This window comes from Apium graveolens, chromosome 10 (genome assembly GCF_009905375.1).
Source record: "Apium graveolens cultivar Ventura chromosome 10, ASM990537v1, whole genome shotgun sequence".
NCBI classification, from domain to species: Eukaryota; Viridiplantae; Streptophyta; class Magnoliopsida; order Apiales; family Apiaceae; genus Apium; species Apium graveolens.
Window position 1 is genome coordinate 208,733,036 of NC_133656.1, and position 72,089 is coordinate 208,805,124.

Here is a 72,089-nt window from a genome sequence, read left to right on the forward strand (position 1 = left end):
CTTCCTCCAGCAGAATTTTATGCATGCAATAAGAAGGGTTGATTTCCTTGATATCTGCTATACTCCATCCAATTGCCGATTTGAACTCTCTCAGAATTCTCAAGAGCTTTTCCTCATCACTACCTGAAAGGTCAGATGCAATAATGACAGGCAAAGTAGATGCATCACCTAAAAACACATACCTCAAGTGATCAGGCAAAGGCTTAAGGTCGAGTGTAGGAGCTTCCTCAATAGATGGCTTGAGACGCCCCTCAACATTTTTAAAATCTGACATTATAAGAGATTCAAAAGGCATATCTAGCCTTCTATTCCAAGGAGAAGGATTCAAATACTGCAACTGCTCATCATCTTCATCATCTTCACTATCTGAATTCCCTAAAAAGGCCTTCTCTAAGGCATCAGATCCTAACATTTGATCAAGTTTTGAAGTAACCACAGAATAGACCAACTCCACTTTTAAGCACTCCTCATTATCAGTAGGGAATTTCATGGCATTGAAAATGTTAAAGTCACATCCTGATCCAACACTCGCATAGTGAACTCACCCTTTTGCACATCAATCAAGGTTCGACCAGTAGCCAAGAATGGTCTTCCCATAATTATAGGAATCTTTTTATCTTCCTCAAAATTAAGAATGACAAAATCAACGGGAAAGATGAGTTTGTCCACCTTGACCAAAACATCCTCCACAATGCCTCGTGGATATGTAATAGAACGATCGGCCAACTGCAAGGACATATAAGTAGGCTTTGGATCAGGTAAATGCAACTTCTTGAAGACAAACAAAGGCATTAGATTGATGCTAGCTCCCAGATCACATAAACACTTGTCGAAATACAAGTTTCCAATGATGCAAGGAATAGTGAAGCTTCCAGGATCTTTAAGCTTCGGAGGCAACTTCTGTTGCAGCACGACACTGCATTCCTCCGTTAGAGCAACGGTCTCTAAGTCATCGAGCTTCACTTTTCGAGAGAGAATACCTTTCATAAACTTCGCACAACCAGGCATCTGTTCAAGATCTTCAGCGAAAGTTATGTTGATATGAAGTTTCTTGAATACCTCCAGAAATTTCGCAAACTGCTTATTCAACTTTTGCTTTTGCAGCCTCTTAGGAAAATGAGGTGGAGGATAGATCTGTCTCTCCCATGTATTACCCTCAGGAGGAGTGTGTTCCATAATTTTCTTTCTTGTTTCCACTTCTGCTTCCTTCTGCACTTCTTCTTCAGCCACAACTTCATCTTCCGAAACTTGAGATTTTTCGGTATTTGCAACCTTCCCAGACCTCAACGTAATTGCCTTAACCTACTCTTTAGCTTCCTTCTTGCCTGGAACTTCTGTGTCGCTAGGTAGAGTACCAGGTTGTCGATTCAGCAAGACATTGGCAATCTGCCCAATTTGATTTTCCAAGGTTTTAATAGAAACCGTTTGGCTCTTGCACATGAGCCTCAACTCCTCCAATTCAGATTTTTCATTAGCTTGACTTGCACCTCCATGTGGTAACTGCTGAAGTTGGAGTTATTGTCTTGAAGTATATTACGGTTGTTGAAAACCAGGAGGGTTGTACTGCTTTGCTGCATACTGCTGATAAGGCTGTTGAACCGCATTCTGAGTGTTGCTCCAGCTAAAGTTAGGATGATTGCGGTTGTTGGGATGATAGGTGGCTGAAACTGGTTGCTGCGACTTCTGAAAGTTGATCACGAACTGAGCTGATTCACTAGAAATAGCACACTGCTCCGTCTTATGCGCACAATTAACTCCTTAATTAGCCAAAAAATCCACCTTCATCGTCAAAACCCTAAGCTGAGCAGCTATAGTTGTAGCTGCATCCACCTCTAAAATTCCTGTTACTTAGCCTTGATTTAATCTCTGAGAAGGGTTTTGGTATTCATTAGCAGCCATCAGTTCAATCAACTCATAAGCTTCATCGTAGCTCTTAGCCTTTAAGGCTCCACCTGATACTGTATCAAGCATGGGTCTAGACTGTGCTCCCAAGCCATTATAAAAGCAGTTAATGATCATTCAGTCAGGCATCTCATGATGAGGACACTTTCTAAGCATCTCCTTATAACGATCACAAGCTTCACACAAAGACTCTCCTGATTGCTGCGTAAATTGAGTAAGAGCATTTCTGATTGCAGCAGTCTTCGTCATAGGAAATAACTTAGTAAGAAACTTTTGAGCAATATCTTCCCATTTAGTGATAGAGCCTTGTGGTAGAGAATGCAATCAACACTTAGCTTTATCCCTCAGAGAGAATGGGAAAAGCCTTAGCTTTATAGAATCTTCAGACACATTGTTGAATTTGAAAGTGTCGCAGATCTCGATGAAATCCCTAATATGTATGTTGGGATCTTCCGTCGGAGAACCCCCAAACTGAACCGAGTTCTGCACCATCTGAATTGTGCTAGCCTTGATTTCAAAAGTGTAGCCGCGATGGCTGGTCTGACAATGCTAGACTGAATATCATTGATCTTCAGGCTGAGAATAGTCCATCAAAGCCTTTGTATTCGCTTTTGGTTCACCCATTGCAACAAGAGCTTCTTCTGCAACTTTATCCTCCTCAACAAGAACTTCTTCCTCTATTAAAACTTTTTCCTCCGCTTTATCCAGTGTTCTCTTTCGAGATCGAGAATGTGTTAGCATCAACGCTCTCTAGAGTACCTGAAAAAGTAACAAGTAAATAAGTAAGTAAAATATCCGAGTCAGTGAACTTTAACGACCACTGATGTCAAGCACATAAACTAAAAATTAACACCGAGTCCCCGACAGCAGCACCAAAAATTTGTTAGGACGAAAACACGCGCTAATATTACATGCAAGTATACGCGTTCTCAAGTAATATAAAATTATTTCTAGTTCGTTCCCACGTAGACTCTTTTAGGATAATTTCAATCAATGTACTTATGTAACAATGGTATGGTTATTATTCAATGCTAAGATGATAACAATTTGAGATTGATTATAACTACGAGATTATACTAACTAATATTAGCTAAGAAAATTAAGGTTGATTTACTTATATAACACAAACATGGGATTCTAACTTCATTAAATACTTCATTTAATAGCCTTTTTGTTCTCAACATTAGCATGTAATGGTGATGACACTAATCAGGTAACACGAAACTAATAAACGCTAACTTTCGTTGTACGAATACCCTACTACCAGATATCCATAAAAGAGATAGAAGTTGAATATACACCAATTATATTGAGACCCTATATGTCTACAGAATTTGACAACATAACAGTTTAATGCACAAGTTATATATCATGATTACATAGGGCAAGTAAGATGGTTAAAATTACCTACGAATTATGCATATCAAATACATGAACCTATGCTAGCATGGCAAGTTCTAAATCCCTACATTCACTTTTGCTTCAATAGAGATTAACACGCTATCTTATAAGTTCACGACGTTCATAAGACGAATAAGCACAAACAATACCAGGATATTTTACAATCACCACACACTAAGGTATCGAAACAAATTAACTATTGAAATCCATAAGTAAATCCGCTAGAACCCCACGATAACGATTAGCCCATAACCGAACTCATCAACACCGTGGGTTCCGATGAAAGCATGGTATAATAAACTAAGTCTTTATAAACTGAATAATAATCAAAGTACGTTAAACAAGAGTATTAGGTTCAACAAACAAGAAAACTAGCATCCAAGATTACAACTCAATTAAAGAATCACAAGTATAAACAAGTTTTTCTTCTCATTTGTTGTATTTGTGCTCCTAGGTCTTCTCCTTGTCTTCTCCTTAGCCCATGTTCTTAAAAACGTCTTTAAGTTGTCTTTATATAGCAGCCCAAATCGTCTGAGAGCCCAGAAAATCAATCTTCTATTCAAAACAGAATTCCTGGAAATCGACCCAGCGCGGCCGCGTGCTATCCCAGCGCGGGTACGCTGCAACTCTGACAACTGGCGCGACCGCCCGCTAACACAGCGCGAGCGCGCTGATCTTCTGTCAAAACTTCTGATTTTTATTTTAATTGCTGATTTCTGATGGCAATCAACACACGAACATCCGAAACACCTTCCTAACACCAATTTAGCACCAAAATAATGCTAAATCTTCTTCTTCCTTCAGTCATGCATGAAATGCCAAAACACTACAAAACACATCAAAAACACAAATAACTTGAGTACAAACATCAATTCGAAGCTTTACGAAGCGTTATAAGTGGATATAAATGCCACTTAACACACACCAATCACGAGTTTTTCTCTATTCCTCTCATATATCATCGTAACACCCTTAATGCTAGGTTTTAAAAAAGACCGAGACTGGAGCTAGTGGTTAACTATTCATATTCATCTTCCTCTCCCTTACGGGAGTGAGTATTTTTTAGGTACTTACTCAAGTATGGGAGGGAAGATGACTCTATACAAACTAAGATGGATAGGGGATATCCCCCCAATACCCCAGGGAGTCTAATCCCATTCGCTCCCCATACTTTCGTTGACTCGACTAATTATTATAAAAACTACTCACTATCCAAATGAAAGACGATCGATTATCTACACAAGAAGATAAAGAGTCCCACATACGAGAAAAGTTCACAAATAGAGTTGAACCAAGTAACATTACAAATTGCTCCTTTTAATTGACGACTATCAAAAAAATCAGAAAATGTTACAAAATTTATATCAACTGCATTCAAAATAAGTTCAAGACACATAAGGGCCCTAACCATATTTCGACTCGTAATCAATGGTTCTTTTGAATCTTGTAGATTTTTTTTCTTTCGTTTAAAACGCTTAGAACTCTAAAATGATTATTTTTCATTTTTCGATTTTTTTAAGTTCTTTAAAAATAGGCCTGGAGTTACAAGTCAAGCTAAGGCCGTGATATACGGTATACTCACTTGCTTTCTTTTCCGAGAGTCTTTTTCTCTCTTACTACACGTCTGGGCGTACATCAAGCTTCCAACACTGCGGACAATCAGACGGAGCATAATTTTTTTTAATAAATAAACTTCTCAACACATACAGATTTCTGCCGATCCTTCAAGCAACATTACTTCTCAGTTTCCATATGAATAGCCCAACCCATCCTGCCACCTAAGGTAGAAATTCCTTGTTGGGCCCTAAACCTTAGGAACCGGACTCTAATTATTAACCGTTTTTAATATTTTAGGGTTCAACAATTCCCAATTTTAGTTTTAAAAATATTAAATTATTTATATATATGAATAAAGTACGAACAAAACACCTCTTAAAATAAAAATTTTGAGTTTGAAAATATAACATTATTGAGTATTTTGGGTAAAAAAATGTAAAACGTTAATGCATTTTGCGTTACCATTGAAAACAACTTTTGAAATTGCGTTTCTACTTTGAATAACATTGTTTAAAATTGCATTTTTTGATTTAAAAAATTAAAAAATAAAAAAAAATGTTAGACAACAATTGTATTTTTTATTAATAATAAAAACTGCTACCGAAACACCATTTTAAAATGACATCTGAAGTTATTTTTTTCCAAAGTGACATTGAGTTCATTGTCACCCAAATAAAGACATTTGGAACAATAACCTACCTCAACAAGGCCCATTTTTAAACTTGAGTTTCAGTGGATGGGCCTGAGAACGATTGGGGTGGATTTAGGCAATCCAGACCAGATGCAGTCCTAGTTGGGCCATAGGAGAATGTTAACATTTTTCAAGTGTATATATATATACACTAAAAGGTCCATCAGAGGAATCGAGGTGTATAACAGGCAAAGCTATTTGTAATGCAGTCCTACACTGATTGTTTTCGGTGTTTCCTAATTGTACTCTGGATATGTTAATAGTAAGTAGTAACAGCCATGCAACCCATGTTTGGGGTTTTATGATCTCATGTCACCAGGTTTTGGTTACCTGTGTCTGATTTTTAGTTTTATTTTATACGTCATACTTTGATTTGATTTTTTTGGTACTGTGTTTATAGTGATTGGTACAGTTTTTGTGCGGGTCATATTATAGTTATGCGTTGGACTTGTTTGGAAGGGTGAAGGACAAGAATAACTTTTGGTAGATAACGAAAATAACTGTTTTTTAAAAAAAGTGGACAATTTTAGCCGACGAAATACGCATATGATAATGAAGTAAGCTATCGATAATACGCATTTGAGATTAAGGTAACTTGTAATATTTTACGCACATACACATTAGGGAAAGGAGTATATTGACTCGTTATGCAATTGCATAACGCCTATTACCCGATAGTCACGTGACAAGTAGCAACTTGATTTGATATTTTGGCTGATTACGCATTGGCTGGTCAGGTATCCCGGGGGTCATTATTGGCCAAATTTTGAAAATGAGACATTTTTGTTAAAAGTTTTTAGAAAGCGATCATATTTGTCTTTTTTCCCCAAACAACTTGTTTTAGTCTAAAATTTGTTAAAGCTCCACATGTCCGAAAAGTATAATCAAGAGCAGTAAAATGTCTAACAATTGTACGTAGTTAGTGGAACACAATTGCCTTCCCGTCCACCGTGGAAGTTTATGTAATGGTGGATTCACTTGTATTGTATTAGTATGTCACTCGATTGCAAGCCAATAAAATTTCCTATTTCTTGGAAGGAGCTTTCGACAATATTGGAGGCTATTTGATAGGTTGTAGATGATGTACAATGAATTTTTCTGCAATTTCACACTAAAGCCTTTGCGAGTCCTTGAACATTTGTGGTGTTCCTTTGGTGCTTAGTGTGGTAAATATATAAGTGTTGGCTCAATTTTAGTGGTGCCCATTGTATTACTGAATTCACCACATTCTGTTGTAACAGTTCATCAGGAGGCAATGTGTCCCAAGGTTTCTTTTCTGTGTATGATACTACTGCAGATAGTGATTAGATGCTCTTAAGTCTTAAGTGTTAACATTCCTAGCTACTAGGATGACATATATAAAGGCTGTAAAAGAAGTAAGTATTTATTATGCTCTATTAAGATTTAAGGATTAACTTCTCCTGTGTATATGTCATCATTTAGGAAAACTGTTTAAGTTCTGTCACTATAATCTCTAAACTATAGAACTTAAAAATTATCACAAGATATTTGCAGCTATTTAAGTTTCTCAAGGAGTTCGCATAACTATAATTAGCGTCCATAAGACAAGGAGCCCACATTATTATGATTAGCATCCATAAGAATGGTTGTCTCTGTTTCATATTGAGTTTTTTTTTCATCCTACCTAATTTGGCTTGACACTCTAAAATCGTGCTTGAAAAGTTTGTGTTACAGGTGTTTCCTTTCTGATTAATTTTTGTCCCAGTTCATACCACATTATGACATCTGATTCTTTTTTAGCTATGTGCTCGATGATCTTATTTGGTGTATTTCTTCTTATTGCAGTTCATGTTGGGCCAGGCTTTTGTATTAAATTCTATAAATTACTCTGTAATAATAATCGTGGACATCTCTCATTGGATATTACGAAATCTGTTGATAAATGAATCCCAATTTGTTGACTATTTTTTGTTGGAGGTTATGCATCTTGTTTGTTTAAGATGAAGAAGAGCAACTACTCCTTATTCTTTGTCAATATGTTACTGACATTACACTTGTTTCAAATACTTGTCCCAGACGAAACATATAATTGCAAATATGACACTTGATGTTCATCCGAATATATCTTCAGTTCTGTAAATTCTATTTTTTGTTCCTGGTGTGTAAAAATGTATAACCACCATACCCTGGTCGGGTCCTAGTTAACTTGTAAATGCAACCCATTTTTGGTTTCGCTTTAAACATTCATGATGTTTAACGAGGAAAGCACCGGGATAGGAACTTTCTACTTGAGGTTTGAACTTGTTTGAATAATAGAACTTGGTTGCTGTGTCCTTGTGAATCTTGCTGCTATTAAGGCCGAGAATAGTAAATTGTCTGATCTGGTAGTGTTAAAAGAATCAATTTCAGGCAGTGCATATTCTTTTATTGGTGGCGTGATTATATGCGTCTTTTGTTGCTCTAAACACATAATTGTATCTACTATACATGCTCATGTAAAAGTAGAGTATCTATTAAACCTAACAAGCTAATATTAAGTGTTGAATGTTGCTTATTGGAAATTACTCAAATTTGTTTGTTTGATCATGTTCTGAGAGAGAGGTGAGGCGGTGAGTGGAAATTGATAATATGGCATTAATTAGTAAGCCCCATTACGTGCTCAAGGTATTTTTACCTCATATTAAACTGATTTCATATTTTCTTTAATTTTTGTTCTGGGGCCTCCAGGTTCCTTAAGCTACATATGACTATGAACTTGAAACTTTAGAGCTCCCATTCCCCACCCCCCAAAAATATACTCTTACTCAACAAGTTTATTATATACTTCTTGCTTTGAAGGGCAATGGTCAGATAAATATACAGTTTCAGTAGTTGGCACAACATACAAGAAGACAGCATTCTAGATTAAAGTCAATCAAGAATAGAATTTGGTGTACAGCTCTGTTAAATTTTCCCTTCTAGACAAATGAACTATTCAATGCCATTGAGACTTTGCACATCGAACAACACTGAGAAAGACGTCCTCATCGCAGGGTATCCAAAGTTTTGAGGAAGCCGTGAAATCATATTCCTCTTGAGCCTGATCAAGCAATGCCTTGAAGAGTGGGTTGTCAAGTAAAGTGATTCTGATAACAAATCTCCTGTACTCTTTACCAACATAGACTACCAAGTGACCCTTTGGGACATCTCTGGGAATATAGTCTTCTTCTTGATGAATGAAGCGCCACAAAGCCCATTGACAGCAGCTGTCACAATCAGCAGCAGGTGCAACACTATTACCCATCTTTTGCCACTTGTTAAGAAATTCTTTGCAAAACTTCATTTTTAAATTCTTCATGTATAATATATATACTAATGTTTTGTTAGAATTTTGTATTATGTAAATATCTCTAGAGAAAAAGACAGGGAGAGTGAGATGGGTATGGTATATGAGAAGTGGTTATATACAATTAAGATATATAGTACCACTTAAGAGATAATAGTGAAGAGAAATTTTGAGATGGTGATACAAAAATGAACAAGAGTTTATATAAGAGGAAAGTGCCACACTGTAGAAGAACATTAAATGATCGATATGTTCGGGTAGGTAAGTGAGATTGAGAGAGTAAAACGAAACTTTAATGTGCAAGATGTCTGCGCGTTGCCATGCTGTACTTGCTATACCTTCATTCATGTTGGTGCATCTTCATACGAAAATGTACGAACATTTTATGAAGCTATAACCTTCATAGATTCACGAAATCAGCACTCTCCCCTATTATTTTACAATATCCATTTGTAACATGCTAGTAATTACAAGTGCGCACTGCACTTTGCCCGAGAAGTTTATCCCATGCCTATTGCATATCTTATCTATACTTTTCTAATCTAGTGGGTCCTGAATTGATAACCTCCTAAAAATTCACTGATCCTCCAAGATATATATAGACAAAAAAAAAATAAGTTGATCAAGTGTTTGACCCAGCATTGTTGTGACAGTCGATGCAAGAAATTATGGGGCATGAAGTATTTTTCAGATAACTTGGAACTTTAGTTGAAGATAATAACTAAGAACTTACATCAAAGGTTGAAATTTGCTAGAATGCTTATCCACTGCTTTATCACATCTTTTTAATAAATTATATAATTGCTATTCAGTATATAAGTGATCCACTGTTCTCCTTGTGCATTGTCTTCAGTATTTATCTGCAAATTACCATTTATCTCTTTGTTTGCTCTAACTTAAGATGCTGGACAGAAGTGAGAAAGCAAAGGGAAGACATGATAAGAGATATGGGTTTAACGAGATGGAATTTTAATCAATTGGATTCTACTTTGAGTCTTGTAAGGCTGTTTGTTGTTACACAATATCCGGCCTCATCTTAGGCTCCGACTACATATGAATTGTTCGTCCTAGCATTATCCAAAAAATATTATTTAAATAAGTGTTCATCGTAAAGTCAAACCTATACATCTCAACTGCATCTCATTAGTTCGCAGATTAAAATTAACTGCATTTATAGTGAAGTGTATTGTTGGAGAAAAACAAAAGGAATTACCCCTACTTCATTATTTAGTCCATCTTTGTTCTTTTTCTGGGTGGAAACTGGCCCTTCATTCACGAATTGGCCTTCGCCTTTCTCAAAATAGCATGCTACATAATAGACTTAATATTTTCAAAGATGCACACATAATGCGGAAGTTCTTTGCAGCAACAGCCTCTCTATTCTTAGGTGTTAGCATACATCTTAGCCCTCGCTAGACCCCTCTCTATGAGCGGAATGTGTTCAGGCATGCTTGGTTTAGAGATGTCTCCATACATAGCTAAACTATGCTATAAATTTGAGTTTTGTACCTATAATAATCACCAAATTTCTAGATACTTTTAGTTACCCCTAGGTCATGAAAGGATCTGAGTTAGAGAGATTGAATGGTTACATATTTGACACATCTTAAATTGTACATAACCCATTTTGGAAGTTGCAGTACAATTTCCTCTGGCTTGTCAATAGCTGGTGAGGGAACATGTTACATATGACAATTGACAAATGTTGATTGTAGATGCCCAGCCATGACAATGAAAGGATTCATCCCCTGATGATAATGCGAGTCGCTTTCTATCCTTGAGTAGTTGAAATTTGAAAGCAAAGAGCTAGCTCTCTTGATCAGCACTCTGCTCTGTTCTGTCCATGATATTTTATTATTTTTTTTAAAATTCAATTGACTTGTTATGCTACTTACCCTCCACTTTGAAATGAGAACTGCAAAGGTTCTGTTGACTGTAGACCCCTGAGAGAATTCTTCAATTTATTGAAGTCGTTCTTAATATTTTTTATTCCTTTCAGGGAAGTTGCCCGATGGTTCATTAGATACGCATGAATTTGGATGCAATTTGGAATTGTAATGGTATGCCATGCAGTCTGCATTATTGGGTAGTTCATTGGTGTCTTAACTTTTCTTCTCATTGAGATGGAGGTGAGTTTTGCTGAGATTGTTCTTGCAAATAAAAGTACATCTACAGATACTGTAGTAGTTAATAACAGAAATTTTAGCTGTGATGGGATGTTTTTACGGGTTCACACGAGTACGGAATGTTGACATGAAATGTAAGAGTTTTAGGTCACAATTCACAAATAAAAAAAGCATTCATGTTATGAACACCTATGAGGATACTACCTTGCACCTCTACCTTCCGACCACTACATAAATTTATGAAAACAAAATATCTATTACCTCTCTGTGACTCTGCTTCTCTCTGTCTATGTATGTTTGTGTTTTCGTAGATGTATTCGTATAGTATATATTTTCTACTAATGTTTCTCAAATATACTGTATAAATGTATAAGGGTTCCAGAGTTGAATAGAATAAACAAGTGTGTTGTAATAATAAACTTGGCTCTCCCTTAACTGTAAGTTTGTAGGCAGTTATGTTTACTCTCACATTCTAGTATGCATAGATAAATTTAGATGGACAATATGTTAAATCTTTGGTTTGAGTTCTAGGCGTAATATAAGAAATGCCAGATAGAATTAACTGACAATAAGAGAGGAGATTGCATGTGGAAACTGAGCTGGCGCTGCCAAAAGATATAAATAAGCTCATGCAGGCAGGGGCCAACCTCCTGCTAACTAATAACTCACTCCCATGCTTCCTTCTGGGTGGCAACTTTCTCTCAACAGTAGGATGTTTATTTGTTTTTCACTTTTTTCTCCTCCCCCCTATTGCTCCATTTTAGTTTCACACCTGAATCGTATTCAGCTCTGAATTAGATGAATAAAGAAATACTAGTTATCTACCTATTCGAATTGGGGAGCGGTAACATGGATGTTATGTTACACAGTAACCCTTGTTTTTCATTTGCACCTCAGTTCTGTTATTTTGTAAGGCTTGTTGGTTCTGGAACTTTAAAAATGAATAATAACCCTGCAGGAGGTAACAGATGTAGCTGAATAATTTCGCCAAAACAAATGCTGCTAATTGTAAAGCAATGTACCAAAAACTGATGAGTAACACTAGTGAAGATATCTTATATTCTCTTTAAATAATTTAAGGACGTAAAACAAAGAGTAATTTGATGTATTTATTGATTATTGCGTGGGGGGCCAAAACAAGAATTATCATGAAATTAGAATATTAGATTTAATTTAGTTATATATTTGTAAAAACTTTAAGGTTGTTCGAAATTAGTCTCACTTATGGAGCTTATTTGATTAGATAAATTTTTAGGACTTTTGAGTCCTGTAAATTTTTGTTTTGTTGCTACTGTAATCTTTTACATTAAACAATGCTAATAGAATTGATTTTTTTTCCTTTACTTATAGGAGTTGTGATATCTCAACCCATCCTTCTCTCTTATTGGATTTCTTGCAGTTAATCCAGCCGAATTATCTTTTTGTTATTTTATTCCACAAATCTTTTTTTTCTATTTCTTTTTCTGCATCAAAAACACCGGATGCATACAATTCAGCCTTGGTAAATAGACTTTAACGTTCTCATCATTTTCCTTAGTATGTCTGAGTATTTTGCGATTAAGGGCATTCTATATTAGTAAACATATTCGTATTACCCCAACATACACATCAATAAAACAGTAAAAACTTGACAAGGGGTATGGTATGTATTGTTGTGGACAAAGTTGTTAGATTTACCTTCCCTGTTAATTTTCTGCACAAGGAATTTCCTTATGATGTTAAGTGAACTTTCCCCCTTCTGAGATGACAAGTTTTTGGTTAGGTTATGTAAATGCTGAGTGCTTACAAGTAATCAAACAAACCAGGACTCCATTTCTTCCTCTTTTTTCCTATGAAATATCTGTTACATATATACTTTAGTTCAAGGGAAGGATTTTGCCATTATTAACACATACAAACTGTAATTACTTGTCCACACCCCTTCTCATTGTGTAAATTGATTTATAAGGTTTTGATGTTGTCTTTAGTTGAACATGAAAGAAATACACTCGCCTAAGTTCAAAACTCTCTTTTAGTTGTACCAACAATGTTATTGCACAACAATCGTGTCACAAAATTGAGAAAATAAACAAAGAAGAAGATAATTACAAACTTCCAAATAGAGGCATCCACAACTCCTACAAACTTTAATTTGAAAATGCTATATATATTCCATTTTCCTCAGTCTATTGTCGTGCTGTTTGTCATATATGCATGACCAATGATTTTATTTTATTAAGTTTAATACTTGTGACATTAACCACAAGATAATGGCTATCCACTTATATTGAAATTAGGACGAGAGTATATTTTGAAAAGTTCTGTGAATGTTTTCTTTAAAGTAAAGAAACTTAAAAATTCTCACTGAATATCTTCAGCAATTTGAGTGTCTAAAGGAGTAGACATTGTAATTTGCATCGATAAGATGGTTTATCGCTGGCACGTGTGCCTCGGGTTTTCATTCTTGCTTCAGAAGTTTATGTCTGCAAGACGTGTTTCTTCCTGAACAATCTCTTCATCAACATCCATGTAGCATTATCTCTTTCTTCTCTCTGTGTGTCTGTCTTTTGTTTTTATTTTGAGCCTGATTATGTACTAGGTTTTCTAAAAACCACCCTGTAAATTATAATAATTGAATATTATGGTTTTTCTGTTGGGAGAGGTAATGCATCTTGTCTCTTGAAATGAGGAAGAGGACTGATATATAGATAAAACCAAGACTCATGTCTGTTGAAGAAGAAAAATTAAAAGCAGGGACGTAACTGCACCTTAATCAATGTCAAAATATACCATTTGCCAACAGTTTAACTTGTTCCAAATACTTGTCTGAGACAAAAGTATGATTGCATCTCCGATGCTGATGTTCATCTCATCTGCATGTATTTTTTTTCCGCAAGTCCTTGCATTTTGATTTGGATTGGTGGCGTGAAGAAAATATCACCACTATACAGTGCCAGACAGCTTGAGAATCAAACCTAAATCTGGTTTCCCTTTAAAGATTCATCATATTTAAAAAGGAAGAGATTTAGAGTCTTTTCTACTTGTGGTTTGAACTTGGCAGATTGTAAAGAACTTGGTTGCTACTAGCTCCGTGCAATTTTTGCTGCTATTAAGGTACAGGATATAAAATTTTAATTCTATAATGTGGTATTGATTAATGCATACTCTTTGTTTTGGCAATGTGATTATATCCATTTTGGTTGGTCTAAACACATTAGTATATCTGCTATACATGTTGAAGCGTAATAATATTAATTGTCGATTGTTGAAATTTACTCAAAATTGATGTGTTCTCTGGGTTTCTTGAGTTACCTTAAATGTTTCAACTATAGAATTGTGTATATCCCATTCCCCGGGTACAAAAAAATTACTCTTTACTCAAGTTCATGATATACTTCTTGCTTTGAAGGACAATGGTAAGAGGGATATACAGTTTCAATAATTGGCACGCAATACAAGAATTGAACAATCTAATTTAAGTTTACAATTAAGAATAGAATTTATTGAACTCGGTTGACTGTCCCCTCAGAGACAGTAGGACACTCTGATGTTTTCGAAACTTTGCACATCGAACAACGCTGAGAAAGACGTCCTCATTGCAGGGTATCCAGAGTTTGGAGGTGGCTGTGAAATCATACTCCTCTTGAGCTTGGTCAAGCAGTGCCATAAAGAGTGGGTTCTCAAGTAGACTGATTCTGATGACAAATCTCTTGTACTCTTTACCAACATAGACTACCAAGTGACCCTTTGGGACATCCCTGGGAATATTGTCTTCTTCTTGATGCCTGAAGCGCCACAAAGCCCATCGGCAGCAGCTGTCACAGTCAGCAGCAGGTGCAACACTATTACCCATCTTTTGCCACTTGTTATGGATTTTCTTAAAGATTTCCATCTTCAAATTCTTCATGTAGTGTATATAATGATGTTTCTTATATTTATTTGAAAATATCTTCACAAATATATAATGTGAGAGTGAGACGGGGATTGTATAATGAGTAGTCGTTATATATGAGGAAGATATGCCACTTAAAAGAAAACAGAGAAGAGAAATGTTGAGATGCTGATACAAAAATGAACAAGGGTTTATATAGCAGCAGGGAATGAAAAAAGACACTTTGTAGAAGAACATTAATTGATAGACATGTTTGGGTAGTTTAGTGGGAGTGAAGAGACTAAAACAGAAACTTTAATGTGCTAGATGTCTGCGCGTTGCCATGCTGTACTTGTTTTTCCTTCATGTCAGTGCATTTTCATACGAATATGTACGAACATTATACGAAGCTATAAAGTTCTATGATTTACAAAATCAGCACTCACCCCTATTATTTTACGATATCCATTTGTAACATGCTAGTAATTACAAGTGCGCATCGCGCTTTACCCGAGAAGTTTATCCCATACCTATTGCATATCTTATCTATTCTTTTCTAATCTAGTGGGGGTCCTGATTTGAGAACTTCCAAAAATAACTGATCCTCATATAAATATTTGTATACACAGAGTTGATCAAGTAAAATCTTTCAACAATGAGATAAGCTTTCAGCAAGATTTGAGTTGTTGACCGAGTATTGGTGTGATAGTGCATGAAAAGTAAGTGTTTACAGTACATTCAAGAATACCTGCTAACTGTAGTCGAAGATTATAGCTAAAATCTTCAATCAAATGATGAAAATTTGCTGAAATACTTGTCTGCTTCTATAAAAATTATTTAATTGCTACTCAGCATATAACTTGGCAATTTTAGATGCAAAATAAGCCTGTAGTGTACTGTTTTTTCGGTATGTATCTGCAAATTACCATCTCGATGACCATGAGGGTTGAACGGGATAAACTTTATCTCAATTTTCTCTGACTTTACATGCTGGAGACGAGCCAAAAAGTTACGGGAAGACAGAGCTAGAGATATGGGTTTACTGGGATGGTCATGGAAGGTTAATCAATGGGACACTACTGTAAGTATTGTAAGACTGTTTGTTTTAAGCAAAACTTTGGCCTCATCTTAGTACCAGAGTCCAAATGATTCTCCAGTGTCTACAGAGTACAGATATTATCAAAACGATTTATTAATCCTAATGATAATTAATTTATCATTAACTGAACTAAATTTGATAAGTGTATTGTTGAAATAACAAAAGGAATTATAATTTCGTTTTTTTTCTATTAGTTTGTTTGTCAGCTGGGTGGAAACCGACCCCTTAAGTCAGCAATTAATAGCCCTTTACCTCACATATAAGGAGACATCTATTGAGAGATGTCTATATAGATCAGCTAAGTTATGCTATAATTCTTAGAGTGGTACCATATTCGTAGATATTTTTCGTTACCCTAGGGTCATGCATGTAATTATGTGGATATTGATCAGCTAAACGGGACATGTAACCCGTCTTGCATCCAAGTTAAAGAGATTGAATGGATGTGCATTGGACACATCTTAGAGTTTGCATGACATACGTGGAGGTTGCAGTGTAGTTTCTTTTCTTTTTACAACATCTGTTGAATGAACATGTTACATGTTAGCTAAGATAGATGTTTGCAGATAGTGATAAATGTTGATTTATGGTACCCAGCCGTGCACAATGAAAGGGTTCATCCCCTTGATACAGTGTGAGTCGCTATCTGTACGTGGATGGTTGAATCTAGAAAGCGAACCACTGGATGTCATCCTCAGCCACTCTGTTATGTTCTGTTCTGTCCATGGTAATATTTTGTATTAAATTTTAATTGACTAGTTCTGCTACTTTCCCTCCACTTTGAAACGAGAAGTGCAAAAGCTCACTGGACTGTAGATGCTGAGAGAAATTTCTAATTTGTACAAGTTTTTATTATCTTCTTTGTTTCTATCAATGAAGTTGCCTGATGTATGCCTCAAGAGATGTTCAACCAGTTAGTAATATTAGAAATTTTAGTAATGCTGGGTAGTCTTTAGGGTTTAACCATGGTGAACCAAATGTTGAGAATGAGCTGAGAAATGAGAGTTTTGGACCACAAATGCAAGAAGCATGCATGTTGTGAAAACCTATCAAAATACTATGCTCATCTACCTTCCGACCAGTATATTTATCATGAAAACAAAACATCTATCACTTTCATCTATCTATCTCTGTGTGAGTGTGTGTGTGTTGGGGGGATGTATAGATGTAATATACAAGTTCTTTTCATGTTGCACAAAAAAATGACTGCAATGGCTTTGCATTTTAGTAAAAATGAACAAGGTTGTTGTACTGATGAAATTGGTTAGTAGAGCTGGAGCTGAAACGAACCAAGTTACTGGATAAGAAATTCTGAGTTAGAATTACAACTTGATAAACCAGACTCGTTTTGTTTTGATAAGAAAAGATTTTTTATGTCAGATATATTTATTGAGTCTTTTTTTGTTGTTAGTTAAACATACGCATACCTAGCTTGTCGTAGACAAAATTTCAACCCTCGACATCCCGTAAAAGGATTGTGCTAGGCACATTTTAGTTTCCAGATTGAGGAGACTTTTTACCCTTGGTTCAAGGGCTTTCAAATTGAAGACTATGTCACGGAGAACTGTAGTTGGTAAAACATGATGGTTAGAGATAATTGATGACATGAATGTACTGACAACAAGAGAGGGGATTACACGTGCAAACTAAGATGGGCCTGCCAAAAATATACTAAAAGAAAAGGCTCTCCGGCAAGGAGGTCCCAAGCTCCTGCAAACTAATAAATCTCTCCCATGCTTCTTTCTGGGTGGCAAATTTTTTCTCAACCATGGAAATTCTTATTTGTTTAGGTTCTTCACCCTATCTTCAGCTCGGATATGAATGAAGAAACATTAGTTCTCTATCTATCTATCTATCTATCTATCTTTCAAGATTTGATCAAGTCCAGTTTCACCATTGGATTCATTGTTGGTATGGAATGTTAGTTGACAGATCACCATGTTGTTTGCCAGGCTGTTTTTATTGATTTGACATGAAGAGTTAAAGCCCAATGATCAAGCTCTGGGTTGTAAAGCTGCTACACATTGATTCCGACTAACATGCTCCGTAGCAAACATTTCTTAATTCTAATGCGTTATAAACTTTAATAGGGTAGGATTTCTTAAAGTCAAGACTTCTGATGCACTATCACTTTTTTTTTTTTAATTATTAAGGTTAAAAAATTGATTTTCAAAATAGTTATAAACACTACAAGAAATGGCACATTCTATAACAGAAAATTCCGTTGACAAAATTGAATTTCCGTAGCAATTTGAGAATGGCGACAAAATATGTGACGGAAAAATATGCGGCTAAAATCTTGCTAAACTTTTAACAACAGAATTTTGCTCCGTTATCAATTTACTAACGAAATTACAATACATTATCAATCATTTATTTTTGTGTTGACCCGTCTGAAGAACCAAATATCAACGGAATTCCGTCAATTTTTACCAACGAATTTATTACATATATTTTTGTTAGAGATTAGTAACCAACCCAATGACATATATTCTGTTGAGAAAAAATGGGTTTAACTTTTATTCAATATATATATTCGGTTATAATTCTATCATTAATGTCATGTCAAAATTTTTGAAATTTCAATTTTTTTCTGTTATATATAATAATATTTATACCTAAATAAAAGTAAATTTTGAATTTAACTTGATATTGATAGAGATGATGAATATTAAAAGGAAGTCTGTTTACTAAATACATGAAAGTTTACTAAAATGAATATTTAGGTAAATATTAATTACAGGACACAAGGAAAAAGACCCCATATATCGATTGGAAAACCACAACATGTCCGGTTCCGATATGTTGAAAAATGAATAAAAGAAAGTAACAGAATTGCAGTGCATTGATACCGATATGTCTGTGTTAAATATCGTATAAACATTCACATGTCAGTGAATCTATCAATCATATTCCACACCAGCTCTCGGTCTGCTGACCCACACCACTTCACTGTAATACCAAGTTATTATCACCTCCTGTTATTATCTATCTGCTTGTAATTCATTGTTAATGTTATAAAATTCTAAAAATATCACGATTTTAGAAAAAAAAACACATACTCATCTCTCAGATGTCAGTATCAGATGCTGAATGCCTGATTATAAAATGTAAATAAGTTTTTAATTGCGGAAACAATAGAAAAACTGAGCTTAACCTGGTGACACTTATATCTATGGCCTAATTACAAACTACATAATCCTTTCAGCTACAGCATAACCTACTACGAATCATAATTTCAAATGCATAATCAAAATAGTTAGGAAGCAGGTAATTGTACAAGCAGGAAATCCAATAATGCACCAACCTGTGTTTAACAAAAGAGTTGCCACTGTATATGAGTTAGGAGGGTAGTAGTTAGGAAACATGAATTACTCCTTTACTTTCCGGAGCATGTGTTGTGGTTGTGTATCAACTAAATGTTCAACTGCATGCACGCAGGCATCCCCAACAACTGCATAAAATATGATAATGCAGTGCCATGAAAATAACATACCTTTTTACTGTTTGACACACTCTGCTTCAAATTTTTTTATAATTTTTTCAAAGCCAACTCAAATTGCAACTGAGGTGAGAATTTACCTAATTTTTGTGAGCGTGCCGAAAAGAGAGCAAAACAGTTCGATAAATGTGATAACTGTGACAATGGAGATGTCATTTTATAAGATAAACAATTTTTTAAAGTGAATTACTTCTTACTAGATCATTTTGATATATTACTTCTAGAGATATATTACTATTATCCAGATTTGAGCAATTTAAATATATGAGCAGATTTTTAGATTTCAATTTAATTTGACAAAGTTTTGGATTAAGTGATGATTTGAAGGGATTTTGCATGAATCTTGAATAAAAAAATTAAACATGATTTGTTTGTGATATCCAAGAAAATGTCATGCGTCTCTAGTCAAGATCATAACGGAATGCTTTTGTGCAGAAGTGAAAGAAAAAGAAATTGATATGTTTGAACTTTTTCAAAAAGTACGCAAATCTATTATTTATCTAGGTAAATAGGGTCATAAGGTGAAATCACAATTTTGCTTTTTAAAATTGAAAAATTATAAAAATGTCATTGTTATATAGTTTTTATTAAAATAAAGTACTATTAGTTTATCAAACAAGAATCAAACCCCATACCTCCTACCTACAAATTTCCACATGTGCTACATAACTTTTAGTTCAACTTTGAAATTTTTATTAAATAAATCATATTACCTCTTTCTTACCAAAAAAGAATTTACAATTTTAACTTTTGAGTGAATAAAAATATTGGTTTATATTACTTACATGACTCTACCTTTTTAGTTTATTTTTTGTAATTTTATTATAAACTTTTTAAACAGTCACCACTTGTTGTTAGAGGTGAACAACGGGTCAGAACCGAACCGGAATCGAAAGAACCGAGAACCAAAATAGCAATATTTCAAGAACCGAACCGGACCCGTTTATATGTAAGAACCGAACCGGAACCGAACCGTAAATTTCGATTCGGTTCGGTTCCGAACCGAAAGAATCGAAGTTATATTTTATTTTTTATTTATTTATTTTACATATTATTTTATATTTCTAACTTTTTAAATTTTGATTAATTTTGATTATTTATTAAGGGCAATTTAGTAAAAAAAAATATTAGTGGTGGATCATTTTAAATTCGATTACTTCATAATATATAAGAAGAAAAATATTTATAAAAATATTCGAAACTCCATATATATTTAAAGAAACGAGTAATACAATAAAAATCGTATTTTTCTTAAAATTTATCAAAATATTATAAATAAGAAAACATAATACGTAATATATATACATATTTATATATATATATATATATATATATATTTGTATTTATTCATTTATATACGGTTCGGTTCGGTTCTTACGATTCTAGTATGTTAAGAACCGAACCGAACCGATAACCGAAATTTCTAGAAAAACAAGAACCAAACCGGACTCGAATCAGTGAAGAACCGAACCGGAACCGCAATTTTTGCTCGGTTCGGTTCGGTTCTCGGTTCTGAACCGGGAAATGCTCACTCTTACTCGTTGTTAGGCAAAAAAAACACAAACACACATATATAAATTATTTTGTTAATTGTTATGATTTATATATTTTCTTATATATAATATCAAATATTTCTTTGTATTTTATTTGGATTTGTTTTTTAAAATCATAAATCAGTTTAATTAAATTTGACTTTGTAAGTTTACCGAATCAAGAGTATTCAGTTTAATTCGGGAGTACTTGTAATGTATACTCGGATCAAAAATCAAATATATTAAAAAGTTAATTTTTAAAACTAATTTATTAGTATATATAAGTGTAATATAAAAATTTCTGGGATCGGGCGGAGTCTCATTTCTGCCCGACCCTAACTATGTGTGTGTCTATATAATAATAATAATAATAATAATAATAATAATAATAATAATAATAATAATAATAAGATTTAAAATATTAATATATTTTTAAAAATAACCTATAATTTTCTTGATCAATTTTTTACAATATAATATAGTATGTATTTTTAGTTTTTAATTTGTCATTTCTTTATAATATAAATCAATTAAATGTGATTTGATATTAAAAAATTAAGATATTATTAATGTTTTTATATAATAAGAATTAGTAAAAAAATCATAAAAACTTATTAAAAATACAGAATTGTTATTTTTAATTATTTCTCGAATCCCGCGGGAATTCCCTTTCGGGGTTCGGACGGTGACAACACTTCCTAACTCCGAATTGACCCGATGCATATCCCTACAAATAAATTTCAATTTTTTTGATAGAATAATATAGCTTTGATTTTTTTATTAATTAAACTAATAAACCTGACAATAAATATATAATCTCAAAATTCAGCGAGAATCGAATATTACTACGATAAGTAAATCTCACCACTTTAATTATCAAATCCAACTTTAACAGTATGTATGAAAATAAAAAAGTAAGACAATTTAGTGATGAACTTTATGTAATCACATTTTAATTTATTTAGATTTTGAAGATATAATCAAATTTATAAAAATATATTATTCATTATTACGTAATTGCTACGCGAATATAAAATAAAAATAAAATAATTATTTCTAGTATTCAAAAATTATTTTTTTATAGGTGCAAGTTCGTTTGAGATAATATTTCAATATATATACAGACTCGTGCCTCGCGCGGACTTTTACGTTAGTTTACTATTATATTGCGACAATTTTGTAAGAGATTGTTAACTATTCCGATTACAATGACTATGGCGGAACGAAGTTTTTAAGTTAAAATTAATCAAGTAGCATCTCCACTCTATTATGTCATAAGAACGGCTGGATAAATTAATTAGGTTATTAATCGAGAAATATATAAGTGCAGATTCTAATTTTTGAAGGTTTAATTGATAATTTTACTAATAAAAATGTGAGAAGAAATTCTTTGAATGCGTGAGTTCTTATAAACGCAAAAATAAAATAAAAAGCTACGTAGGATATCTTGTTTCTCGTAAACAAGGCCGGCCCTGACTAGGAGGAAGAAGGCAGCCTGTAAATGTGTGAGGTTTTTGACCTCGATGAGCCTAAGCCATTACTGGTATCTGGAGTAATAAAGTATTCTCGTGAAAGTGGACGGAGAGTTGTTAATTGTTACTCCCTCAACATTCAATTCTATACATTACTTTTAGTCACGCTTTTCAATACTCGTTTAAATTATAGTTTCATAATATTTTTTTAATTTTTTTTTCTAAATAAAAGTTTCATGTTTAAACTTTTATTCAATTTTTTTTTTAAAAAAGACATCATAAAACAATACTTTATAAAAATCTCAAAATACGTGCAAACAGTCCACGTATACAATCCAGAGGGACGGAGGTAGTAGTTGTTTGTTACTCACATCACATGCCGGGATTTCACTCGTCAAAATATATAACTAGCATAATAACCCCTACGAGGCACGAGTTATTTTCTAGAGTTTTTTTTATACATGTAATTATAATGTTTTTAGTTATATTCTTATTTGTAAATGTTGTATAATGTCTATTTATATGTGTATCATTTTCATACAAGACATTACCAAATTACACAACGTTTCCAATATAGCTCGTTAAGAAAAAAATATATATATTCTTGTTTGTGTTGTATAATTGTATTCAATGAATGAATATAAACAGGGTAGTCAGTGTACGTTTAAAATGAAACAAATAAACTTAATATGTAGAATGTTGTTGGTATGTTTACAAAGAAAAAGTTAAAAATTAACATATATGTTAAATACTGACCAAAAAATTTGAATATTATTTAAATAAACTATATAATTGTTCTATAATATTACTGAGTTCTCTACTAACTTACAATTAACTTACTCAATTTAAAAAGATAAAAAATGAATAACTGAATTTAGAATTACTTGCAATCATTATATAAAATAATATAAAATTTACACTACCGTTAATATAAAAGTTGATTTTAATGAAAAATGTTAGTTTTTGAAATTTAACGTATGTATGCTTGGAAAAATGTTAGTTTTTTTACACTACTCTTAACAAAATAAGATTAAGTTATATGTGTCTATGTTAGCATGTGAATTATCATATGTTACATTTCTTAGGAAATTAAGATGGTTTCAATTATTTATATGCTAAATATCTGATTTATGTACATGTATAATCATTATTAATATCTGGTGAGGTAATTGATTACTTAAATAACATGTATTTATAATTATTCAAAAATTAAAATTATGTAATAAATAAATTAAAATAATTTATATATGGTATTCACATTATCACTGACAAACAATCCATATCTGTTTTTTACACGACCGAGTATCAATCATGTAACATAAAAATAAATTATATATTGTAAGACTTATTATTGATGTTCATGATTTTTTTCAAGAATTTGAAGGAAAAATTGTAATTATATTGTTATTTAAACTATTTTTAAGTTTCTTTCATTACAACTCTAATATTTCTTCATATAATAATTTGATAATATTGTATACTATTCTCCTAAAATTAAATATTTTTCAATTCGATTAAGTTTTATAAATATTAGTTGAACTCGTTAATTCCTTCAAATTATTGAACAATATATTGTTTTTAAATAGTATAAAAATGTATTAAATCAAATTCTACAATATTGTATAGATATAACTTTTATTTGAATAATTCAAAATATTAAAATAATTCAAAATATTTGTACAATATTATCTTGATCAATAAATATTTTTTATCTAAACGAATTCTTTTTTAAAATGCTAGTTTTTTTTAAAGTGAAAAATAAAAAATAAATCGATTTAATATATCATCGTAGTTTTAACAAATCTCGTGAGACCTCATATCAAATTTCAAATATTTTTAAAATCGGGACAATTCCCGAAACACTATTGCGCTACGAGTGAAATTAATAATTTTAATACAAATAATCAATTCACTTGATCCTATAAATACCTCAAACACATTAATTTATATTAATATACGATATCAAAAAAAATCACATTATTGGTAAGATATTCTCGTCAAACTTGTAATTTAAATTTACTAAACGTAGAATGTGACAATATTTTTCGGCTAGTCATGTAGTCAAATTTCTAGTATTTTTTGAACAATGGGCCAAATTCTGATTTCAAATTTAAAATAAACTAAAATTCATTGACTCGTAATAATTTAAACTTATCTAAATATTTAATACCAATCTATATTATTTATATATAGGCGATTCTATTTTAAATATTTTCTTTAAAAATTATATATGTACATTTTAATTACATTTTATAATAAAAAATATGTTAAAAATATATGAGATATATTTTCAAACTAAAAACTAATAATAAATAAGATAATAATTCATTTATGTACTATGCCTAACTTTATATTTGGAATTCAGTTCTTTAAAATTAATTGTACAAATATTCAAGTAACTATCATTTTTTTGCAGAATTCAAGTAGCTATCTTTAAAGTTAAATAATACATTTTTTTAGGACATGTGACAATATCGTGTAGTGGTACGAGGTTTTATAAAAGAATGAAGTAACTCGAGTTCGATTTCCACAAAACACAACTTTTATATAAATATTAAAAACATGGGTAGTTTAGTGTTTTCAATGAGACTTTTTTATCTCAAAATATTATCCCCTTGTTGTGCTATTATATATAAACTAGCATAATAACCCGTGCGAGGCACGGTCATTAATTATAATGTTTTTAGTTATATTCTTATTTGTAAATGTTGTATAATGTCTAAGGTATTTATGTGTGTATCATTTTCATACAACACATTACTAAATTACACAACATTTTCAATATAACTTATTAAGAAAAATATATGTATTTTTATTTGTGATATATAATTGTATTTAATGAATGAATATAAACAGGCTAGTTAGTGCACGTTTAAAATGAAACAAATAAACTTAATATGTAGAATGTCGTTGGTATGTTTACAAAGAAAAAGTTAAAAACTAACATATATGTTGAATACATAGTTTACCAAAAATTTTGAATTTCATTTAAATAAACTATATAACTGGTCTATATTATTACTGAGTTCTCTACTAACTTACAGTTAACTTACTCAATTTAAAAAGATAAAAAATGAATAACTGAATTCAGAACTACTTGCAATCATAATATTAAATAATATAAAATTTACACTACTATTAATATAAAAGTCGATTTTAATTAAAACTGTTAGTTTTTGAAATTTAACGTATGTATGTTTGGAAAAATGTTAGTTTTTTTACACTACTCTTAACAAAATAAGATTAAGTTATATGTGTCTATGTTAGCATGTGAATTATCGTATGTTACATTTCTTAGAAATTACGATGGTTTCAATTATTTATATGCTAAATATCTGATTTATGTACATGTGGAATCATTATTAATATCTAGTGAAGCAATTGTTTACTTAAATAACATGTATTTATAATTATTCAAAAATTAAAATTATGTAATAAATAAATTGCAATAATGTATATATGGTATTCACATACAAACAATCCATATATGTTTTTTACGCGACCGAGTATCAATTATGTAACATAAAAATAAATTATTTATTATAAGACTTATTATTGATGTTCATGATTTTTTTTCATGAATTTGAAGGAAAAATTGTAATTATAATGTTATTTAAACTATTTTTAAGTTTCTTTCATTACAACTCTAATATTTCTTCATATAATAATTTGATAATATTGTATACTATTTTCCTAAAATTAAATATTTTTTAATTCGATAAAATTTTATAAATATTAGTTGAACTAGTTAATTCCTTCAAATTATTGAACAATATATATATATATATATATTTTAAATAGTATAAAATGTATTGAATCAAATGCTACAATATAGTATAGATATAACTTTTATTTGAATAATTCAAAATATTAAAATAATTCAAAATTTTTGTACAATATTATCTTGATCAATAAATATTGTTTATCTAAAAGAATTCTTTTTAAAATGCTAGTTTCTTTAAAGTGAAAAATGAAAAATAAATTGATTTAATATATAATCGTAGTTTTAACAAATCTCGTGAGATCTCATTCCAAATTTCAAATATTTTTAAAATCAGGACAAGTCCCAAAACACCGCACTATGAGTGAAGTTAGTAATTTTAATATAAATAATCAATTGACTTGATTCCATAAATAACTCAAACACATTAATTTATATTAATATAAGATATCAAAAAATTTCAAATTATTAGTAAGATATTCTCGTCGAACTTGTAATTTAAATTTACTAAATGTAGAATGTGACAATATTTTTCGGCTAGCCATGTAGTCAAATTTCGAGTATTTTTTGAATAATGGGCCAAATTATGATTTCAAATTTAAAATAAACTAAAATTCATTGACTCATTATAATTCGAACTTATCTAAATATTTAATACCAATCTAGATTATTTATATATAGACAATTCTATTTTCAATATTTTCTTTAAAAATTATATATATACATTTTAATTACTATTTATAATAAAAAAAATGTTAAAAATATATGAAATATATTTTCAAAATAAAAAATAATAATAAATAAAATAATAATCCGTTTATATATTATGCCTAACTTTATATCTGAAATTCAGTTCTTTAAAATTAATTGTATATATTTAAGTAACTATCATTTTTTTTTGCGGAATTCAAGTAACTATCTTTAAAGTTAAATAAAATATTATTTTAACACACTTACTACATATTATGTGTATGATAAAAAATACATGTGACAATATGATATCGTGGTATGAGGTTGTATAAAAGAATGAAGTAACCCGAGTTAGAAATATTCCCCTGTTGTGCTATTATATATAGAAGAGAGAAGAGAAGAGATGTCAAATAATTGGAGCTATCTTTGGGCTTGGGCCAGTTCTGTTCAAGCAGTTTTCATTTTTGGACCAAGTCTTTTCTTGTACAATGATGTATTTTTAAATATATCATAGTACATGACAAAACAAACATTTCTCTGGTGTATACTCTGCTCCATATCCCGTTAAATTATATACAGATGAATTGGATGAGAAAGTTAAGAATATTGGAATTTAGTGGAAAAAAGTAATAAAAATAGGTAAGCCAGTATAACTAATCAATTTAAAATGTATAAAGTTACTGTATTAAATGAAATAGTGGATTTATTTAATTTTTATGGGATAAATTTAACCATTTATGATCATTTTTAAAATGTAAAAAAATACTTAAAAATAAAATGTAAAATGAACGCAAAGAAATCCAACCACTTGCAGAAATAGAGGAAAGTCGTATGTAAAAAGAAGGCTGATGAATGATCGATTGGCAATTCCTGATATTGTAGCTGTCAGCGGGGTCAATTGTTGCCTGCCGTGGAATCCAGTTCGTGCCCCTATATTTACGAATCATTTCTTCAAAATAAACAAAAGTTTTCTGAGGGTTATTGTAATTACAAAGTAAACGGAGTATACAATTCTTTGAGGTTTTAAAAAGACCAAATATAATGGGCTGTTTGACTCATTCTTATAAGACCATAAGAGTAATACTTATAATGGTTAGCATCTTAAATTTTGTCAATTTGTTATTTCTTATTTGTTTGTAAGAGACGGTTATATTAAATAATTATTATTTTATTAATTATATTTGTTAAAAGACTAAATATGTCTAAATGACTATAATCGTATCTAAATTTCATTATATTATAACAACTATTTATAAAAAATTTGTTTTCAAATAAATAAGTTCATAAACTGACCTACTAATTCGATTCTGAAAAATATATATCCGACCTAATTAAATATATTATATGTTTAAATTAGAATATTTATTTAAAATTACATAGATTGTTCATAATATTCAAATCTTGGACAAATTTATATAATAATTATTACTATTATATGTAATCATAAATTTGATTTAAAAAATTCTACAAATTGAAAATAAACAAACAAACTTCAACTCAGTTTACGTGAAATTGAATTTATTTTTCATTAAGGATTTAGCTTGGGAGATATTAGGTGTGTGGTATATCAAAAACTTTGAGTTTGTGTTACCTTTAAAATGTACTGCGCGAGTCGGGATATATGCAATATATATATATATATATATATATATATATATATATATATCAATTGAGCCGGTTAGTATTTTTCTTTATAACGGAAATGTGAGTCCATATTTAACTATATTGTCTAAGATGTACAGATTATTTTCAATCTTATACAATTTTTTAAAATTTAATTTGTATTGAAAATTTTAAGATATAAAATTTGTCATTAAAAATGTTTAATGAGATGATTTGATAATAATTATATAAATAAACACACATATATGTTAGTGAAATCTTTTAAATACGAGATATTTTATAAAAAGATAATATATTTGATTGAAATATATAATTTTATTGATATATCTTTGATTGAAATATATAATTGTATTGATATTTTTAGGTGTGTATACAAATGATAATTATGTTATAATTGAAAAAATTAATTTTAGCACAAATCATAAAATAGTGCGAATTATCCCTAATTTAAATTTAGTCTTATTTTAGCCCAAATTAATTGTACACATTATTAGTTTTAGCCTAAAACCGCGACCAAATATACTTTTTTATTCCTGATGAATAATATATATTATTTTGTCTTATTCCAACACTATTATATAAAATGACGAATTATCTCTAATTTCGTTTTAATAAGATACCATTGATATTATTGATATAAAAAAAAACTTGTATTTATATAAACATCTTATATCAACTAAATCAAAATAATTATATTTAGTTTGTTTTCAATTTTATTTTAGTCCAGGTTGAATATTATTTTATTTTAATTTGGATGAATAGCATATTGTCTTTTTTTCGATTTCATTAAATCGACCAACAAATTATTTTTAAATTTTAATTTTATTTTAACCCGATTTAATAATACTTTGTTTATTTTAAAATATTTGGATAAAAATAAATAATATTAAAATTAAAAAATTAAAATACATTTACTTTTTAAATTAATATTTAACATCTAAATTGGATGCTCAATTAGTTGAGTTCATCGGCCTACAGTTATACGGATCCCAAATTCGGAGAAAAGGGTTCATGAAACTCTTTAAATTGGACATTTGTAAACACTTTTATAATCGTAGATGATAGTAGTTAAAAAAAACTGAACATGTGATTTAATTCAAATTAATGGACGTGATCTCAAATTCGGGAACTAACTTTTGTTGCATTGCATTAAACTGAGCAAAAACAACATTTTACTTTAATTTCTCGAATTAATTTTATGTAACGAAAATCAGGGAAGTTAGTAGAAGTTAGAGATGTTTTTAATTAATTTAAACGGAGTTAATACGTCCATGGCAATCCATCATTGTTGGTTGACAAACAGCAGCATCGGGTGTTTGTTCTTTTCGTCGATTTTTTTTATAAAAATCTATTATTTTAATGATTTTTTTATTTGTAAAGTAGTTGATTATAAAAATATATGTAAGTAGATAATGGTAAATAAGTAAAATTAGTATACCAAAAATAGTTACCTTACCAAAATTTTTAATTTTCGTTTTTCATAATATAGTAATAGATGGTTAGCTATATTTATTAATATTATTTTAATATTATTTTTAGATATTAAAATAAATTTAGCTTACATTTAATTAAATATATGTAAAATAAAAATATATTTAATAAAATAGTAATTTCAATATATATTACAGTTGGAATATAATAAAATATTTATATTTGACCAAACATAATTAATAAATATTATTTATATATCTATTATAAAATATATAACTATATTATAATATATTATATTTATATAAATTTGTAATGTATATTAAAATAATTATAAAAGTTACAAATATTAAATATAAAGAAGTGTTTTAAAACATATGTATTAAATGTAATATAAACATATGTACTCCCTCTGTCTCATTCAATTCTCTACATATTTTTTTCGACACTCGACACACATTATAAGGTAAATATAAATGTTGTGGAATAAAAATTAGAGTGTGTTAGTAATTATTAATGGTTGCTCTCGCGTTCGGGACTATCGGTCCTTGCAAGATGCCTACTCTTGCATACGTAACTCTCTGTGGTAGAGAATTAAGCCAAAAACGGTTGAGGGGTAGAGCCCTTTATATAGAGGTGAGTCTAGGGTTAGACTTGTGTTAGGGGACTCGGTGGGCAAGTCTCCAACTTAGATGGTGATTAGGAGTCCTATAAGGGAAGGAACTTCAGAACCTTCTATGTAGGATTTTGAGTCCGTTTAGGACACATGTCTCTACTCTTTCAACCGTATTGGGCCTAGTCCATGAACAGTTTGTGTTCGTGGACCTTGACGACCTGCTGGTGGGACTTGTCTACATGGGTCGTCTTGAGTCTGCTATGAGTTCGGATCAGACAGGTCTGTACTAGAATTCAGACAAGAAACCCAAGTGTAATTAATGCGACATTTAATGTGTTTTTAGGATGTATTTTCTATCCATATCATTTGCCCCCAACTTCCAGGAACACTGCTTGAGTTTTCGTGAAAGTTATAATGGTCTTTTCGTGACTCGAGATACTTTTGGCCCTTCTCAGGTATCGCCCCTTCATGGGTATCGCCGTATCATCTTAAAGTGTGGAGCGACCTACACATTTACAATGACTTATTAGTGTGAGTATACACACTTAAGGCCTTTGCAAAAGCTATTTGGATAGTGTTCATTACTAAAATATCCTAATCGAGACTAAAAAACGAGCATTTATCACCCTTTAACCTTCGTCAAGTTTAATTATAGGGTGAAAACTGCTAACTGGCCCTAATCGGGGCTAATCGACCCTAATCGGGGATAATTTCCATGTACAAGCTGCTAACTAGGCTTAAATGAGCCTAATTTTAAGCTAGAATGCACTAATTGGCCTTAATCGAGGCTAATCTGCCCTAAACGGGGCTAATCAGGACTAATCAGCATGCATAAGAAACTAATTATCCTTAATTCACACTAATCACGAGAGTGAATAGGTTAAACGACCCTAATTTGGGCTAATTTCATCACACGAGTCACTAATATCCCCTGATTCGGGTTAATTACGCTTAATATACACTAATCGGCCCTAATCTGGGCTAAATTTCACTAATCGGCCCTAACGGGCGATAATCCTAAAATCCTGATTTTTTTAAAAAAAATCGATTTTTTTCTGTTTTTTTTTCATTTTTACAAAAAAAATTGCAAATTTTCGCAGGGGGATCGCCGTTGCCGAGCAGGACCTCCTGTTGCAGGAAGTCATGCTCGGCCACGTGCCCTCATTTGTGGCCTGGTCGGCCTCATGTGGTCGGCCACCTCCTGGTCGGCCAGGGGCAGGTCCTCCTGCTCCTTGCTAACCAGGGGTGTTTGCTCCAATTTTTTTTTAGAACCTTCTACTTAGACTCAAGCCCTTTGTGCTCTTTGCTAGGCTATTCTTACTCTTAGTTATCTATGGAATTAATCTCCTGGTTGTCCTAGAGTTCCTCAGGGTTCTGCTACGCTTGTTTCAGTGACCGTTCCGTACTCATTCTTCCGAACATTCTGTACTCGTTCTTACTGAACGTTCTGTTCTCTATTGAACTTGTTCTATAAGAAGTCCTATACTTCACTGAACTTGTCCAAACTTGTTCTATAGGATATTCTGTACTCCAACGGGCTCGTTCTCTTAGTCATTCCAGTCTTCACGAAACTTAGCTCCGTTGGGAGTTATCCTTTTCAAAAAATCTCCAAGAGACTTCTCAGAAGGGTCTCCGGAACAACTTCAGAAGGCCTCAGGGCTCTCTTATAGGAGCTCCTGGTCGGCCCCAAGGCCCCAATTGTATCCTGATCGTCCATGCTTGGTCTTAGTAGGCCTTATGGCCACTTTAAGGGGGGTCTGATCAGCTGGGAGGAAAAGTTCTCTGAATTCGTCACGGTAAACGCTTTACTCTTCACGAAACTTGTTTCTGTGAATCTTCTGGTCTTCACAGAACTTTTTCTCGCTAACGTACTGATCTTTATGGAATTCGTTCTCGTGAACGTCCTAGTCTTCATGAAACTTGTTTTCGTTAGAGGTCAACCCCTTCTTACGAATTCACACAAAATTTCTCAAGGGAGCTACCAGAACAACTTTGGAAGGCCTCAAGGCTCTCCTACAGAGGCTCCTGGTCGGCCATATGGCCTCCTTTTGTAGTTTGGTCGGAAAAGGCTGGTCTTAATGGACCTGAGGCCCTCCGGGCTGTCCTACAGAGGCTCCTAGTCACCTTATGGCCTCCTTTTATAGCCTGGTCGGCCAGGGCTGGTCTTAATAGACCTTGGTAGTCTGATCCGTCATGAGGAGAACGTTCTGCTTTCGTACTCGTGAGCACTCTGGCCTTCACGAAACTTGTTCAACTGAGAAGCTAATCTTGTACTAATCTTTATAAGCTTTGCTAATCATGGTGATTAATGAAATCAACTCTTAACTAAGGCTAATGGCTTATATTTAGTCACAGCCGGGCTTTTCTCGGAGGACTGATACGATAAGCGGTGTCCTGCATCGCTTTCTTCATTTATTATGTCATCATTTCCTTTTTTTATATCATTTTTATGCACCATTTCCGGTATTCTTTCGAGAGGTACCTGCTAACACGAACCAAATAGAGTTATGACATGTTGTAGCAGGTAGCTCTTTTCCTATAAAAGAAGATGAGAAGTGTTCATTTTCATTCACAGTTTCATTTCTCAACTTCTCAAATTCTGAAACTCTTCACAAGCTCTCAATCCTTCTCAAGCTTTTCAAGGATATCTCTAGGTTAAGGTCCCAGGAAATTCTCTTTCTCCCAGAAGGAAGCTATGCACAAGAAGGTGTTGTGTATATGTTGTGTACTTGATGATTTCATGAACAAAACACCTTAGTAGATTTTACTTAGTGAAATAATGTAGCACTCGACGTATAAGATTTATAGTCCCGGCGGATGACTCATTATAGTCCCGACGGATGATGACTTATATAACACCCTCCAAATCCGGGGTATAGATTTGGGGCATTATTAACAACAATTACCAACTAAACCTGCACAAGCGGAATATAAATATAATAATTACCCCGAACTATCACTACTCAGGATCTTTTAAGGTCTGAGTTGAAAATAAGAACCACATACTACACTTTATTACAAACCCAACTAAATAAAACCTATCTCAAGAACTCTCTTTGTTACAAAACTTTATTCTATCTACAATCTCACTACACAACTTTTATTCAACTACACAAGACTTTTATTCAACCCAATATTACTAATTATCCTGCTACACCTGATCTGGCAATTCAAAGCTCTCTTCGGGAATAGGAAGGAACACTCTTGGTATAAGGGGGTCCCGCTGCTTGACTCGCTTCTTGACTATGCGGGTCCTGATGGGTTTCATTCTCTACCTTAACTGTAAAACAATAGGAGTAACAATAAAAAGGGATGAGCCAAAATTGCTCAACAAGCCTGCAACAAAATATATAGTATAAAGAAAGAGAAATGAGTGAACCAATAAGCTGCTGGTTGGAACAACCATCTGAATCTGTATTGGATAGTAATTTGCCAGTGCTGGCGAGTACCAAATGAACAAGACTGGAAAAAAGAACCAATATATGCACTATAACCTGCTGATCAGTCAGAATATAGTGCGAATCTATACCCAACTGCATAGACCCAACCAACATAAGGAGTACTCAGGCAACTATGGCCTATTAAATAGTGGTCTGGGTAAAACCCAGCCCGTATAGTAACCATCCAGTCCAAGGCTGAGCATCCGGAACAATCCGAATGCTATTGATATATCCAAACACCGGGATATACCAGAGTATATGTAACAAGGGTAAAGGAATTGAAATATGAACAGGAAATTCAATAAATTGGGTGAATCAAGAATTGAAATGAAATTGGAAACAAGCAATAATAAATGGGTAACAGTGTATATGAACAATGATTATCAAAGAGAACTGATACGATAGAAAAGAAATATAAATCACTATTCTGAATTTAGAATTGGAGAAAAACTTGCCTTGTGCGTACTTAACCTGGTTTAACTCACCGCCTTCTGACCCTAGCTTGCTTTGCCTTGCTAACACTGAACAAATCATGAAAAGATAGGCGTTTAGATAACTTACTATATACGTGTATCTTGAATTGATATCACGCAACCTTATCAGTCTACCCATGCGTTTCTATCTGACTCGCATATATATACATACATTTATACAGCACATCTATTCACATAATCACGTAAAGCACGTAGCACATAAAGCACATAATCAATTTCTAGATTTATAATTATTTTTAGAATCAATTCTAGACTTATACCTGCATTACTAGTCTTATCTGATTTTATTATAATTTTTCGGGATTTATTCGGCTCAATTATACCCCTATTAGGACCTACGAACTATCAATTATCACCCAACCACTCTCTTTTCGGAAGAAATTATAACTTACAACTATTTTTATTGGATTCGTCTCATTTTTCTGAGTCTGGAGGTCTTTGTTTCACTCAAATCGGACTAACGGTTGAATTATTATGAATTAAACAAGATTTAATTAATTAATAATTAATTATAATTAAACAATCCTTAATTATATTTTTAAATAATTAATTAATAATTATTATATTTTAAAACAATTAATCCCTAATTATTAGGAATTATTATTATTTATTACAAATTATTATTACTTATTCGATCAGATCGATTATTTACAAATAATCAATCAACTTAATTAACCGATACGCTATTTATCGAATAACTACGAATTACTCGAATTATAAATCACTTAACGATTAATCACTCGTATAACTACGAGCTACTCGCGATTCTCGCCTAATTATCGAACTATTCTATTATTATTGAAACTCATACGATTCGCTAAACAGATAATTACCGATAATTATTTATACGATACGAATAATTATTACAATATTATTCGAATAACTAACGCTCGAATAATAATTCTAATTATCGAATCATTATTCGCACTATTAACTAATTATTAGATTATTAATCACCTCACTTAACTATTTCTAATCCTTATTTACTAATTAATTACCTAATTATTAATCAATTACCCAATTATTAATTAATTAGATAATTAATAAATAATTAGATAAATAATTAAATATATAATTAAATAAATAAATTTGAATTTATAATTTAATAAAATAAATCAGAAATTATAAATACTATTTTTTTCAGAATATAAAACTAATTTTTAATTAATTATTAGAATTTTTAAAACTGATTTTTAATTACTAAAATATAAATAAATCATTAATTTAATCAGAAACACAAAATCAGGAACAGGTTTTGGGTTGCAAGGATCAAACCCGGGTCGAAACCGGGTCGTCCCCAACCCAAACGGGTCGGGAAGAACACCGGCCAAAAACCCAGAACCCGACGCCGGTGTTTGATTCCGGTGAGCACGAAACGCTTGATTCCAGGCTCGATTCTTCTGTGGTTTCGAAGCACAACAATACCATGACGTCCCTCCAGCCTTTCTCCTTCGTTTTCATCGACCACAACGGCCGGAAACGCGATGAACACGGCGGCGACGGCTAAACTCCGGCGAGCTCGAGACGGACTCCAACAATCACAAACCCGGTACCAAACGACAGGAAAAACGACGATCTACACGACTATGCTAACAGAATCATTAAACAATTAACAGAAATCAAAACCCGAATTCAAAGATTAAACTCGAAATAACAAATCAAAAATCAAGAAATCAATCAACAAAAACGTTGACATAATCATAAACTACGAATCACCAGCTTCAATTTGACTACTTATATGAACGATTTGGACTTCGGAATCACCTTCAAATTCACGATTGATTTTGCTGCCCTGTTCTTCACCAAAAACCCTAACCCTAATTCCTTTTCTGATTTTCTTTTTATTTTCTGATTTTTAAGTATAATCATCTGATTTAATTACTAATAAATCAGGTATTTATATTTATGAAAATAATACCCCTAAGTAAAATTAAGGGTCTAATTACACTCCTAATAAAAATATTTGGCCCCAATTTTTATAATTTTTGGGTATTAATATTGAATTTTTAAATATCCAATAAATACTAAATAAATACTAAAAATTCCCAAAAATTGTGAAAATTACAAAAATACAAAGAAAAATGATATATGATAATTTCATGATCATATAAAAATAAAAATATAATTTTTGTGGGGTTTTTGATACCCGAAGGGGTCCGGAAAAGTCGTTTTTCGCGAAAAAGGTCAATTTGTAAAACGTCTAGGGGTTCAGAATAGCGATATGGTATAGGGCATTTTTTAATAAAATAGAGCCAATGATTTTGTTTGAAATATGGGCTTTTAAAACATAGTTTTGAGCTGTACAGGTTTTGATATAATATATATAACTGACGATAAAACACTCAATAAATATCCAAAACACGTTTGGATCAAAACAGCCAACACATAGCACATAACAGTTAGGGTTTAACAACTTAACACATTTAATCACATAATAATACACATAATTTATCATTATTATAATATAATACAAGCGTAATTCCTCGGTCGTTACAACTTATTATCCATCGAGTGAGTAGCTTATGTAACAATAAGTCTGTAGCACATTTCTGCATTCACCATTGTATAGATTCTGTAAGTAGTATTCAAGTCATGTTGACTTTAACTAGATATGCAGAATAGGTTGATTAATTGTACATAGATGATGTCTTGTAATTCTGCATAAATGAAATGAAGTCAAGTGCCAGTTTGCTACCCGACGGATAACCTACAATGAAGTCGACGGATGATCAAATAGACAACCCGACGGATGATCAATAACTCGAGGGATGATCATGAACCCGACGGATAAAGAATTCAAATATTAGTTGACAGTGACAACACAGTCACATGCGTCGAGTGGATGCAAATGGAATGTGGTAGCCTATTCAACTGGGTTTTCGAGAACAAAGAAGCATTACCATTTCCATGCTATTATGAAGATATTCAAAAATGCTGGAATATAGTAATGAAGTAGCATTGTAATATATTAGATAGTTTTTGTTTTATTATCATGTCTTATTACTTTGTAATCTTGGTGATATATAAACCAAGAAGTAGCAACTAAGACACTTTTGATCTAAGCAAGAAAGCAGGGAAATATTTGTAAGCAGGATTCTTAGCATTTCTCTGTAGTCTTAGAAGTTCAATTGTTGTAAGCAGCTGTGAGCAATTCTGCACACAGAGTTCTCTCGATATATAATATATATCTCTGGTGGAATCATTCAAATCCACCAGAAAGTTTTTAAAGACTCCTGTTTTTAATTACTTGTGTTTTGATTCACTTAAGTTTTTATTCCGCATTGTGCTAATCAATACACTTATATTTATATTTGAGTTAGAACATTTTATTTCAAGAAAAAGTTTCAAGAATTCCATTCAACCCCCCTTCTGTAATTCTTTTCATATTGTTAAGGGACTAACAGAAGGCTACTCTTCGCTCTCTGTAAGGTATAGCTCTCATTTCTCCTTTATCTATTAACAGTTGTTCTAACATCCTGAAGAGCATGTTGGATGAGAGGGCGGACGAGTGCCCAAGTACCGTCCATTTTGATGCATTTCATCAGAGGAGTATGCTCCGTGAAAAGGATGTCGAAGAGATTCGGTCGAGTTCCTCTTGGCCCGACTGCTTAGAGATTCGAAAGGCTAAGCCTAGAGAGATGGTCTGCAATCTCAGCCCCAAAAGGCTATTCATGCATAAGGCGGCCTTGAAATCAGGGCTACGGTTTGCCCCGCACCCCTTCATTCCGAGACTTCTGGCGGACCTCAAAATTCATCCCTGCCAACTGTACCCCAATGGGTGGGATTTTATCATTCTCTTCATAGTGAGGTGCCATGACTTGGGCATCCCGCTGAGTGTAACGATGTTTCCGAAGTATATTCATGATGAAAGCTTCTCCCCTGAACAGACCTGGATGGGTCGTGATACAACATAGACCTCAAGTTCCTCATATAATGAACACTAGCTCTATCCACGACTCAAACCACCAATGGAATAAGAAGTTTGTGGTCTTATTGTCTTAAGATGGAAGGGTGGAGACTGGGGGCGTACTTTAGACGTGATTTTAGTAGCCCGATTGATAGTTCTCACAACATTCTCAACCTTTCTGATACTGAACTTCATGCTCGCGATCTTCTTATCGACGATGACGGGAGAACCCCCTATTGGGAGTTCGTAACAGAAACCAAGCTCGTTGAGGCTGACATTAGCGACCTCTCTATAGAGGGTATTTATTTTTATTCTACTTCAACTTTGTACAAGTTCATTCTTATATTTGTCTTCTTTTATCTTATTTCAGCTGTCGAGGCTCTTGACGCCAAAGTCAAAAAGGGCGATGCAATTGCGGGAAAGATGGCTCGGAACGCAGCCAAGCAGGCCAGCCGAGTCCCTAAGATTCCCGCTTTCCTTGAAGCATCTGGGTCTGGGCATAAGAGGACCATAGACTTTGATGGGAGTCCAAGGTCCCCTGGGAACCTGGTTGGGGCATTTCCAACAATGACTCAGTGTTTGGCAGTCCGGAATTAGCCCTCGAGTGGTTGAGGAATTGTGTTACTCCTCCCGACCTTCTTCATGTCTCTTCTGGAGAGAAACTTTTTGAGTCTGAGATGCTGGGGGCTCACGCCTTGTAATAGGTATACTTCAACCTGTATAAACTTTTCGTTTGAGCACCTCTTTTGGAACTTATAGAAATTTCATAAGAATCACCTTCACATGAGGCTTTGCTCGGTCAAAAGGCTTTGTTTTATGCTAGTCGACCAAGGCTGGTCGGCCTAGGCCTTGTGTTTGAGGATTCATCCATTCTGATTTTTTATAACTCCTTTTATTGTTCTCCTTGTCAATACTTACTTCGCTGCGTCCTCCACCCAAAGCATAAAGATGAGGAGTGACTATGCAGCGCTGCAGACCTCAATGAACAAAATAAAGATTTCCTCGGAGGAGTGGGAGTTCAAAGCTCGTGAAGCAGATGGTAAGATTGCATCCTTGGAGAGGAAGTGCGCTAAGGTGGAGGAGAAGAAGAAGGAATTGAGAGACCTCGTGGACTCATACCACAGATCCTCGTCATTCACTAAGATGATGGATGAGCATGATGATGAGATGCGCCCCATTAACCTGGCCATAGGTTGGAAGAGGGGAGTGAATGATGTTTATGGCATGTATCCATACATCGTGGACCCGACTCTCCTATCTTGCCCTTGGTCACTTCCTGTTATGGACCCTTCCGGGCAGGCCTCCGGGTCTGTGCCCGAGACCCCCCATATGCAGTCTCAGTCTAGTTCCAGTCGCGGGGGTTCCCGTTCTAAAGGTAAGGCCCCAGCAGCCCTTTATGGGAAGATCAGGGAGGCTGTTGCAAGGAGCAGCAACTCATTCTATGAGGCTAGTTCGGACGAGGAAGATGAGGGGGGAGGAAGATGTCTAGGAAGCGGGGAATATTGAGGAAGAGGATGGCTCTTCTAATGAGTGACTGATATGGCTTTGTATGGCTTTTATTGCCTCATGTGGCCTTATTTTTAGAACTTGTTTATTTGAACTATATTGGTTTGTAATCTATTGGTCCTTCGGGACTTAACTCGTGATTCTTCGGGATCTTTATTTATGCAATTCATTCGATTTCATTTTATACTTTTCTTCTATTTTCGGAATTTGGTCCTTCGGGACTTGCATTCTTTAGATGCTCGTACTTAAATAAATCGGTAGACAAGATGATAGAAATAAATTTGCATAAATAGATAATATCTCTGAGGAATGGGTTCAACCCTTACATAAGATGGTTTCGTCGATTTTATTTATAAATTTAATACTAAGTACTAGAAACACATCACAAATTTCCTAAACATTATAAACCTTCAGGTTTGAAGCGTGCCAAGTGCGGGGAACTTCATCACCGTTCAAGGTCTCCAACTTGTAGGTTCCTCATCCCAATGTCTTTCTGACCTTATAAGGTCCTTTCCAGTTAGGGGCTAGCTTTCCTCTCTCCCCGACTCCTGATGCCTTAATCTTCCTTGGAACCAAATCTCATTGCTCAAAAAATCTTTTTTAACCCTTATATTGTTATAGATTGGGGCTCTTCATTGATGTTCTACATTGCGAGTGTTGGCCTCATCTCTGACCTCGTCAATGAGATCGAGAGCGAGCCTCATGCCTTCTTCGTTGATCTCTGGCTCATAATCTTCTATCCTAAGGGATCCATGAGTGATATCGAGGGGCACCATGACCTCGGCTCCGTAAGCCAACATAAACGGGGTAGCTTCAGTAGTCACTTTGCAAGTGGTACGATATGCACATAGTATAGGCATAAAATCATCCACCCAAGTATTCCTTGAGCGTTCAACCCTTTTCTGAAGTCCATCAAGGATGATTCTGTTAGCAACTTCCGTCTGCCCGTTTGGTTGTGGGTGAGCAACCGAGGTGAAGTGAAGCTCTATGCTGTTATCAGAATTCCGCATTATCAAATTGTCACCCATTATCCGTAACAAGGATGCTTGAGATCCCAAATCGACATATCACATCCTCCCAGAAGAATTGGGTAATTTGTTTGGTGGTTATCTTGGCTAGTGCCTTAGTCTCAATCCACTTCGTGAAGTAGTCTTTGGCTACCACAATGAACTTCCTCTGTCCCGATGCTACATGAAATGGTCCAAGTATATCCATTCCCCATATTGCGAAAGTGATGGGTGTGCTGATAGATGTAAGCCTCTCTGGGGGTTGTCGTACTATTGGAGCGTGCCTCTGGCACCTGTCACATTTCTTCACATAAGCTTTTGCATCGGCTATCATAGTTGGCTGGTAAAATCCCAACCGAGTTATCTTGTGAGCGAGGGCCCTGCCCCCCAAGTGTTGTCCACAAATCCCTTCATAGGCTTCTTTAAGTGCCTCCTCTGCTTAAAGAGGTCTCAAGCACTTCAGGTACGGAATAACAAAGGACCTTTTGTAGAGAATGCCTTCAATCAATGAATATCTCAACGCTCTAATCGAAAGCTTGCGTGCCTCCTGGGAATCATCGGGGAGCCACCCAGTCTCTAAGTGGGTCTTGATCGGGTCTATCCAATAGCTTGTCACACCAACCAGTGCTATCAGATTTATGACATTAATAGTTGGGGTCTTTAAGACCTGGAAGTAGATACTTCTCGGATCGTTCTCAATTTCAGACGAGGCGAACTGGGACAAAGAATCCGCCGCAGTGTTCTCCTCTTTCGGAGCATGATCTGCATACCATTCATCAAACTGAGTCAGTATTCCCTTTATGACTCTCAGGTACTTGGCCATAGTATCATCTTTAGTTTCAAACTCTCCATTAACTTGAGCAACTACAAGTTTTGAGTCTCCACAGACCTTCAGGTTTTAGGCCCTCACGGTTCCAGCCAAGCCTAAGCCGACTATCAATGCTTTATATTCTAGTTCGTTGTTCATAGTTAGGAAGTCCAACTTCAAAGTATACTCAATCATAAACCCATCGGGGATCTGCAAAACTAGGCCTGCACCACTGGATTTTGTTTTGGACGCTCCGTCAAAATGGAGAACCCAATACTATTTCAGGGTCATTTCTTTATCCTTCTCCTTCTCTCCTCCTTCTGGGGTTACTATCTCTTGCCCCCCGACTTCTTGGTCATTAATGGTGCATTCGACCACAAAGTCTTCTAAAGCTTGAGCCTTGATGGCCGTTCGAGGCTTGTATTTGATGTCAAATTCTCCCAACTCAATTGCCCACTTGATGAGCCTTCCATTGGCCTTCGGGCTATGGAGAATGTTCCTCAAGGGTTGGTCCAACTTCGATCTTGTGAGCCTGGAAGTATGGTATCAACTTCCTTGAGTCTATGATGAGGGCGAGTGCGAACTTCTTTGTGGTGGAGTAGTTCAATTCTGCTCCGTGGAGCACCTTGCTTACATAGTATACAGGCTTCTGGAGTTTCTGTTCTTCCTTCACGAGGACTGCACTTATGGCTTGTTCAGATACCGCCAGGTTCAGATAATGGGTGTCCTCCGGACTTGGTTTGGCCAACAACGGGGCTTCAGTCATGTACTTCTTTAGCTGTTCAAAGGCCTCTTGGCTCTCAGTTGTCCATTCAAAATTCTTCACCTTCTTAAGGGTTTTGAAAAAGGGCATGCATTTATCTCCAGACTTGGATATGAACCTCCCTAGAGCTACGATTCTTCCTGTTAGCTTCTAAAAGTCCTGAATGGAGCATGGTGGCTCCATGTCTAGGATGACTTTGATCTTATCATGGTTGGTCTCTATTCCTTTTTTAAAGACCATGTGACCCAAAAATTTTCCAGACCCAACACCAAAAGCACACTTGGTGGGGGTTTAACATCATTTTGTGGTGCCTCGACACTTCAAATGCCTCTCTGAGGTGGCTAATATGATCGTCCTTGCTTAGGCTTTTGACTAACATGTCATCAACATAGACCTCCATGGTCTTCTCAATTAGATGAGAAAATATCTTATTTAGCAATCTTTTGGTAAGTAGCTCCTGCATACTTGAGTCCAAAATCCATAACAAGGTCACAAAATACACCAAAGTCAGTTATGAAAGATACCTTGGGGGTGTCATCCTTATGCATTTTAATCTGATTGTAACCACTGAAGCCATTCATAAAGCTTAGCATCTTGTGTCAAGCAGTGGTGTCGATCAGGGTATCAATCATTGGCAGGGGGAGCAGTCCTTGAGGAAAGCATCATTCAAGTAAGTAAAATCGATGAACATCCTCCACTTCCCATTGGCCTTTTTAACCGTTACGGGGTTAGCCAACCACTCAGAGAATTGCACTTCCTCAATAAATCCAGCTTCTAAAAGCTTCTCGTCCTCCTGTTTAATGGCTTCTAGCCTATCATGGGCATGAGTTCTCTTTTCCTACTTCACAACCTTTCGAGTCGGGTCAATGTTCAACCTGTGAGTTATAAGGTTCGGGTCAATCCCAGGCATATCAGCAGATGTCCAAGAAAAAACATCACTGTTCTCTTGTAGGAAAGTTGTCAATTGGCCCTTCAAGTAGGGGTGTGCATTCGGTTAACCAAAACCAAAACCGAATTTTTTTTTCGGTTAACCGAAACCGAAATATGTCAAATATGCCTACCGAAAACCGAACCGATTTTAATTCGGTTAGAAACCGAACCGATATAATTTTTTCGGTTAATAACCGAAAACCGATTTTAAAAACCGAAATTTATTTGAACTATAAAAAAATGACAAAAATAGATATAATTTTTTAGCCAGTATTTTAGAATAATAAAAAATATATACAATACAATAGGAATGATACATAAAACACATGCTATACAAATAATAAATGGCGAGTACTTGTACATGACATGTAGGGAGTTAATGATCTCCGGTAAACTTACATAATTAGCATTCCAGAATAAAAATTACCTGTCAATAACTATTTACACCAATTAATTTTTATTTATTTTAATATTAACATGAGCTTAAAATACATAAAATACATAACCTGCATATACATTCGGTATTAAAAAGTTTCTACGATGTGATTATAAATATAACATATATTAAAGGTATAAATATATATATTAATATTTATTATAATAATATATTAATATTTATTATTATATTATTTTGGTTATTTGGTTAACCGCGGTTAATAACCGAATAACCGAATTATAAAAAATGTGCTACCGAAAACCGAACCGAATTACATATTTTGGTTAACCGAACCGAAATTATTTCGGTTATTCGGTTCGGTTTTCGGTTAACCGAAGCGAATGCACACCCCTACCTTCACGGGCTTGTCTAGAGATTCCTCAATATACATGACCTTCTCCGGGTCTAAGGGATTTAGACTTTAGGGGAATCGGGACCAAGTCCTCTTCTAGCTTCCCTCGAAATTTGTCATTTTCACGGACATCCATGTCTTCTATAAGGAAGAACTGCCCCCGGTTCCATCGGGCCTAAGTGCCGCAACATAGCAACTACGGGCCATTTTCTGATCTCCTTCCGCCTCTCCAACACCGTTCCTAGTTGGGAACTTTAGCACAATGTGGTAGGTTGAAGGGACGACCTTAAATGCATGGATCCCTATTCTGCCCATGTGTTCCGTGTAGTTTGGGGTATTATTCGGGAATTGTATTGTGTGCTAAATATTTTTATATCAAAAGTTATACGACCCAAACTTTGTTTTAATAGCTGATATTTTATATAAAATAATTGGCCTTATCTTGCCTAATATGGCATATACCATATTGATTTTATGAACATCCAGTTAATTTAAAAAATATCTCATTTTGTGAAAAATGATTTTTCCGGGCCCCTACGATGCTCAAAACCCCACAAAAATCATAATTTTATTTTTATAAAATCATGGGACTTTCAAATATTTCATATCTTTATATTTTTGAAGGCATTATAAGTAGAGGCTGCCTTAATAACCTGAAAGTTCAGCATCTGTGTGGCCTCTCCGGGCTCTTCCCCGATAGTGATGGGAAGTTGTATCGCTCCTTCGACTTTGCATTCCACAAGGTTAAACCCGTAGATGGGTGCGTTGGATGGAGTTAGTCGAGAATCATTATAGCCCATTCTTATGAATGTGTCATGGAAAAGAATATCCACGAAAGCTCTGCTGATGAACCTTGTCTACATGGGCCGTCTTGAGTCTACTACGAACTCGGACCAGACAGGTCTGTACAGGACTTCAGACAAGAAGCCCAAGTGTAATTTACACTACACCATATATGACCTGTTGTAACGGTTTTTCCGGTGTAACCATCTAAAGTGTGACCATAGGTGCCTTAAAATTATTTTTATCTACCTATGATTACACTTTTTTCATTGTAATCATTGGTGTTGTCTAGTGTAATAATAAAAAAAATGTGGCATCTAGGGGTGTTCACGAACCCAGTAGAGTCGAGTTTTGAAGTTCACGACCCGAGTTTTAATTTTTTTTTCTGACGAACCGAGCAGAGCCGAGCTTTATTATCGAACAGAAAAACGTGTTCGAGCTCGATAACTATCGAGCCGAACACGAGTTTGTTCGCGGACAAATACGAGCCGGGCCGAGTATATGTGTTATCGAATAGCTCGTTAAGAGCTCATTAAATATACAAATATTACAACTTAAAAGCTCAGCCCAGTCGAAATCATCAAGCCCAGCCCAACTAAAAACCTAAAACATACTAGTCAGACGACTCAGACCCTAAATTTCATTCATTCTCCAAACCAAATCCCTAAATTTCTTAAAAGACAATTCCCATCACATACGACTTAAATCCCTAAATTCCCAAACAAATCCAGTGAACTGTTACCAAATATGAGATTCCCCGATAATGTTCTCTACTTCTCTTCCATGTTCTCAATTTTTGGTTAAAGTTAAGTGGGTTGGTTTGGTTATCTGGGTGTATGTTGGTGGTTTTGGTTTTATTTTTAAGCTTGGCTGGAGTTGGTTATTTCTGGAGGGGTTGTTTCGTTTTGGTTTTAATGCGAGAATTAGCTGTAGGTGGAGGCTGGGGGGCGGGTTAATTGGATGATTCCTTATTGGTGTTGCTTTTATAAGTCTGTTGGTTTCAATCTTCAACAGGGAAGTAAGGGTGAGTGCAAGTCGGCCTATGGCTCTGGTGGGTGTTTTTTTTCTCTGGTTTGGTGTCTGGAGAGTTAAGGAGTCAATGGTGAGTATTTGTGTTGAGGTTGAGCGAAACAGGGCAATGTATTATTAAAATATTCTGAAAATATTACATTTTTTCGAGGTTTACCGAGCCGAACGAGCTCGATCCGAGCTCGAGCCGAACACAAGCCGAACACACTCAAAGCTCGGCTTGAGCTCGTTTTCTTAACGAACAGATTTATGTGTTCGAGCTTGAGCTCGAGTTCTTAACGAACCGAGCCGAGCCCGAGCTTGTTCACGAACAGCTCTGTTCGTGAACAACCCTAGTGGCATCTACGATTACACCATAATTAATGTTACAGTTGGTCTCAAAATAAGATGTAACCAAACACTGAAATTTCAGGAGCGGAAATCCAAATTATTGAAAACACAAAAGCGAGGAATGACAAAAATAAAAAAAATAGATTCATTCCTAAAATAAAAAAATCAGCATCAAAGTCTCACACAACCAATCTCACATCACCCCTCTCTCTCTCTCTCTCTCTCTCTCTCTCTCTCTCTCTCTCATTTCAATCAATATCTTCGCTGCAATCGGTGTCCGAGTTCTTCGATATCTGGTGATCTTCACTCAGGTGCCTTAGTTCAATCGATTCACACCAACAATTTTGAGGCTTCACTGCAAAAGAATTCAATTGGGTCTTCTTGTTCCACATTCGTGGTTCTCAGTTGATCCACACATATCGATTTGGGGCTTCACCGGGTCTTCTTGTCCTACAACCAGGTATTCTTTTTCTGCAATAAGGTTTCTCAAATTAGGGTTTTACCTAAAGGTATGTTTTAGTTAGGTTTTTTTAATTGGGGCTTTGATGGGTTTTTATGGGTTTTTTATTTTTATATGTTTATATGTAATTTTATGTATTATACGCAAATATTGGCTTTACAGATGATACATAAATAAAGGTGTATCATAGAGAGTGAACACATAGTTGTAATTGGTTCCATCATCTGCGATTTCTTCTTTTGGCATTAGTTGAGGAGCTCGAGTATAATTCACTAGTACTAGATATTGGGAAAAAAGATGTTAACCATAGATTATTCTGTTGTTTCTTTTTCTTTTTAATGATAATATTTTATTTTAACTTTTTGATATCTAAATGATATACGGATGGTTCAGGCTCTCAAACTTCCTCAACAGTTTGCGACTAAGGTGAATAATCAGTTTGCTTCCAGAATTTGTTTCAGGTATTACTTGATTTTTGTCTCTTATTGTTCATGATACTTCTGTGTTATATGCCATGTATAGTTTAGTTGTTGATTAAGAATGTTGGAATTGGATTATAGTTCTTGACAATATATGAAGTAACGAATCAAAAAGTATCGTTTGAATATTTATCTCGATGATATTTGATGATTGAAGTTTTAGCATATATACTACGGGCTTGTAAATCCTGCAACTGTTGCTTTTGCATTTCTTAATAGTGTTGGAGATTACTTATTTACCCATTTAGCTTCAACTTCTGTATCAAGTGGCATACCGGCTACTAAATAAAGCATTATATTCCAACCTAGTAGGTAAATAAGGTGACAATTATTTATATTTTCCACTTCTCTATCGAGAGACATATACATAGGGAAAAATGGAACAAATATGTGCTGGTTCGAATCTTGAAACATATTTAGCACCTTCGCAAATGATTTTGATTGCCAGATGCCACACTGCATTTCTGGTATGACCATTTTCCTTGAAATATTTTCATTGTCGCATATGTTGGTACATGTTATACATGGTTGAGATGTTTTTTCTAACAATTGTTTTGTAATAGGCAAAAACGATTACGAGGAACCAACTAGTAAGGACGGAGAGGCAAATTGTTGGAGACAATCTATTGAAGGCAGTGATTAAATCAAGCAAAAACAAGGTATAAGTCTATCCTCACAAAAGTTTGATTCTTTACAAGGTATAAGTCTAGGCACACTACATTGCTGATAAATGTTTTTTTCTTAATTTTCATAAGGTATAAGTCTAGGCACACTGCATTGCTGATAAATATTTTTTCTTAACTTTCATAAGTAATATAAGCCTTGACAAAATTACAATCTAGTTGATAGCCTGCTCTAGTTATAGATTGAAGTTGAAGACTTTGCATGTTTCCTCTAATCTAAACCTTCCTAGTTAAAGTTGTATTGCTGCACCAGTTGGCTTACATTCACCTTGAGCAAGAAAGTAGAACATGTTAAATCATTTACATGTTTATGGTTCTTTAGTCAAAATGAACATTAAAACCATCCGAGATTTCATTTATTTTTAACACTCCTAGCTTTTGCTTGTTTGCCTGTGGCCGGAAATAATTTGCTATTTTGTCAAACAGAATGGGGGTACTTGTTCATGTGGACGTAAATATCATTATAAAAATTTGAGAAATGTTACACATCCTGCATAAATACAAATACATAATAGCTGATGAGGGAAGTTAACAAATAATGTCACAGTAATAATATTGCTATAAACAGTTACCAATATATAAACTTCTCAGGATAACCCATTTAGACGGTAGTAGTAGTTTTACAGATCATATCAAAAGCCTTGAGAACACAAGACTTAAATTTATCTACATCGATGTAGCCTTTCTTTGATGTAATTGCAACACGCAACTTCCCCATATAACTAACAATCGCCACACATGTGCTCTGCAATCCCATCATCATCTTAGTGTATTAATAGTGTATAAATCAAGCAGATATACATATCCATCTAGTGATTTCTTGTTTTTTAGATTCCTGGAGAGAGTATTATCATTATTCTCTACGAGAAATGAGTTTAAGCTTAAGTATATTTAGGTAGTGTAGTTGCCTGCGTGACTCCATTTAATTACTATAGAAGTAAAAATATTAGAAGCAATAAGCAAGTACTGCAGGAACACCAACCACTGTGAAGTAGAAGCCTTTAACATGATGATTTTGCAAAGCCATTTGTTTTACTGATCCAATCAGATTTGAAAGTGCTAAACTTGAATTCTTCAGTGTGTTCTGAATAAGCTTAGATGCAATCTGATAGGTCACATATAGATATGATATACGCATATCCCATAAAATATTACAACACACCAATTTATTTCCTTTTTATCTATTGTAATATTTAACTATATATACACACCTGAGGATTTAACCAAGGTAATGTCAGTGTTGTATGTAAAATTTTAGTAGTGTCTTCTCTATTCAATGTATGAAAGTATATAAAGTATATTTGTGTTCTAAATCCCAACCTCTAGTATGAAAGATAGGAGATAGGAGGTGGAAGTGGATGGTTGTTATGGATATTTATACGTACATAGTTGTAGACATACACTTTATGGCATTATTTCCTTGCATTCAAATTATTTATTTCACGTTACTAATTTTTTTTACCTCTTGGTTATTTCTTGGTTGTTTAGGTTTTGAACTTCTAGAAAGAGGAATGAAGTCAGTGTAAAGAAGAAAGAAACCTCTGCAAAAAAGAAGATACCTAAAAAGCATTAGTGGAAGATAAGGATAAAGAACCTATGTGCAGGGGCAGACCCAATATAAGACCAAGGGTGGCCTTGGCCCCCCCATTTTTTCAACAACATTGTAGTAGTATTGGCCTATTGAGTGTAATGTATATAAATGAGCTACATTCTATAAAATGGCCCCTCCCACTTATAGTCCATTTGACTATTTGGGCATGTATTTTCTTCAATTTTGCGATGATAAACAATGATCTTATAGATATGTATGGAAAATGTAGAAGAATGGATATGGCACGTAAGGTGTTTGACAGAATGCTAGATAGGAATGTGGTTTTTTGGACTTCTTTAATGTATGGGTTTTTACAGCAAGGTAATGTCAAAGGATCATTGGATGTTTTTAAAGAAATGGGTTCTTCGGAAGTGAATCCGAATGAGTTTACTTTGTCCACGAATGTAAAAGCGTGTGGGATTTTAGGGGTTGTGGATACGGGGATGCAGATTCATGGATTGTGTTGTAGAAAAGGGTTTGAATGCTATCCTGTTATTGGGAACTCTTTGCTAGATATGTATGCAAGGTGTGATAGAATATATGAAGCAGCTCAGGTGTTCGATAAGATGCTGTATAGAAGTTTAATAAGCTGAAATGCTATGATAGCAGGATATGCTCAGCGAGAAATGGCTATCCGTAAAGGATCCCAAATACATTCTATAAAAGTTTTTGGCCCCTGTCATGCGCTAAGTCTGCGTCCGCCCCTGCCTATGTGAGGAGTATACGAGAAGAGAGAATGTTAAAAGTGATAATGTAGTCACCGTAAAGTTGTATTGTACCTAGCCAGTAATTATCATGATCTTGATGTGGTACCTAGCTAGCTAAGTTAGTTTTAGTTCCCAGTACTTGTTTTGGTTGGTTGGTGGTTGGTAGGCTTGGAACTGGTTGGTGGTTGATAATACTTATCTGGTTGTTTTCTTTGTTGGATTATTTTTGTTGATGAATGCTTGGTAAACTTTGAGCTGGGGAAGTTCAATTTTTCAAACATCATATTTCCGTATTTTTTCATAAAGTATTGGCAATGAGTCCTGTAAAGTGTAGCTATTGATATAAATTATACATATTCTCTATTGGTAAATATCAAAAAAATGTTGGTAAATATTTAAAAGTGTAGGTAAAGGCATAAAAGGTCCATATAAAAGTGTTATCATAGATAACAAGTTGTAGCTATTGATAAATTTATTTTTCAAAATTTAGTGTTACAGTAGCTTAAATGGTGTTATCATAGGCCTTATGGTTACACCAAATGTGATGTAACAAATACCATAATGGTGTTACCATAGGTCTAGAGTTACACCAATTTTAATGTTACCAAAATAACAAAAGTGTAGGCATATATGTTCTATGGTTACACCTTTTCTGGTGTTACCAAAAATTGAAAAAGTGTTACCATAGACCCCTATGGTAGCGCCGTTATTAGTTACGGTCCTATTTTCTGAAAAAGTGTTATCATAACCATTTTCTTCACTTTAACAACACTTTTTGGCCTTATTCGCAATTTTTTAGGTGTTACAATAGGTTGTTTATGATGTACTGTTAATGCGACATTTAATGTTTTTTTAGAATGTATTTTCTATCCATATCAATAAAGTATATTTTTGTAATTTAATTTTTCTTTTTTTTTTGTATTAAACTTTAAACATTGAATTTTTATTTAAAAGAAAAAAAATTATAATTTATGTAACTATACTTTACGGGAGCATTAAAACGTATGTCAAACACCACGTTCCCTAATGTAGAGATCCTAATGGGACAGAGGGAGTATGTATTAATGTTTATAGACATGTTTAGGTTTAAATTAGGCAAAAAACTGATGTAAAAATTTTAGCTAATGGCTACAAAATCAACAAATATAGAAAACAGAATAGAGGATATGTAAAAATATTGCTAACAAGTACCATGGTGGGAGAAGTACATTTTTTAACTAATATGTATATGATACTGCCACCTAGACTTTTTAGTTAACAGGTGCATCCCGTTGGAGATATTCTAAATCAACACATTTATAAATCCGCAGTAACTTATCAAAATATTTGTTGGACCCTACCTTCTAAGTTAAACATATAACTAGCTTCATAATCCGTACAATGCACTGGCTTTCTCTATATAATTCGGATTGATATTTTTAGCTCCAATTGTTCACAATTGGAGCTAAATAAATATTAATTTACGTAAAGTCTAAATAGATATTAAGATATGAGTATGAATGAACAAATATTAATGGTTAAGAACAATATTTAAGATATTTTACGAGATTATAAATGATATAAATATAAATATTAAATGTGAAATAATGAATGAGTATTAATGCTTAAAATGAATATTTTATGGATATTAAGTAGAGAATTTATGATTTAATTTGCTCATTGAACCCCTATTGTTGTATTATATATATAATAGATGTATGAGATGTTAATAAGTTAATGTTAGTTAAAATATATTTCATGAACTTATTTTAATTATTTATTTTTTAATATTTTCAGTTTTAAAATATTTATTTTAAAATGTTAATCCATTTTTAAAATTCGTGAATTGAGATAATTAATTTTAAAAATTAATTATTTTAATTCTTTTAAGTAATAAAAATTCTGACTTATAAGTAAAATCCAAACACTTATATAACTTGTAAATATTTTTTACTTATCGCTTATAAGACACTTATTCAATTTAAATTATAAATTATTTATTTTAAAATTTCTCACATAATATTTGTGTCAAATATTATTTCAGAATTTACTTTTTTACATTATTCTCGTTTGTTCCGTTCATTTCAAATCTAATTTAGAACCATCTCCCTTCCAAAAGTCAGCTAATATTGTAAAAAAAGTCAATTAATAATGATATTAATTAACCTTAATTAATTGACTTGACAATGCCAAAATTAGTGAAAGATTTATCTATAAAATCGGTTAAGTGTTTATAATAATTGGTCTAAATAATCAAAAAGTTTGGTTAATCAAATTATCATCATTTAGAAAATGGGAAAAATTGCAATTATTCTATGATATATTAAATGAAATTTAATATATTAAATATGATTGAAGATATTTTCTGACTATTTTATTAAATGTTAAAAATGCCTATTAATAATGTCATGTCAGCATAATTTATTTTTGATAGTCGATGTTAAGTGTTCTAGGTATTTGATATTGTTTCCAGGACATGCTGTTAATATAAAATAATTTGTTTTATAAAAAATTATCTAACCGGAAACTACCTATATTCCAAATCCCACAAAAATTATACTTTAATTTTTATAAATTAAAGAATCTTTCTAATATTTTATATTTTTATAGTTTTGAAAAATTCACAATTTTTAGGAAATTTTGGTATAATATTTGTATTAATTTAAAAAAAATATTTCTATAAATTATTTATTTTAGACCGATTATGTTAAATTAATAATTTAAATATACCCTAATTTAAATTTAGGAGGTTATTTTTAATTAATCATAAATATATTTTTATTTAATACCTTTTTTACAAAAATCAAAATTTAGAATTACTCTTTGCTCGAAAAATTAGGGTTTAGGTTATTAATCAGTTCTCAATGATCAAATAAGATTTGAAGGTGATAGGGATCTTAGAAAGGAGAGTTTGAGTAACCAAATCAAACCTCGTGATGTGTTCCATATGTTTGTTTCATCAAAATCATTTAATAGTAACTATCATAACCTGGATCAAATTTCATTTTTTTCAAAAATCGATTTAAGTCCCGATTTTGAGTTTGAAAAAAGTTGAAGTCTCTAGGCCCAAATGCATCCAACTTGGGTAAATAACAAGCCCATAACAGACAATCAAAAGATCATGATTTGATGGTGTACTTGGTAGTAGTACTTTGTCTCATAAACTGAATAGAAGTTCCAAATATATTTGATGTGGGGCTGAGTTTGTAAAACTTCCCCACTTAAACTCTCGACGTCCTCGTCAGGCTTGAACAAATAACCAATATTTCTGGATCGTTCCTCTCTAGCAATTGTGGGATAATACCGATTGGCTTCGTATCCCGACCTCTAGATCTCCGTCCATTGTGCGATAATGCCGCCAATGTTCGTGTCCCCCCATCTTCAAAAATTTGACAAGTTAAGCTTCCGAGAGTCAACTCTGAAACTCTGATACCATTTATAATATCCACGCCCATAACTAAATGTAAACCACTCCCAACAATCCATTACAAATTAGTCTAGAATAGCTAATGACTTAGTAAACATTAGCTTTTGACAACTAATGTTCTGATACCGTATGTGACAACTCTGGTCATATCCTGAGTCTTTTTCAAATTGAGTGAAGTCTCAATTCGGAGTCTGAAATAAATTGAAACTGTTAGGAGGAAAAACACATATATATTTGAGATTCAACTCTATCAATACAGAGTATAGACAACAATATATCTGACATGAAAAACCCACATCCCAACTTGTATTACTAATCCAAATAATTATCAATAATACATTAATACATAACACCTCAATGGTGTCCCAGACTGATACTTGAGCCAACCAATGCTCAAGCATCTTCAACCGATACCTAAGACGACTCCATCTCTTAAGCATACATCAAAACAATAACATGACTATGTATATATAGCCATCACAAACTTGGCCAACAAGACATATCTAATATGATGATAATAATAATAATAATAATAATAATAATAATAATAATAATAATAATAATAATAATAATAATCTACCCATACAATTATTAGCCAATCCCATTATGATAATAATTGGCAACACATATAACTATTACTCAATCCAATTATGTGTTGTATCACCAAGACCAACCAATCATCTTAAGTCGAAACCCAACAATTATCTCCTTCAACCCAATACTCCATATCAGATTGATCGGTAACTATCAAAACATCAACGTCCATTCGCCAATGCCTCCCCTCGAACTAGAATCAATTTATCTCGTTCTTCCAACTTTTGAGAATCACTAAAATCCGTATAGTGAACTCTGATACCTCCAAACTACCATTCTTCATCATAACGGCACGCATATCCATCCACAAAATCATGGGCATCAACCATGAGTGCCTACATTCACCATTGAGTCACCCGATCCTTGCTTTCACAATCATTCGGCCTATTCTGAAGAACATCACGAGAATCATCCAAATTCTTCACCTGGTTGATCAACCATAAAAACATTGAAACTATTGCAATGATTACATTCATCTTTCACCTCGAATCCGAACGAATTGATCCTCGTTGCAAGTCAACCGCCATACTGCATGTAACTTTGTCAGCAAATATTTCAATGTACTCCCCCATACTAATTGAACCTCGAACTTTCCTCCAACCCAATTCATCACGAACCCGAACCTCGGCTCTTGATACCACTTGTTAGGAGGAAACACACAAACAAATTCGAGATTCAATAGAGTACACACACAATAATATATTTGACGTGAAAAACCCATGTTCCAACTTGTATTATTAATCCAAATAAATATCAATAATACATTAATACATATCACATCATGGTGTCCCAAATTGATACTTGAGCCAACCAATGCTCAAACGTCTCCAACCGATATCTAAGACGACTACATCTCTTAAGGATACATCAAAACGGTAACATGACTATGTATATATATCCAAAACAAACTTGGCTAACAAGACATATCTAATATGATTATAATAATAATTATCTACCCATACAGTTATTACCCAATCTCATTATGATAATAATTCTCAATACATACAATTATTATCCAATCCAATTATGTCTTCTATCACCAAGACCAACCAATCATCTTGGGTTGAAACTCAATAGAAACCTATTGACCCAAATGTAGCCAACTTAGGTTAACAACAAGCCCACCAAAGGCTTCCAAAAGATCATGATTTGTTGGTGTACTTAGTAGTAATACTTTGTTTTATAAACTGAACAAAAATCTCAAATCTACTCGATGTGGGACTTGAGTGTAACAGTAACTCTCTCGAAAAATAAATTTTTAGTCTTAATCATTGGGGGTTAATTATATTTTAATTGTTCATATGTTTATAAGATTCGTAAAGAGTTGTTAGGGGTTTTGAACTGAGTTTTGTCAAGCTTTGATACGTAGGATTTCACCTGCTTTTATCGCATCTTTAACTTCGGGTTTTAACCTAAATATGTGTGCCGATATATTTTTTATGATTGTTGTTCGTATATCTGTGTTGCATATATTGTGCTTTGCGAGTTATCTTAAAAATCCACTGCGACTATCTTATTTTCAACTCGAACAGATCGTCTTGAAATCTGAGGCATCGCCATATTCTGAAAAAAATTCGATGATGTTCAAAGTTTTTCCAGCAATGCTCTTATCAAAAGGGGGTTTTAATCTTCAAAATCCAAAACAAAAACCTGAGATCAGTGTACTATACAAATTATCATATTTTTCATTATTTTCAAAATTCAATTTGTTTAATTTGTTTATATAACTAATTCATTTAATTTCATTAACAAATTGAAATATTTTTTTAACTAGTTTCAAAAAATCAAAATTCATTTTATTAATTATTTAATTTGATTAATTATTTTTAACCATTTAATTTTATTAAGAACATAATTATAAATCATTTTAAATAATTTCCAAAAATTATAAATATCTTTTTAATTAATTAATTTTTTAAACAGTTGTTTAAAAATATAAATAATAATTAATTCGAATATTAAATCATTTAAAATAATAATGGGATTATTATTATTAATTAAATATTAATCGAACCGTTTATTCATTTTAAACAAAACCAATATTTCTAAAAATAGAAAATGATATCGTTTTCAAAAAAAAATTGTTTTGGATTTAGAATTCTTTCGGAATTAAGCTAACTTTCAATGTTAATTATTTTTAAATTCTAATTCTTTTAAAATAAGGATTTAATGTGTAAATTATTTTATGAGCCAAATATTTGTATAAAGATGAATAACGAGTCGGTTTCGATTTAAACAAATATTTTACGAAACTATGTGACAATATGATTTACGTGCTATGTCAAATATGTGTCTATTTATCTCTTAAAATTTATAATTAATTTGGGTGGATAGACGATAGTGATAGACATACAAATGAGATGAATAATTATTATCAGTTAATTAAAATAGTATCTTTTATGATAGATACGTGTAGTTCGAGTTTTTAGTGCCAAGCTTAGAGCATGAAAGTAAAGCGTGTTCATATCGCATACAAAATAATTGTTCTTCCCTTATTCTAAATCCAGAAATAGGTAAATACATATATTTCTCTATTACCTTACTCTCTTACTAGCCAATCCTTATTCTTTCAATATTATGTCAGTGTTCTTTATTCCTGAATATTTATTATGGTAATTTATTGATATCTAAAGCCGCATAGTCGAAATGAGGTTATCAGGAGGTGAGCCCTTCAGGTTGTTATGGTATTGTGTTTCAGCAGGTCAGTTTTGTTACCCGCGTTGTATTAGAGAATATTGTTGTTGTGGCGCCCTCCAAACCCGGGTCAGAAGTTTGGGGTCCACACACACACACACCTTATTTATAACCTGCTTATAACAATAGTAAAGATAATAATAATATGCAGTGACCCTACTTACCAACTACCACGGACCGCAACATATTAAAGAATGTACACAAGCAACACACACACTTTATATTACAAACATCCAAATCCCAACTATTCAAACTCAAAACTGAATATTAAACATTATTACAACTTTTACAAACTTAAACTATCTCAAAAGCTGTCCGCTAGCTTAACTCGATCAACCTGGACCCATAGCTCTCGCACTGGATTGGGGATCCTCGCTACCAACTGGTTCCTTCTTAACCGGAAAAGAACATAAACAACATCGCACAAATGAGCTAACTAGCTCTGCAAGTCACAATGACAAGACTGAGAATAATGATCATCAAGTGAAAAGGATTAAGATATCAAGGGAACAATGATTATTGATTTAGAATTGGATATTATATTTTTATTTTAAAAACCAAGGTTAGGTTGCTGATCAATCACGCACTAACCCCGAGCAAGGCACACAACTCTGCTCTAATTACTGGATCCAAGGCACACATTGGCCTCACTTGACCACTAATCTGGTCTGACCACGAATCTGGTCCTCAATTTTATAAAAACAATCCAATTCTAACATAATAACAGAATAAACAATGTAAAGCAATAATCAAAATCATAAGTAATATTGGATGTTCAATAATGAGATGGTTTCAATCTCCACAAAGGATCAATATAGCAATTTCATAGAATGGTTGTTAGGTAATGAAAGAATTGGATAACAAAGGAATCAACATTTCAAGGTTACAAGGATTTGGTCTTTCAAAGCATAAGGTACAATGGTTTGAATATATAAGCAATTTGATTCAGTGTTTGGCATTTAGTTTGTATGTATTTGTGGAGTGGTATCGTATATCTGTGGTTCATATTCGGGTATGCAATAATCAATGGTTCAGAAAGAATAAGGTTTACGGCTCAAAGATCAACAACTGGAATCAAGGTTTAGGGTTCAGTGCTTCAAAGCACTTGCAATATAGAACAAGATTATCAATCATCAACAATATATTTCGAGAAAGTTCAGAACACTTGCCTGGTACTAGCTTGCTATACTTCACTAACTTCCAATTACAACCGTCTTACTCCTCGACTATCTACTTTCCTTTCCTAAGCCTTGCCTCTTATGCTCACATATCATAAGCATCTATCAATACTCAACTCATACGATTCTATTTGATATACACTTCTATCTACCCTTCGTTTTACCCAAATCCGACTAACGGATTGAAAGTTATGCTATAAACAAGTAAACACCGAACATATAGATCGACAGTCAAATAACAAGTTACATATAACACGCAACACGTCAAACAATCAATGATATATCATTTATAAAGGAGTCTCGGGTCATAAACAGGCTTTCAGATATTTAATATGATATTTAAAACATTTTTCGGATATAAAACGGGTCGCTAGATCAATTTCAAAGCAATAAACAAGGTTCGGTTGGCCAAATCTGGTTTCAAAATAATTTTCTAATAATTATCGAGCCTTGAAAACAATTTAAAATTATATTTTAAAGCTCGAAACTATTTTTCGGAATTTTTAATTTATTTTTAAATAATTAAATATAATTAAATAATTAATTAAATCAATTAATCAATTAATTTTGAAATTAATTGACTAATTAATCAATTAATTATTAAATAAAATTAATTAACTAATTAATTCAGATTTATTTTTGAATTAAAAATAATTTTTGGAATTATAATAATAATTTTTGGGATTTTCAGAAATTAAAAACGAATTTTTTTATAATTAAAATAAATTGAAAATATGATTTTTAAATATTTTTAAAACAGGAATCCTATTTCTGCAATTTCCAGAAACTTCAGGGAGTAAATTTCATCATCTTCAAAAGTACAGGGACTAAACTGCAATTTTGCAGTTTAGTCGCCGAAAAATTACGGGGATGGCCGGAGAACAGGTTCCCGGCATCCTCACACCACCAACTCCTCCAAATATGATCTATACATCACCATGAATCTATTCATGCAATCAAAACACATCAATAACCCCTGAGTTGGCCGAAATTTGGCCCAGAATTTCGCCGGTTTCCGGCGAGCTCGACGTAACTTTAAAAACACAACTCTCTTCAAACCATGAATCGTCTGTTAACGAGCTATACACCAATCGATTGCAAATTTCATAAGGAACACAACCCACTATATTTCAACAGCTAATAACCCCTAGAACAAAAGGTCCTAAATTTCAATTAAGAACATTCATACGGGTTATAAACCCTAATTTTAAAATTCGAAGATTAAACTCAATTTTGAACATGTTATTGAACTCCAAATCAGTTATATGACATATGAAAATCATCAGGAAAACAAGTTCTACAACATGCAATCATCAAATCAATCAAACAATCATCCGAACAAAAATTCATATTTTTAATCAAAATAATTCGAAAATAAATAAAAATATAGAAAATAAACCCTTGATTCTGCAGCTCTGGAGCTTGTATAATCTGATAGTACTCTTCAAACCCTTCATTTTGGTTACTCAAGCTTTCCAAACGGATTTCAATAACACCTCTGAATTGCTGTTTGATTCTTGAAAGTTTATATGAATATATAGATTTTCTCTGTAAAATTATATAATTACTGTTTGCAAATGATTTTCGGTACGAAATAAAATACGGTAAAAGCTATTTATAATTACGGAAAATTAGTATCCCGTTGGGTCATTCCGGATATAAAATGGTACGTTTATTTATAAAAACAGATCCAAACGATACCGGTTTTCGGGATAATTATCCAAATTAGTACAATTTGTACTGCGGTCTTGGTCTCAGCGCCTGGTTACACGTATTACGAGGTGATAATTGTAATAGTTTAATAAAAAGATCCCGTTTATCAAAAATATGTTATTCATTGATTTACCGAAATGAATAATGTATCGAAAATATTGCGCTGGGACCCGCGCATGACAAACCGTACGCCGGATCGAAAAAGTCAAAACATGAAAAATACTCGGAATATTGCAATTAGGTTAGGAAGGAGTTCTCGGAAGAGTTTTGGGTTATAAAAACGTAAAAACGGATGACGTCGGTTGGTTCCCGTTTATATAAGATAGTTTATAAATACTCGGGAAAAGAATTTATAAAATCCATATATTTCCTATAAAATCGTAAATCAACATAAAAATAAATAGGAAGATATGACAAATATCTATATTTTATTTTGGACATATAAATATTAAAATACTCAATTAATATTATTTTTAAACATCCAAACACATATACCACTTAACAAATAATTCAAAGATTAAATACTGGACATGCATAATATTTATTTATTAGCAAAAATAATTACATGATATATCCCAGATATTACATCCTTCCCCCCTTAAAAGGATTCCGTCCTCAGAATCTCCTAAGAAAATAAATGAGGGTACTTTTCTCTCATATCACTTTCTAATTCCCAGGTTGACTCTTCAACCTTTGGATTTTTCCACAATACTCTTACTAACTTTACCACTTTATTCCATAACACTTTCTCTCTTTCTTCTAGAATCTCTATCGGACTCTCTAAATATGACAAATCTGCTTGAAGCTCTATTGGCTCGTATTCGATTACATGCCTGAAGTCTGGATTATACTTCTTAAGCATCGATACGTGAAAAACATTGTGAATGTGCTCCATGTACGGAGGTAACGCCAACTCATAAGCTATTTTTCCAACGCGCTTTAGAATCTTAAAAGGTCCAATATATCTTGGGCTCAGTTTTCCTTTCTTTCCAAATCGTGTCAATCCTTTCCACGGCGATACTTTCAGTAATAGCAGATTTCCTTCTTCGAATTCCATATCTTTCCTTGATTGATCTGCATACTTCCTTTGACGATCTTGTGCTGCTATCAATCTCTTCTGGATAACTTCAACAACTTCCTTCATTTGTTGCACTAATTCAGGTCCAAGTATTTTGCGTTCTCCTACTTCGTCCCAATATATAGGAGATCGACATTTGCGTCCATAAAGAGCTTCATAGGGTGGCATCCCAATACTGGCGTGATAACTGTTGTTGTAAGCAAATTCTACCAAGGGTAAATGCTCATCCCAACTTCCTTTGAAATCAATGGTACAAACACGTAGCATGTCTTCGATTGTCAGGATTGTTCTTTCACTCTGGCTGTCCGTCTGTGGATGGTAAACCGTGCTCATATTCATTCTTGTTCCCAGACATTCTTGAAAACTCTTCCAAAATCTTGAATTAAATCTCGGATCTCGATCGGATACGATAGACACAGGGACTTCATGACGAACTATGATTTCTTTTAGGTACATATGGACTAACTTGTCTAGTGAAAATCTTTTATTTATAGGCAGAAAATGAGCTGACTTGGTAAGTCTGTCCACTATAATCCAAATGGCATCATGATTGGCTTTTGTCCTTGGTAATCCGACTATGAAATTTATGGCAATATGCTCCCACTTCCATTCTGGAATCTCCAATGGCTGCAACAATCCACTTGGTCTCTGATGCTCTGCTTTAACTCTCTGACATGTATAACATCTGTGGCGCCCTCCAAACCCGGGTCAGAAGTTTGGGATCCACACACACACCTTAATTATAACCTGCTTATAACAATAATAAAGATAATATTAATATATGCAGTGACCCTACTTACCAACCACCACGGACCGCAACAGGTTAAAGTATGCACACAAGCCAAACACACTAATATATTACAAACCGTTCAAATCCCAACTATTTCAAACTCAAACTGAGTATTAAACATTATTACAAACTTTTACAAACTTAAATTATCCCAAAAGAAGCCTACTAGCTCAGCTTTCTCAACCTGAACCCCTAGCTATCGCGCTGGACTGGGGATCCTCGCTACCAACTGGTTCCTTTTTAACTGGAAAGAATATAAACAACATCGCACAAATGAGCTAACTAGCTCAGCAAGTCACAATGACAAAACTGAGAATAATGATCATTAGGTGAATATGATTATGATATCAAGTGAACATTGGATTATGATTTAGAATTGGATATTATACTTTTAATTTAAAAACCAAGGTTAGGCTGCTGATCAGTCACGCACTAACCCCGAGCAAGGCACACAGCATTGCTCTAACTACTGGATCCAAGGCACACATTGGCCTAACTTGACCATTATATGGTCTGACCACGAATCTGGTCCACAATTTTATAAAAACAATCCAATTCTAACATAATAACAGAATATGCAATAATAAACAATAACCGAAATCATTAACAACAATAAATGTTTAACAATGAAAGGGTTTCAATCCTTGTAAGTATCAATAAGGCAATTTAAAAGCTTGGATGCTGGGTAATGAAAGAATTGGATAACAAAGGAATCAACATTTCAGGATTTCAAAGATTTGGGCTTTCAAAGCATAAAATACAATGATTGAATGTACAAGTAATTCAGTTCAGTGTTTGGGATTTTGTTTACATGTATTTGTGGAGTAATATCGTATACTTGAGATTTGTGTTTAGGTATACAACAATCAATGGTCTAGAAAGAATAAGGTTTATGGCTCAAGAACAATAACTGGAATCAGAGTTTAGGTTTCAGTGCTTCAAAGCACTTGCAATATCAACCAGACTATCACGTATTACAATATTTCGAGAAAGTTCGGAATACTTACCTGATATTAGCTTACTACACTGCACTCGCTTCCAATCACAATCGTCTTACTCCTCAACTAACTGTTTCCCTTTCCTGCGCCTTGCCTCTTCTGCTTACATATCATAAACATCTATCAATAATTTACTCATGGAATTCTATTTAACACATACTTCTATCTACCCTTCGTTTTACCCAAATCCGATTAACGGATTGAAAGTTATGCAATAATCAAGTAAACACCGAATATATAGACCGATAGTCAATTAACAAGTCACATATAGCACATAATACATCACGTAATCAATGATATATTATTTATAAAGAAGTCTCGGGTCATAAATAGGCTTTCTGGTATTTAAAATGATTTTTAAAATGTTTTTGGGAATTAAAATGGGTCGTTGGATCAATTTTGGGTTAATAAACAGCGTTCGGTTGGCCAATTCTGGCTCCCAAATAATTTTAGAATAATTATCGAGCCTTGGAAACAATTTAGAATAATATTTTAAAGCTCGAAACTATTTTTCAGAATTTTTAAATCATTTTTAAATAATTAAATCTAATTAAATAATTAATTAAAATCAATTAATAATTAATTAAATTAATTAATCAATTAATTTTCGAATTAATTGACCAATTAATCAATTAGAAATTAACTGAAATTAATTAACTAATTAATTTAGATTTATTTGTGAATTAAAAATAATTTCCTGAATTAAAATAATAATTTTTAGAATTTTCAGAAATTAAAAACGAATTTTTATAATAAAAATAAATAGGAAATATGATTTTTAAATATTTTTAAAATGAAAATCCAATTTTTGCAAAGTCTGGAAACTACAGGGACCAAACTGCATCGTTTTCAAAACGGCAGGGACCAAACTGCAATTTTGCAGTCCAGTCGCCGGAAAAAGTCGGGGATGGCCGGAGAACACGTTCCCGGCGTCCTCACCCCACCAACACCTCCAGATCACATCTACAGGTTACCAGGAACACAACCATGCAATCAAAACAACCTAACAATCCCTGAGTTGGCCGGAATTTGGCCGTGAAATTTTCCAGTTTCCGGCGAACATCGGAAAACTTCAAAACACAACTCCCTTCTCTACAGACTTCGTTGGTTCATGAAACTTATACGACTAGATTGCAAATTTCACAGAGAACACAACCCACTATAACACAACATCAATCTATCACAGAATAAAAACCCCCAAATTTCAATTAAGAACATTCATACGAGTTATAAAGCCTAATTTTAAAATTCGAAAATCAAACTCAAATTTGAACATGTTATTGAACTCTAAATCAGACGTATGACATATGAAAATCATCAGGAAAACAAGCTCTACAACATGCAATCATCAAATCATACAAACAATCATCCGAACAAAAATTCATATTTTTAATAAAATAAATTCGAAAATAAATAAATTTTTTGAAAAATAACCTTGATTTCTGCAGGTGTATGGATTACAGAATCTGGTAGAGCTCTTCAAGACCTTCAGATTGGTTACTCGAGCTTTCCAAACCGAATTCAATAACACCTCCAAATGCTTGTTTAATTCTTAGAACAGTTTTAGGAAATTAGGGTTTTTCTCTGAAAATTATATAATTATCTGTCTGCAAATGATTTTGATATGAAATAAATTACGGTAAAAGGCTATTTATAATTACGGAAAATTAGTATCCCGTTGGATCATTCCGGATATAAAATGGTACGTTTATTTGTAAAAACTGATCCAAACGGTATCGGTTTTCGGGATAATTATCCAAATCAGTACAATTTGTACTGCGGTCTTGGTCTCAGCGCCTGGTTACACGTATTACGAAGTGATAATTGTGATAGTTTAATAAAAAGCTCTTGTTTATCGAAAATACGGGTTTTATTGATTTACCGAAACGAATATTGTAACGAAAATGTTGCGCCGGGACCCACGCAGGACAAACCGTACGCCGGATCGAAAGAGTCGAAACATGGAAAATGCTCGGAATATTACAATTAGGTTAGGAAGGAGTTCTCGAAAGAGTTTCGGGTTTCAAAAACGTAACAACGGTTGACGTCGGTTGGTTCCCGTTTTTATAAAATAGATTTTAATTACCCGGAAAAAGATTTTAGAAATTTCATATGATTCTTATAAATCCATAAACCAATATAAAAATAATTAGGAAGATATGACAATTATCTATATTTTATTTTGGACATATAAAAATTAAAATAGTCAATTAATATTATTCTTGAATATTCAAGTACAGATAACACTTAACAATTAGCTCACAGAATAGATATTGAACACACATAATAATTATATAATAACAAAAATAATTACACGATATATCCCGGATATTACATCCTTCCCCCCTTAAAAGGATTCTGTCCTCAGAATCTTCTAAGAAAACAAATGAGGGTACTTTTCTCTCATATCACTTTCTAACTCCCAGGTTGACTCTTCAACCTTTGGGTTTCTCCACAATACTCTTACTAACTTTACCACTTTATTTCTCAATACTTTCTCTCTTTCCTGTAGAACTTCTACCGGGCTCTCTATATATGATAAATCTGCTTGAAGTTCTATTGGCTCATATTCTATTACATGCCTGGAGTCTGGATTATATTTCTTAAGCATTGATATGTGAAAAACATTTTGAATGTGCTCCATGTGCGGAGGTAACGCCAACTCGTAAGCTACTTTGCTAATACGCTTTAGGATTTCAAAAGGTCCGACATATCTTGGGTTTAGCTTCCCTTTCTTCCCAAACCTCGTTAGTCCTTTCCACGGTGATACTTTCAATAATACCAAGCTTCCTTCTTCAAATTCCATGTCTTTTCTTGACTGGTCTGCATATTTCCTTTGACGATCTTGTGCGGCTATTAATCTTTTCTGGATAATTTCAACAACTTCCTTTGTCTGCTGCACCAATTCGGGTCCGAGTATTTTGCGTTCTCCTACTTCGTCCCAATATACTGGAGATCTACATTTGCGTCCATAAAGGGCTTCATAAGGTGGCATCCCAATGCTGGCGTGATAATTGTTGTTATAGGCAAACTCTACCAGGGGTAAATGCTCGTCCCAACTTCCTTTGAAATCAATAGCACAAATACGTAGCACGTCCTCGATTGTCTGGATCGTTCTTTCACTTTGGCCATCCGTTTGGGGGTGATAGGCCGTACTCATATTCAATCTTGTTCCCAAACATTCTTAAAAACTCTTCCAGAATCTTGAATTAAACCTTGGATCTCTATCAGATACGATAGACACTGGAACTCCATGACGAACTACGATCTCTTTCAAGTACATATGAACTAACTTGTCGAGCGAAGATCTTTCATTTATAGGCAGAAAATGAGCTGACTTGGTAAGTCTATCTACTATAACCCAAATGGCATCATGATTAGCCCTTGTCCTTGGTAATCCAACTATGAAATCCATGGTAATATGTTCCCACTTCCACTCTGGAATCTCCAATGGCTGTAGCAATCCACTTGGTCTCTGATGCTCTGCTTTAACTCTCTGACATGTATAGCATTTGCTAACCCATTCCGCAATTTTCCTCTTCATATCTGGCCACCAATAATTCTTCTTTAAATCTCTGTACATTTTGGTACTCCCCGGATGGATGGAATATCTTGAACTATGTGCCTCTTGTAAAATTTCATTTTTCAGCTCCGTCACTGGTGGAATCCAAATTCTTGAAAAAAACCTAAGAATACCTTGATCATCTTGTTGCGTGCATAATTCCTCACCTACCAAACTATTTATATCTTAATCCATTACCTCTTTCTGGCATTTCTTTATTTTCTCCAATAACTCCGGTTGGAAAATCATACTGTACACTTTTGCTTCCTCAGGCTTGTAAATTCTAATCTCCAATTCCAATTTTTAAAATTCTTTATATATCTCTTCAGGTACGGATAACACATTTAACCTTTCCTTCCGACTTAACGCATCTGCTACAACGTTCGCCTTACCGGGATGATAATTAATCGAGCAATCATAATCCTTGATCAATTCTAACCATCTCCTTTGTCTCATATTAAGTTCCTTCTGGGTAAATATATATTTCAAACTTTTATGATCCGTGAAAATCTCACACTTTTCTCCATACAAATAATGTCTCCAAATCTTCAAAGTGAAAACTATAGCTGCTAGCTCCAAATCATGAGTAGGGTACTTCTGTTCGTGTGGTTTCAATTGCCTTGACGCATACGCAATCACCTTGTCGTGCTGCATAAGAACACATCCTAATCCTTTGTAAGAAGCATCGCTATAAATTACGAAATTCCCTTGATCATCTGGAAGTGACAAAACAAGTGCTGTGATTAATCTCCACTTCAATTCCTGAAAACTTTCTTCGCACTTGTCATTCCATATAAACTTTTCATTCTTTCGTGTAAGCTTTGTCAATGGTGTTGCAATTCTTGAGAAATTCTGAACGAATCGTCGATAATATCCTGCCAATCCCAAGAAACTTCTTACATCAGTGGGTGTTTTCGGTCTTTCCCAATTCGTAATTGCCTCGATCTTTGCCGGGTCCACTTTGATCCCTTCATTACTGACTATGTGTCCTAAGAACTGAACTTCCTGTAGCCAAAACTCACACTTCGACAATTTAGCATATAACTTCTTTTTCCTTAAAATCTCCAAAGTTGTCCTTAAATGCTTCACATGATCCTCCTCCGTCTTTGAATAGATCAAAATATCGTCTATAAATACTATAACGAACTTGTCCAAATATTCCTTAAAAATTCTGTTCATCAGGTCCATAAACGCTGCTGGGGCGTTGGTCAATCCAAAAGACATTACTAGAAATTTATAATGCCCATACCTTGTTCTGAAAGCTGTCTTTGGTATATCTTCTGGTTTGATCTTCAGTTGATGATATCCCGATCTTAAATCGATCTTGGAGAAATATTTGGCTCCCTTCAATTGGTCAAACAAATCATCAATTCTGGGTAACGGATACTTATTCTTGATTGTCAACTTGTTGAGCTCCCTATAGTCGATGCACAGTCTCATGCTTCCATCTTTCTTCTTGACAAATAATACCGGTGCACCCCACGGGGATACGCTGAGTCTGATTACTCCTTTCTCTAATAGCTCTCGTAATTGCTTTGCTAACTCTTTCATCTCAACGGGCGCCATTCTATACGGGGCCTTGGATACTGGTTCGGTTCCAGGTGCTAAGTCGATTGCAAATTCAATTTCTCTATCTGGAGGAAGTCCTGGCAATTCGTCGGGAAATACGTCTGGGAATTCATTCACTACTGGAATATTTTCAAGTTTTGCTGGCTCCTGACTTCTGTCAATCACATATGCTACGAAATGCTCACATCCTTGTCGTAGTAACTTCTTGGCTTGAATCATCATTAAGAACTTCTTTACCTGCTTCTGTCCCTTGAACCTTACTATTCTTTCGTCTGGCGTTTTTACCATTACTTTCTTATTTCGACAATCTATCTGAGCATCATGCTTAGATAACCAATCCATCCCTAATATAACGTCAAATTCTCCTAACTTAAACGGTATCAAATCTACACAAAACTTACTACCAGAAATCTCAATCTCACAATTCCCACAAACTTGGTTAACAGTTACACGTTCTTGATTTGCTAATTCCACAGTCATTATTTCATTTAAATACCCAACTGGACAATTTAACTTACTAACAAAATCTTGTGAAACAAACGATCGAGTTGCTCCCGAATCTATTAACACTTTGGCACATAAAGAATTTACATTAAGCGTACCTGCCACGACATCCGTATCCTGGATCGCATCCTTCACCGACATGTCAAAAACTCTAGCCCTCGGAGTCTCATTCACTGTTGGGGTAAATCCCATAATCCTCAATGCATTACTGATTGGGGCTGGTGTCTTGCAATCCCTGGCCATATGTCCTGGCTTCCCATATTTAAAGCATATAAATCCAATGACTGGAACCTTCACTGCTGGATTCCGGATAGGCTGATCCTTATTTGCTGGCTCTCTTGCTGGCTGATTTCGGCACTCCCTCGAGTAGTGCCCTTTCTGGTTGCATTTAAAACATACCACATTCAACTTGTTACAAACTCCTCCATGCTTCTTTCCACATACTTGACAATCTGGAAAAGTTAATCTCAACTGATTTGGCTGATTCACATTAGCTGGACGATTGCCCTGGCCTCCGTCTCCTGCATTTTGTCTCCTGAAATTAAAATTTCTCCCTGGCTAAAACTTGCCCTTCTTAAAATTTGGAAACTTCCCTGTTTGTGAATGACCCTCATTTCCCTCAACTTTCCTTTTCTTGCTTTCCTTATCTTTTTGGAACATCTCACTCTCTGTCTCTGCGATCATAGCTTTCTGTACAACCCCGGCATAGGTATCCAATTCAAAAATAGCTACCTTCCCTCTGATCCATGGCTTCAAGCCTTGCTAGAATCTCTTAGCTTTCTTTCTATCAGTATCAACATACGACGGCACAAAGCTTGACAATTCCTCAAACTTCCCCTCATAATCTGTAACCGACATGTTCCCTTGCTTTAATTCTAAAAACTTCAGCTCCATTTGATCCTGAACAAACTGAGGAAAATACTTTTCTAAAAATGATTCCTTAAACCTTTCCCAAGTAATAACATCTGTGCTTTCCAATGTCTTCACCATCTCCCACCAATAGGTGGCCTCATTCTTCAGATAGTAACTTGCAAATTCAACCTTCTGCTCCTCTTTCACTTTTACCAAGGCAAATGCCTTCTCTATTTCCTTTAACCACACATTTGCTTCAATTGGTTCTAAGGAACCCTTGAATTCTGGTGGGTTTACTGCCTGAAAAGTTTTGAAAGTTACCTGGGGATTGGTCTGTCTCTGCTGTTGTTGTGCCAGGTGAACTGTTTGTTGGGCCAAGATTTGAAGAATCTGGGCTATTGCTGGGTCCATGGGTCCTGGGTTCACATTCTGGTTTGTATCATCTTGGTTGTTATTGTTGTTGTTGTTGGTTTCTTCATTCTGGGTGTTGGTGCGGGTATTTTTTCTGGGAGGCATTTTCTGTAAAGAATCAATCAATTTATTTAGCTTTTGAATCAAATCTTTGAATAAAAGAAAAGTTTTGTAAAATAGGAATATCTCTTTTTGAAAACAGTTGTAACCAAGTAAATTGCATGCTTCTTTACAGAATATAAATAGTTATGAAAAATAGGGTACATGGTATCACAGGGTATACAGGTGCAATAAATAAGGTAAAGTAAAACAGGTGCGATAAAGTAAATGACAGTGTTGGAAAGGAAAAAGGTACTGATATATATAGATCACAAGTTTTAGGTAGTACAAGCGTAAAGACGCTTCGAAAGTAAAAGCAAAAAGGGTACAACAACCTACTCACTAGTCAGCATCGCTAGTCTATAAATACAACTCAAAAGTCTAATGATACACACTACACACTACTGTACATACTACATAATCATAACAACACTGCTCAGCATCTCCATCTCTGAATCTCTGGCTCATGGCAAATCTGGACCTCCTATCTCCTCAAGCTCCTCTAGAACCCACTTAGCCCACTCCACTAGGAAATTAGGGGTGATGTCCTCATGTGTAGCCTCAGCAATCCTCACGGCAGCTGCTCTACGAAACGCCTGGAGCCTCTCCCTAAGTCGCCTCTCACCACTCCCCATCTCTCTGGTACGCATGATATGCAATAACTCCTGGATCTGACCTTGTAGGAATCGTTGCTCCATAAGGCAAGCCTCAAACTGATGATATGGGACATGATAGGAAGAGAACTGGAAAGGTACTCCTGTGACTGAATGACTAGTAAAGCCTGAATCAGCAGGTGGGGGTCCTCTGACAGGTGGCCTCATGCCTGGAGGTGGAATAGCCTGCAATGGTACGGGCTGCAACACCGGTGGAGGTAGAATAGCCAATGCTGGTGGAATAACAGGACGTGGATCCGATGCTGGTGCTCCAACTGAAGGCTCTGAGTGATCAGCTGATATGGGAATAAAAGAGTCAGCCATCTCTGCTATCTGAAATCATATCGCAATATAAGAATCTCGTACCACGACGCAAACTATACTAATACCGGGTATACCATAACACTCAACCTCTCGACGTTCTATCATCCTATACCTTACTTCTAATCCTATCCCTCTACACATTCCCGTCAACCTAGGCTTGTGTCAGTGACTTATAACCTGTGGCTCTGATACCAAACCTGTGGCGCCCTCCAAACCCGGGTCAGAAGTTTGGGGTCCACACACACACCTTAATTATAACCTGCTTATAACAATAATAAAGATAATAATAATATATGCAGTGGCCCTACTTACCAACCACCACGGACCGCAACAGGTTAAAGTATGCACACAAGCCAAACACACTAATATATTACAAACCGTTCAAATCCCAACTATTTCAAACTCAAACTGAGTATTAAACATTATTACAAACTTTTACAAACTTAAATTATCCCAAAAGAAGCCTACTAGCTCAGCTTTCTCAACCTGAACCCCTAGCTCTCGCGCTGGAATGGGGATCCTCGCTACCAACTGGTTCCTTTTTAACTGGAAAGAATATAAACAATATCGCACAAATGAGCTAACTAGCTCAGCAAGTCACAATGACAAAACTGAGAATAATGATCATCAGGTGAATATAATTATGATATCAAGTGAACATTGGATTATGATTTAGAATTGGATATTATACTTTTAATTTAAAAACCAAGGTTAGGCTGCTGATCAGTCACGCACTAACCCCGAGCAAGGCACACAACATTGCTCTAACTACTGGATCCAAGGCACACATTGCCCTAACCTGACCATTATATGGTCTGACCACGAATCTGGTCCACAATTTTATAAAAACAATCCAATTCTAACATAATAACAGAATATGCAATAATAAATAATAACCGAAATCATTAACAACAATAAATGTTTAACAATGAAAGGGTTTCAATCCTTGTAAGTATCAATAAGGCAATTTAAAAGCTTGGATGCTGGGTAATGAAAGAATTGGATAACAAATGAATCAATATTTCAGGGTTTCAAAGATTTGGGCTTTCAAAGCATAGAATACAATGATTGAATGTACAAGTAATTCAGTTCAGTGTTTGGGATTTTGTTTACATGTATTTGTGGAGTAATATCGTATACTTGAGATTTGTGTTTAGGTATACAACAATCAATGGTCTAGAAAGAATAAGGTTTATGGCTCAAGAACAATAACTGAAATCAGAATTTAGGTTTCAGTGCTTCAAAGCACTTGCAATATCAACCAGACTATCACGTATTACAATATTTCGAGAAAGTTCGGAATACTTGCCTGATATTAGCTTACTACACTGCACTCGCTTCCAATCACAATCGTCTTACTCCTCAACTAACTGTTTCCCTTTCCTGCGCCTTGCCTCTTCTGCTTACATATCATAAGCATCTATCAATAATTTACTCATGGAATTCTATTTAACACATACTTC

General features: G+C 33.8%; 3 protein-coding genes, 2 long non-coding RNA genes and 1 other non-coding gene across 7 annotated transcripts; 3 read left to right on the forward strand and 3 right to left on the reverse strand.

Annotated features, from left to right (window-relative positions):
* Positions 1 to 2,029: 2,029 nt before the first annotated feature.
* LOC141694617 (small nucleolar RNA R71) lies at positions 2,030 to 2,136 on the forward strand. The gene has a single exon (XR_012563905.1). It is a non-coding gene; the product is annotated as a small nucleolar RNA R71 (small nucleolar RNA).
* A 6,165-nt stretch (positions 2,137 to 8,301) lies between these two features.
* On the reverse strand, positions 8,302 to 9,310 carry LOC141693390 (auxin-induced protein 15A-like). Its single transcript, XM_074498487.1, has one exon. It carries the CDS (start codon positions 8,847 to 8,849, stop codon positions 8,487 to 8,489), a length of 363 nt encoding a protein of 120 aa, XP_074354588.1. The 5' UTR covers positions 8,850 to 9,310; the 3' UTR covers positions 8,302 to 8,486.
* Positions 9,311 to 10,636: 1,326 nt separating this feature from the next.
* Positions 10,637 to 17,951, forward strand: LOC141689420 (uncharacterized). Of its 2 annotated transcripts, XR_012562380.1 has the most exons (5): positions 10,637 to 10,760; positions 10,837 to 10,966; positions 13,840 to 14,056; positions 14,545 to 14,776; positions 15,443 to 17,951. It is a non-coding gene; the product is annotated as an uncharacterized LOC141689420 (long non-coding RNA). The 2 variants fall into 2 exon arrangements; XR_012562379.1 differs by having other exon boundaries at positions 10,717 to 10,966.
* Positions 17,952 to 40,475: 22,524 nt separating this feature from the next.
* Positions 40,476 to 40,853, reverse strand: LOC141691729 (uncharacterized). The gene has a single exon (XM_074496484.1). The coding sequence runs from the start codon at positions 40,851 to 40,853 to the stop codon at positions 40,476 to 40,478; it is 378 nt and encodes a 125-aa protein (XP_074352585.1).
* A 3,427-nt stretch (positions 40,854 to 44,280) lies between these two features.
* Positions 44,281 to 44,939, reverse strand: LOC141691730 (uncharacterized). Its single transcript, XM_074496485.1, has 2 exons — positions 44,793 to 44,939; positions 44,281 to 44,499 (listed from the first exon to the last, which is right to left on the reverse strand). Exons 1-2 carry the CDS (start codon positions 44,937 to 44,939, stop codon positions 44,281 to 44,283), a joined length of 366 nt encoding a protein of 121 aa, XP_074352586.1.
* Positions 44,940 to 46,494: 1,555 nt separating this feature from the next.
* Positions 46,495 to 49,841, forward strand: LOC141689379 (uncharacterized). The gene is made up of 4 exons (XR_012562360.1): positions 46,495 to 46,741; positions 47,135 to 47,202; positions 47,784 to 47,879; positions 49,392 to 49,841. It is a non-coding gene; the product is annotated as an uncharacterized LOC141689379 (long non-coding RNA).
* The last annotated feature ends 22,248 nt before the right edge of the window (positions 49,842 to 72,089 follow it).

Excerpts from the sequence above, each read along its gene's own strand:
- LOC141693390 (XM_074498487.1), bottom strand. The coding sequence starts at position 8,849 with ATGAAGAATTTAAAAATGAAGTTTTGCAAAGAATTTCTTAACAAGTGG.
- LOC141691729 (XM_074496484.1), bottom strand. The coding sequence starts at position 40,853 with ATGCGGAATTCTGATAACAGCATAGAGCTTCACTTCACCTCGGTTGCT.
- LOC141691730 (XM_074496485.1), bottom strand. The coding sequence starts at position 44,939 with ATGGGCTATAATGATTCTCGACTAACTCCATCCAACGCACCCATCTAC. Across the intron at positions 44,500-44,792 it reads CACAGATGCTGAACTTTCAG|CACACAATACAATTCCCGAA; the intron begins GTTATTAAGGCA and ends AAAAATATTTAG.